At 46.3% G+C, this 72,089-nt stretch overlaps 1 protein-coding gene across 1 annotated transcript; it reads right to left on the reverse strand.

Moving 5' to 3' along the window:
- Nucleotides 1–18,829: 18,829 nt before the first annotated feature.
- Nucleotides 18,830–47,375, reverse strand: TIPARP (TCDD inducible poly(ADP-ribose) polymerase). The gene is made up of 6 exons (XM_063131469.1): nucleotides 47,356–47,375; nucleotides 43,267–44,262; nucleotides 24,406–24,574; nucleotides 22,665–22,846; nucleotides 20,191–20,460; nucleotides 18,830–19,403 (listed from the first exon to the last, which is right to left on the reverse strand). The coding sequence occupies exons 2-6, from the start codon at nucleotides 44,178–44,180 to the stop codon at nucleotides 18,956–18,958; spliced, it is 1,983 nt and encodes a 660-aa protein (XP_062987539.1). The 5' UTR covers nucleotides 44,181–44,262; nucleotides 47,356–47,375; the 3' UTR covers nucleotides 18,830–18,955.
- Nucleotides 47,376–72,089: the final 24,714 nt, after the last annotated feature.

Here is a 72,089-nt window from a genome sequence, read left to right on the forward strand (position 1 = left end):
TCTCAATATAACCAGATCTGCCACTGCTACCTGTAACACCCAGATGGAGGTATCCCTGCTATGTTAAACTACATGCTGCTTCCAGCACATGACTGACCTGTTTGTGGCAGCCTCCCTCCATTTCCACGAATATATTCCATTACTCATAGTTATCTCAGAACACATATAAACAGAACTACTCACACCTACCACTACAGGGCGATAAATCTGCTCTGGGTTTCAGTCAGAACTCTAAAGTACCTTAGATAGCTGCTTGAGAATTCTGACTAAAACCTGGATGGATTCACCGCTCTGCTGACATAGGAGCCACCAGCCTCCATTGGGTGAGACTATTTAACCATCGATGCCAGTATTGTATATCTAACTGGCAGTTGCTCTCCGGGATCTCAGTCAGAGGTCTTTCCTACAACCTACGGCCTGATTCTTCTAATTGCATGTAACAGAAGGCCTGGCGTCAGCACCCAACAGGGTGGGGCAAATGCCCCTGGGCTCCATGTGATACATCACATTCTCATGACAAGGGTTTTGGATGAAAAGGTGGAAACACCCCCAACATCCCATCAGAAACAGTTGCAATTCATAAGTATCATGACTGGATTTGTAAGGGGTGACTTGCAGTGGGTGCCTTTTCTCACTCTGTCAGTAGTCAAATTGCCTTTGCAAATAAAGTGTCCCTTTGTTAAAGTTGTTATAAATTACCAGGGGTGCTTTTAGACTGGGATTATATTATCTGACTCAGCCAAAGTTTGCAGAAGCTGAGCCCCCTTTTCCATGTTCTGTGCTTCTGTCTTCATGGAGGATTAAAAAAAAAAAGATTTGGCAGGGTGAGAGCAAGTGACATCATGGGAGCGGGGTTTCAGGGCTTGGCCACACCCCCTTGACCTATATGGCTACTAACCCTGGATAAACCTATCCTTCCTGAATTTGTCCAATTCCCTTTTAAATCATCTAACACAGTGGCCATTGCTACCTCTAATACGGCAGTGAATTAGAAGTGTGTGGGGTGCTTTCTTTTATCTGTCCTGAATAGTGATGTGAAGGCTTGGGAAAATCTGGGTTGGGGGAGCCCCAGAAATAACAGAAAAACAATAACCACCCCAAATTTCCCAAAAAATCCTGTGGAAAAACAGGGGGGGGGGAAATGTTTTTGCCCCTAGATTTTTCTGTCTTTTCTCCATTACTTCTGTCCCCACCCCCCTCTGGCTTCACATCTCTACTCCTGAATCTATAGCCAATAAATTCCTTTCTTTTACCTACGTTTTTAATTTATTTTCAATGTATAAAAACATACAGGCAGTAATATATCCATCAACATCTGCTCATATGGATTACAATGAATGAATGAATTATATATCAATTAAACACTTCTGTCTCTTCATGTTTGTATTATTGTTTCAGTCCAATGCATTCCTTCCATCGGTGTTTTTAACCCTGTGTTTCAGGACACTTCTAGCGGGAGGACTCCCAACACTCTAAGTCAAAAGACGTTGTGCGGCTCTTCCATCTTTTCCTTCTTAACAGATTTAATTTTAGTATTTTTTAGTCTGTGGGTGGAAAGAAAGAACAAAAAAAGACGGAAGAAGTTGTGTGTGGAGGGAAATATGGGAGGGTTACAAATGGAAGCTGGTGGTGGCTGGATCCCCGTACAATTTTGTGAATGAGGCAGGGTGATTGCATGAAAAGCCTCATCTGGAAACACCCCTGGCATTCTTAGAGGTGGAGAAAATCTCTCCACTGTCTCCACGCTATGCACGACATTGTAAGTGATTATGTTCGTACATTCCTGTTGTTCTGGAGGGATATTATAACAGCAGCTGGAGGATTTAAGTAGGACCAACCAGACATCTCCCCCCACCCCACCAAAACAAACAAACAAACGAATTTTTTTGGAAATTTCCTTCTTTGATAGCACAAGACGTTGCTTGTTGCCATTATCTGAGTGCTTTCTGCACTTCTGGAAATTCTAGGGGAAATGTTGCATAAAAGAAAGGAAGAGGCCATAACAGCCTCCCGGTTTTGCTGCAAACACCAGCAAGTGGTTTTGTCATAACCTCTTGCTCTGACATCATTTGGTAAGATTATAAGTTACCTTAGCAACAGTGGGTAGAGGTTTCAAAAACCGGTATTCATTGGATTTATGTGTTCTTTGTTCTCATCTATCCCGCCTGCTCAGTTCTTTCTGCTGACAAGATAATGGAGAGACCACACAGTGTCAAAACACTTACACCAAAGAGTCATGTTAAGCTGTGCACTTAGTAGCACAGGTTGTTCAGTTCCATGTTTTCCTGCCAGAGTCGCAGTTCCATTTTCCAGCAATACATTCTCTTCCCTTGCTTTGCCCATGTAATGCAACTTTTTTCTCTGGGCCAACCCATAGACACAGCCTTATGACGACATGGATTTTCTTCAAGGACGCCGTGACTTTTCATACCAGTGGAGCCAGATCTCATTGTTGTTTTTAAATGGGTCTTGGTATCTCCAGTAACAGGAATAAATGGATTTGGGACCGGGTGTGTATCCTAAATGTGTTTAGTCAGAAGTAATGGCCTCTGCTTCAGTGGGGCTTTCTCCTATGCACTGTAAATGTATGTAAGACTGAAGTCTTAATTGACTGATTGGATCAAGTTTACTGCATTAGTCCATCATTTCTTGAGTATCTTAAGGAGTTCAGAACACACTACTCTGAATTAGGCCCCAGATCAAATTTTTAAAAAGGAAAGATGGGAGGAAACTCAATCAATATTGTGATATTGAGCAGAAGATGTTATGGCAGTTGGAGGCGATGACATCAGGAGAACGGGAAGGGGGTTGAGACATCGGCATGCTTTATCCCTTTCTGCTTCGCCTTCCAACTGTAGTCATTCTGATAGCTTGCCTGCAGTTCCCTCTAGCCTGAAGGTGCTACTGATGAATGCCAGATCAGCTAGTAGAAAAGGTTGTTTCATCTCTGAACTTATTACTGAAGAGCATGTCAACTTGACCTGGGTCACCAAAACCTGGCTGGATGAATGGAGAGGAGTTAATCTCTCCCAAATATGTCTACCAGGGTTTCTTGTGTAGCACCAAGCTCGGTTTAGAGGGGCAGGGAGAGGAGAATAATCTTAGTCTATGGAGATTATTTTCCCCTGCTCAGATATCCCATCCAACAGTCAGCTGGTTCTGAGTGTCTGTTCCTGGTGTTGGGCAGCCAAGACAGGATTTAGATTCTGCTGGTGTATCGCCCACTCTGCTACCCAACAAACTCCCTGCCTGAGCTGACTGAGGTGGTCTCAAGTATGGTACTGAGGGTCCTAAAGCTTGTGGTCTTGGGGGAATTTGATATTCATGTTGAGGCTATCTTGTCAGGAGCAGCTCAGGGCCTATCTCAGATAATATTTGGCCCAACACATGTGGCAGGGCACGCTTTGCATCTGGTTTTCTATGCTGGATTGTGGTGGGGAGGGTGATATGTGGGTAGGGGAGCCAGCAGTGACTCCATTGGCATGGACAGATCATTATTTGACCAGCTTTGACCTTCAGGCCATCTGCCCCCAGAGGCTGATGAATCTGGATGAGCTTTTGAGTCTCTTGGGGGTTTCCTGCAGGCCTATCCAGTGGTCCTGTTTACCACTTGGAATGAGGATATGACCTGGGCTATTGATATGATTGCTCCCAAATGTCCTCAACCTAGTCCATGTCAGCACCTTGACATTCCAAGGAGCTGAGGGTGATGAAATGACTGTTTCAATGATTAGAGTGCAAATGGCAGAAGACTTGTAACAAAAACCATCAGACGCAGGTAAGGATCCACTTGTGATTTTATTCTGTAGTGTTCATGGCAGGGAAGAAATCCTACTTCACCACTACCGTTGTATCTGCTCAGTGTCATCCAGCAGAACTATTTTGGGTGGTTAAAATGAAGGTAGACCATAACAACTTGAACCCTCAAAGGCCTGCTGTGAGCAATTCATCAGATATATTGCAGATAAAGTTATTCGTATTTGTGACGTCTTCGATGCCATTGCTTTGACAGAGACTGGGATGAATGGGACTGGTGCACTTCTAGTCCTGTTATGGATACCTTTGGACTTATCCAACCTGAGGATGTGGACAAGCTGTTTGGAGTGCTAATGCGGTGAACCCCCAGTTTATGCTCAGCCTGTATATATGTGTGAATGAATCTTGTATCACAGAAATGCCGTAAGTCTCCAAATGCCAAAAGTCTCCTTCTAAGGAAGTTGAACCCTGGGGAGGCAGTGGAGTGCTCGAAACATCTCACCACTCAGACATGGGGTGTACATGTGTAGCAATATTCATCATCTATTAGTCATAGAATTGTATGATTAGAAGAGACTAGACAATCGCTTAGGTAGGTGAAATGAATAACCCAGGTCCCTTGACAAAAATAAACTATGCAGAAAGCCACAAAGGTAGAGAAGGAGTGAAGAAAATGTTATGAGAACATTGGCCCCACCTTTAACTCTGCTTGCAACATAATTACTTCATTTTATCATTTATCATTTCTATTTATAGTGGATCTGTCTAGTTCAGTCATATTGCCTCTTCCTTTCCCCCTCTATCTCCCATCTGTCTCTGCACCATCTTCCTTTGCTGCACCAATGCCTATTAGCCTGGAGAAATGTTGCAGTGCAGAGTGCTCTTGTTCAGGGTTCTATCCACTCAGCTGGACAGCAAAACATGCCCTCTTTCAGGATACTCCATTCCATTCCCTCTTCCCAGTTTTCCATTCCCCCCAAAACAGCCTGTCAGCATTCTGTGCCACTGAGCATGCTCAGACCTCAGTGGGTTGTTTAGCCCTCCCCACAAACCTCTTAGGATATTCCCCCCCCACACACACACACAATTTTAAAAGCACTTTAGGACCCTGCTGAGCCTGCTGATACTTCCTTCCTGGCTAATGAGGAAAGGGCAACTAAAACAATCAAGGGGCTGGAGCAGCAACCCTGTGAAGGAAGGTCCCAACAACAAGGAATGGTTAGCTTGGAAAAAGGGCAAGTAAGGGGAGACACGATAGAGGTGCACAAAATCATGCATGGTGTGGAGAATGTGGATAGGGAGACATTTTTTGCCCTCTCTCATAATACTAGAACCTGGGGTCATCCCATGAAGCTGATAGGTGGGAGTTTCAAGACAGATAAAAGGAAGTACTTCTTCATATAGCACGTATTTAGACTATGGAATTCACTTCCACAAGATGTAGTGATGGCCACCAATTTGGGTGGCTTTAAAAGGGGGTTAGACAAATTCCTTGAGGAGAAGGCAATCAATGGCTACTAGTCCTGATGGCTATGTGCTACCTCCAGTGTCAGAGGCAGTAGGACTAGGTACACCAGTTGCTGGGGACCATAGGTGGTGGGAAAGTGCTGTGTTGCACCTATGTCCCGTTTGTGAATTTCCTGTGGGCTGCACAAAAGCCAGTAAATCACCAAAGGATAAAGCTAACATTATGTGGCTAATACTTTATAGTGTTGCATTCCTTATCAAACTGGTCAGGCATGGGCTTAGCATGACCTTTATCTATCCTGTTCCCAGGCTGTTCTCTCACATCTGGGTTTGCTAACCCAAAGAGAAAACGATGTACTCGCCCTTTGCATCTCTATGCCCTCCTCACTTTAGCTCTTAAGAACAGAAGTCTTGTTTTTGCTTGTTCACTTCAATGGGAATTTGCAACAGAAACGTGTTTAGTGGTCTGTGCCTTTTGTTTAAATGACTAGGAATGTGGTAACCATTTTGCAGAGTTTGCATGTTGGCACACACCATCAGATGGATATTTTACTCGATCCTTAAATTAGGATTTCGGTTTTGGTTTCCAAAAACGGAGAGCTAAAACACCAACCCAATGACATCATGTCCGCAGTTCCTGGATTCACTGGATGTCCTTATCAACTGCAACTCACTCCAATACTCTTGGGACCTCGTCTCCGCCAAGCATACACACAGCCCACCAGTTCTTTGCAAAATTTCCCACAAAACTGGAAATTACAATGGAAGTCTAGCCCACAGTCCAGTCTGACTGGAATGCCCTCTTGATGAAATCATGTGTATTGCTGAAGCCTCTAAGGCTTGTCCCTTGGAGGCATCAAGTCAACTGCTAATTGCATTATGTCTAATCATTACACTCGCTTTTTCACAGGGCTGGCCCTACCATTAGGCATAATGAGGAGCAGATAGTTCCTTTAGAGCTCTGGCTGCTTCTGACTAAAACCCTGAATGGCTTCACAGCCCCACTGGAATCGGAGCCACCAGTCTCCACTGATGTGTACAGAATGATCATGCGCTTCGGATGTGCTAGATCAGGGCTGCAAAATCTCAAGTCCGGGGACCAAATCTGGGCCTCCTTGGGTCTCAGTCCAACCTTTTAAGCTAAAATATGCTGGGATTTGGGGTTCTTGCCCATTTTGCCTCTGGCTTCTTCCACCACTTGAATGCAGCCCCCGAAAACTTCTCTGAAGTTAACATTTAGCCCTATGGCAGAAAGAGATTCTACTAGAGATATGTGTGAATCCTCCATTAGCAATTGCTGTCAAATCAATTGAGTGTGTCTAGTTCAATCATCTGGTTAACTGTGGATATCCCTGACTACGTTGGATCCAGATGGAAAACCATCTCTCAATCTAGGGGGTTGTCTTCACCTTGCCAAGTTGGCGCTGCTCCAGCACCGAACCCCACAATATCGCTGGTGCAGGGTGGCAGCAAGTAATCTAGATGAAGGGAGGCAGTGTGGGCTTTCCGGTGGCCATTAGACTTTCCAGGCCCACCTTCTCCCCTCCCATGGCTTCTGGCAACCAGCGTGAGGTTGCCTTCTGCCCAGGAACACCCCAGAACAGTGCCAGAGTGAGGACAGGTGGCGGAAGTGCTGACCTCGCTCAGGCAGGAAAAGTCAAAGTAAGTCCCTGACTTTTCTACCTTGGAGCTTCAGCTCTTTGCCCCAGGGTGGCTCCGAACTGGCGCCTGCGTTATATAAACGACTCCTCCCAGATCACACCCGGAGCATTACAATTTCCCACAGCCCACCCTTCAATGTCAGCAAGATGCAACTTGGTTCTCTTGGAAAGGGCTTAGAGACAGAGTGCTGCTTCACTGCACCGAACATTTGCATTTATTCCTGAGCCGATAAATACTCCCCGCAGCTAGGAGTGTGCAAATGCTTTCCGAAACCAGATTTCCCAATGAAATCATAAAGGTTATGACCACCAAAGATTTATGGCTGCAATTGTGTGGGACCAAATTCACACCACAGCCAACTCCATTCGCAACAGGGAAATTTGTCTCTCCATTTGGATGCAGGAGTGGAACTTGGTTGCCATCTGTTACAGAATTGCTAATTTGATAACAGTTTGCAAGATGGTATATACATTCCAGAGTCGTTGGTATGGAAACAACACAAACACTCTCACTATTTTGCCGTGTTTTTGTGCTTGGGTCTTGCTGCTACTTTAACTAAAAGGAGACTTCTAAATAGACTGGGAAAACTACAAAGGAGATTCGTAAGAACTGTAAATTAGCTGAGGTGTAGAATAAATTAAGACATCAAGGATACAATCCTATGCATCTTTAGACAGAAATAAGTCCTACAACTTCTTTTTTCTATGTAAACCCACATAGGATTGCACCTTAAGACATATAGAAGTAGAAAATATTTCTATAGCCCCAGTTCAGAACATAGCATTTTGCACTAGGAAACCATCAACAGCACTGATTGTTGCTCTGGCCATTATTATTATTATTATTATTATTATTATTATTATTATTATTATTATTATTATTATTTTCTCAGTCATGGTGAGTTTTCTAGACATACGTGACTGGCTTTGCCAATTCATGCTATCTTTTACTGATTCAGCAATTTCCTATTGAGCAAGTTTTAAGTATGATTGCTTTCTGGATGTTGGTGTGGATGTATTCTGGAAGTTTCTCTGTATAGTTTTTTGATGTGATGCTGGTGGTGTGATGTGATGTGACTAATGGAATAATCGTGACCTTTTCCTGTTGCCATAATTCTTTAACTTCCATGACCAGTGCTGTATATTTTTCTCACTTTTCCTCTTCCTTTTCTTCTACAACAACAACATACTCTCTTCTTCTTCTTCTTCTTCTTCTTCTTCTTCTTCTTCTTCTTCTTCTTCTTCTTCTTCTTCTTCTTCTTCTTCTTCTTCTTCTTCTATGGAAAGCTGAAGCTAATGATGGCACATGCATTTGTTGTTCATGCCCATGATTGTTGAATTATGCTAGCCAAATGGTTATAGCTTTACCTCTCTCATACTGCTTTTAAATTACATATTGTTTTAACTTGGTTTATGGTTTAATTTGTTTTTAGCTGTGTATATTTACTGTTTTTATATTGTGTGCTTTTATCTGTACGCCACCCTGAGATCTTATTGATATAGTGTGGGATATAAATGTTTTAAATAATAAATAAATAAATAAATAAATAATACCTTATCTTATTGCTTAACCCTACCTGTACCTCAGCCTTAATATTATTGTCAAGTCCTATCTTACCTCCTTCTCCCCTTCATCAGGAGCAGCTGACTAAAAGCATGGCCAGATGGGAAAATTTGTTTCCCCCAAAGCACCAATTCTCATGGACAGCTTGAACATTGCTGCAGGACTTGGCAAAGCACTTCACAGACTTGTTGCCATTCTGCAAGTCAAAAGCACACAATGGTTTAGGCATCATCATCAAAACCAATGTCGTATTATCAAAAGCGCTGGTCTCAGCCACGCTGCTGAGATGGCCCCTTTAATTTCTAATTCTTTAGATGAAAATTAGTAGACTGCACCACCACCCTATTCTGAAACTCACAGGCCCTAAATCAGGACCTTGTAAGTCTATTCAATAATCCTGCCTTTGTCAAAACAACCTCGAACTCCATTGTCAGAAGATAAACAAATAAATACCTCCCGTGCAGTTTGGTTCTACTGGAGGGTTTTCCTTGTCTTTAGCATCAACGTGCATTGAGACCTGCCCTCCCCATTGATAAGCTGGGATCTGATCTACAGGGTGCAGAAAATTCGCTGCAGATTTGCTAAGGTGGGAGAGAGAAAGACGCTGGAGGGAAAGCAAGCAAGATTGACCATATCTTTTTTGCTAAACTTAGAAAACCTTCAAAAAAGATCTTGCACAGAGCTTTGCGCAAGATGTCCCCGTGTGGGTTGTTTCACTAAGGGGCTTCCTTATAGCCCTTATGAGCGGAGTGGAATGGACACATCTTTTTACAGGGTTCCCACATTCAGGATAACAAATTTGACATTAGCAGTTAGGTAGGGTGACCATATGGAAAGGAGGACAGGGCTCCTGTATCTTTAAGAGTTGCATAGAAACAGGAATTTCAGCAGGTGTCATTTGTATGCATGCAGCACCTGGTGAAATTCCCTCTTCATCACAACAGTTGAAGCTGCAGGAGTATAGCTAGAGTGACCAGATACAAAAGAGGGCAGGGCTCCTGCAGCTGCTGCATGCATACGAATGACATCTGCTGAAATTCCCCTTTTTATACAACTGTTAAAAATATAGGAGCCCTACAGTTAGGTATTTGAAGTACCGTTGGCCAGAAGGGTTGGGTTGGGCTCCCAGGTAAGTAGCTTTTTTCTTCTCCAAAAGCATTCTCTCTCCCCACAAACACACATTTTCCCCCACACTGTAAATGAATTAACTGGATCTCCAGAAATGGCCTTGGCCAATCACTCCTCAGTGGTTGCAGTGGGTGCATTATCTGATCAGGATGTGGTATGCCCCAGTGGGCCTGTGAATGGGAGCTGTTACATTAGTACTCTTCCGTAGAGCTTATTTTTCTGGCTGCCACTGCTGCCATCACCTCTTTCTGCCTCTGTTCATCTCAGCAACCATCCAGATCAGCCTTCCCCAATGGGGCGGCCTCCAGTTGTACTTGACTGCAATTTCCATCATCCCCAGCCAGCACAACCTGTTATACTCCAACACATCTAGAGGGTGCCTGGTTGGGAGGGTGGAGTGGAGGCTGCTCCACAGCATGTTTCTATGCCAGATAATCTAGCAGCAACCTATACATTTAAATTTCCCACTTTCTTTCATGTGGAAACAGCGCCTTCTCAAAAATGTGGGAGAAGTCTCCTGAAAATGGCCCTCATCATAGTTATTTAGAATATATACATACCACTCCCCATTTTAAAAATCATAAAGGTCTTCACTGCAAATTATAAAACTATGCATCATAGTATAGCTAGAGTGACCAGATACAAAAGAGGACAGGGCTCCTGCAGCTTTAACTGTTGTGATAAAAAGGGAATTTCACCAGGTGTTGCATGCATACAAATGACACCTGCTGAAATTCTCTTTTCTATACAACTGTTAAAGATACAGGAGCCCTGACCTCCTTTTCATATGGTCACCCTAGAGTAAGCTCATCTTCAGCCGTCCTTCTCTGGGAGCCCTTGCCAAAGGAAGTGAGGCAGGTGGCTACCAGGAAGAGGGCCTTTTCTGCTGTGGCACCTCAGTTGTGGAATGAGCTTCCCAGAGAGGCTCACCTGGTGTCTATGTCATGCTATTTCCAGTGCCAGGTGAAGACCTTTTTTATTTTCCTGGGCTTTTTAATCTTTTAGCTCTGTTTTAAATTTGTTATTATCTTTTAAATCTCTGCCTTGCTGCTAGGTTTTATTTTGGTGGTACTTTTATATCATAGTTTTAAGCTTTTACATGTTACATTGTATTTTATGATGCATTTTGTGGTTTTAATTTTTTTAAACCACCCAGAGAGCTTTGGCTATTGGACGGTATAGAAATGTAATAAATAAATAAATAAATAAATCTGGGACGTCTTGCTCTTATTTACATTCCTAATGTGTTTTAAATAAACAGCTTGCACTCGTGTCCTCATTGGGGGTCCCTGGTTGACAACTGGTTGGCCACCGTGTGAACAGAATGCTGGACTAGATGGACCCAGGGCTATACTGTGACCAGATTTAAAAGAGGGCAGGGCACCTGCAGCTTTAACTGGTGTGATGAAGAGGAAATTTCACCAGGTTCTCCATATTTACAAATGACACCTACTGAAATCCCCTTTTCAATGCAACTGTTAAAGATAAAGGAGCCTAGCTTTTGACCATTATTATGACCGGACCGGTACAACAGGGGAAAAAGAATGTTTGTTCCTCTTTAGAGAGGAAGCCGCTTTCCCCAAGGTCAATGACATTGTGAGGAACATCAGATCACTGCTGGCTGTGAGGCTCCAACTTGTCCTTTGAGACTGAGGCCTCTCCAGTTGCCAGTCCTTGTAAATGAGAGTCTTCTGCTTCAAACACAGCCCTGTCCCCAACTGTATATTTGCAAGGGACACGAGTGGGCTCCATTGCACCTGGCAAGCCAAAGCTCTTCCAGGCAGCAGATCAGTTCCAGGCAGCCAGAGCTTTCTGAGTTGCATTTATTTATTAAGTTGTTGTTGAACTGTGGGTTGTCATTGAATTATGGGTTGTTGTGTTGTGTGAATACAGACATGCTAACCAACCATGGTTTGTTAACCATGAACAAGCCACAGTTCACAACTTAGCAACAAACCATGGGTTCTCTTTGTGGGTTGTTCATGGTTAACAAGCCATGGTTGGTTAGCATGGCTGGGTTCACACAACACAACTCACAATTCAACAACAATACTCAACCTGTAGTCTTCTGACTTGTTGTGTCTTGTGAATCCAGCCGATAACTGTTTCAGGTCGGTTGGGCTGAGAGATAGTGCCTTGCTGAAGATCACAACCCACAGCGCTTCATGTTTCAGCAGGGATTTGAAACCAGTGAAATCCAGCACTCTGTGTAACTACACCATATCTTTCCAACCTCGTACTAGGGTGGCCGCTGACACATCACCAAAAAAATAAAGGAAATGCATCATCAAAAAAGAAAACAAAAGAAGACACTGACCTACTTAAAATTTGCATGGGTTAATTTATACGTATAGATGCACATTTAGAAAGAATTACTGTAATTTAAAGAGAAATACAAAACATCTCACCATAGCAGGAAAGACCGTGACGAAGTGACTTGTGTAGCTGCTCAGCCTGCTGTCCAGGTGCTAACTAAGGGTGGGGAACTTCAATAACCCCTTGTTATGGTTCTTTAACTTTAACCTGGGCTTGGTCTGGACAGCCCTTTGAATAGAGGACACCTTCAAATAGAGGACTGTTATCTGCAAAGTAGGACACATCAGAACTCCATCTGGGTGCCCTCCAGTGGGGATGGGATGGGGATGATGGGAGTTGTAGTCCAACCATTGGGAGGACACCCCCTCAGGGAAAGCTGCACTACACCACGGAGATTTTATAAAAGTTTTTGGTTCAGCTGTATACCAGATGCATTCAGAGATTCTTCAGTACTTCATTCCAACATGATCATTTTACTGCACAAACAGATTCAGTGCATTGCTTATTTGGTTAAAAAAAAGACAGCTGCTTTTGTTTTTGTTTTTTTATCTTCCACCTGGTTAAAATTTACCTTAAACTTTTAACAGCCTTTGCTACAAGAAATGTTTTCTGCAGAACAGTGCTAACCCCTCCCCCATCTCTAACTTTTGGCAGAAATCATGTCCTGCGAACACTGAGAAACAACTTATTTGTGCAATGAAAGTTAAGTGTTTCCTTTCCTAGGTGTAGAGTGTGCCCTTTGTGTGCGGGAAATGACGATAAGAATCATTACAGGTGGCGGTTTACCCATCTATCACACAATCTGTTTTCTGTACATAGGAAATGGGGGCCTATCACTTTGGGCAAAGCAGAGAACAGTGAAGTGAACTGAAAAGAAAAGCAATAAAATATGAGCCAGGTGTTCTGGGCTGAGTACTATTCACGCACAGACACACACACACACGCCCAGTGCTGTTCTCGGAAAAGTCATTACAAACCAATTTCCCCAATATTAAACAAGCACAACCGTTAGATAAAATGCTGGTGAGAAACACATTAAGAGCAGCAGGGGGAAAATGGCAATAGCTGTTATGGATGAGGTTGGTGGAGGGCATGTGGTAAAGGTGATAAAATCGTTTGAAAAAACATATGGGCGATAGCTAATGAGATAATTTTAACCATATGCACACATGTTGCACACGAGAAGAAGAAAGAATCTGGGGTGGGGGTGGGGGTGAGGGTGGGGAATGAATAGAAAATAGGGTCCTACCTGTGCTAGTCAACTAATGGCCCCAGATACAACATCTGCATCAGCTTTCCCCATGGGGCACGCTGAGAGCTGTGGTCCAACACATCTGGAAGATTGGAGTCGGCTCTTCTGCATCAACAGATGTAACCGTTCTGTCCAGTAGAGCCAGATGTTTATTTGTCTATTACCTGAAGAGCAGGTGTACGGCATCCCCAGTGCATCCTTTTGCATTGCTTTCAGGGTTGCCGATGTTGCTTTTAAACGGATAATCCTAAATGATGGGTGTTGTAGTAAAAAATCACCAACCCATCTGGAGCAGTGGAGGCTGGTGGCCGGAGTGGATTCACCGCCCCTCTGACACTGCAGCCGCCAGCCTCCACTGCCCTTTGGTTGATCATGCAACTCAACTCTTGAGGGAGCCAACTGGAATGGACCCGCTCCAAGCGGTCAGTGAGCCCCACCAGCAGGCAGCTTGCCCTCTGCCTGGACTTTTCTGTAGAGCCTTTGGCTCAGTCCCTTCATTCTCATTCCCTGCTGCGACTAAGCCTGTGGCCAAGCTAGGAATACGTGTGAGTAAAACTCTCACATATTATTTCTATTCCCTTCCCTTCTTTTACCGTTTGCTCTATGCCCAATTTTAGACTGTAAACTCCTTGGTGCAGAGAGACAAAGGCCACATAGATGGCATGGGAGATTGAGAATGAGATTGAGAGGCGGGCAGGCGAGTAAACTGTGGCCTTCTTGACACACTGTGGCCTGATCGCGAGATCCTCCCCTTAGTCCACACACGGGCGCGACATCCTGGGAGGAAGGAGGTGTCACGCCCACCATTATTTTTTAAAGGAGATGAGCACACGTGGCTCCACTTTGTTTGTTTGCTTTTTTAAAAAAGCTCTGACCCCGCTCCCCCCTGATTCTTGCTGCCTTCCTTCTACTGATCACCGCTACTCACGGGGAGGAGGGAAGAAGCCTGGATGGGCGGCCACACCTCCCGGGGTCTTGGGACAATCCCGAGACCATGGGAAGAATTGGGTTTTCCTAGGGAGTACTTATTCCTGGGAAAACCCATTCTCGTCGCTCCTTCCTCCCGGGAGTCCCTGTGTGTCATTTGAATGCACAGGGACTCGACTGTGACCAGTCCTCATTTTTGGGCTGGTGTACAAATGGCCTATGTATCATACTTCCCCAACCTGGTGCCCTCCAGAGATGGCCATTCGTTCTTAAAAGCAAAATGGATCCCAGGCCTGAAATGGTGGAAGACAACTGCAGTAGAGGCCAATACCTTTGCTGCCTCTGAGATTTTTCCAAGTGCTTCAGCTACCTTCTCCTAGTAATCCTTAAAATGAAACTCTCAGATAGGTTGGTATCATTGTTCGTGTTACAGATGGGGAAGGCAGGAGCAGTGAGATAATAATGGCTTGCCTAAGTCTATCAGGGTGACTTAGCAAGTGAGGCAAGATTGCAGCCAGGGACTTCACTGTAGAGATTCTTCTAATCGCTGTCTAGAGATTATGTTATCGGTATGGGAGGCCACATACACTCAGTTCTAATAGCTTGGAGTGCCTGTAGATTCCTCTGTTGAAGATTATGGACAGGAGCAGAGCGAAGAATTGAAGATGTCCAAGTCTCGCAGCTGAGGCTTTCAATTATCAGAATGGAAATCCTGCATCTTCAACCAAGAGAAGAATTTTCTTTACGTACAGATTCACTTCAGGCCTACAAGCCAAGTGGCCCAAAAGACATACCTTCCTGTTATACAGCCCTTACTTTAGAGTAGTAGTCCGAAACACTAACAGGACATCCTGTCGTCTACACCTGCATTAGAAGGGATCCTTCATGTCCATTAAGCTAACTTTTACACCCGCATTGCTGAAACGGGATCAGTCCACGGAGCGGCATGACTGCAGAGAGCCGTAGCAGCACTAATTACTGCATGGTTGGAGACCTGTTACTCAGGGAGGTGAGCAGGAGCTAATAGGTTCTACAATGCTCAGAGCTGCACAAGCGGTCTCTTTTTCCATCACAAAAAGACAAACGTAAACACAGGAGGAATAACAGCCCGGCAAAACTTTTTGGTGGGGTGAACAGAAGGCAGCTAACGGCCATTTAATTGTCTTCACTTTATGAATTTTTAAAGTCATCTTGCAACTGGAAAATGAAACATTTCCCCCCCCCCCCCCATTTCCAAGACCCAACAAGCTCAGTGAACTGAACGCCTAGCGGAAGCCAAGCTTAAAATCCCCCATATTTGAGTGTGTGCGAGAGAGATCTCCACAATTGGATTAGCAATCTAGCAAAAATTCCAAATCATCAATTTTTGTCACATGCTTCCAATGAGGTAAAGATATTCAATTTGCGCTTTAGTTTCGTAGGCCTAGGATCCTGTATATAATATATATTTGCAACAGTTAGAAATTAATACATGTGGTTCTAAATATATAGAAATGTAATAAATAAATAAATAAATAAATAAATAAATAAATAATAAAAAAGAAGCCTTCCTCCATGAAGTGTTAGATCACAAGTCCCATCCTCCCCAGCCGGGACAGCCTAAAATGACCCACCAACAGTGAAAACCCCACATCAGCTCTTGATTAAATAGGACTGGGCTTGCGTGCATGGTAGCCACTGCCAAATTTTATCCCAGGTCTCCGTGAAGAGGCACTAAGCTTGGTGTTCTAAATTTGTAATTTTGCATTGCTGCTGTTTTTATCTGGTTGAGCTTTTATATTGTATTTTATATTATGGTTTCATACTGTTGTTTTATACTTTGAATGGTTTTAATTTTTGTGAACCGCCCAGAGAGCTCTGGCTATTGGGCGGTATAGAAATGTAATAAACAAACAAACAAATAAATAAATAAATAAGCTCTTTCCAAAGCTCCCAGTGATAGGCGGACAACAGACATCAGAAAGAGGTATATGCCTCTTGCAAGTAAGGCATACAGCGACTTCCTCATTGCTGGATTCTCTATTGGTGATGCTCAAGAAGCCCCCCACCTAGCCTGAAATTGGACTTTTTGAATCCACAGCCTACTTTTGCATGCTAGCATTTAAGAACTTCCAGGCCCTAGAGGAGGAAAAGAAAAAACCAAACACTTCTATTGCCTTCTTTCAGAGCACCTGATTTTAAGAGGCCTCCTGGATCACACCAAGGGTCCATCTAGTCCAGCGCTCTGTTCACGCAGTAGCCAACAAGGTGTTGACCAGGAACCCATGCGCAGGACACGAGTGCAACAGCACCCTTCCGCCCATGTTCCCCAGCAACTGGTGTATGTAGGCTTACTGTTTCTGCTGCTGGAGGTAGCGTATAGCTATCAGGACTAGTGGCCATAGATAGCTTTCTCCTCCAGGAATTTGTCCAACCCACTTTTAAAGCCATCCGAATTGGTGGCCATCGCTACATACTGGTGAATTCCATAGTTCTACTACGTGCTGTGTTTTTATTGCCTTTGGCTCTCCGACGCCACCGCTTCCACTTATGCGAACCCAAGACTGCATTCAGAAGTTAAGAGGAAGAGTGGCAGTAGTCAGGATGGAACCTCAGCGCCTTAAAGGAATCACGTCTCTTCCTCTTTCTGCTGAGTGCTCTACACAGAAGGAACTGCAATTCCCCACCTTGTTCCTTTGATTGCCTCATCCACAGCACATTACAAGAGGACACCGTTTCTCAAACGTTGCCAGCAGAGACTTGTATGGAGAAGACAGTACTGTGGCCAGTGATGTGGGTTTTTCAGAAAAGAAAAGAAAATGAATTAGGGAAGTTTTCCAGAAAGTTCTCCTAAGCAAATAAGGATCATTTGCATCAGAACATTCTCAGTTTGCATCAGAAAATGTTCTGATGCTTTTGACTCTAGAGCTGCCAGAGTGATCTAACTCAGCATGTTTATTACTTGGGCCTCAGCTAGACCTAGGTCTAGCACGATGGAGGAGTGAAGATCTCGCGGTATTTCTATTGCGAGATCTCCGCTGTTTACACACGGTGCACGACGACCTCAGAGGGAGAGGACGTTGCACCCTCCATTTTATTCCTTAAAGGAGAGGAGCGCATGAGTGCTCGTGCCTCCCTGCTCCCGGGATCCCCTGTGCGGCATGTAGATGCATAGGGACAATCCCGTGGATCGCCCCGGGATATCGCCTTGTCTAGCTATGGCCATCGATTTAGTATACAAAGCATCTCTGTGTGTTTTTTCTCCCAATACATCACAAGAGTTTGATTTGAAATATTGGGGGTGGGTGGGTGGGAATCAGAGCAAGCCCATGCTTTCCAAAGAAGGCTCCAGTGTTGGAGTGCTCCGACTATCCAACGCTCTTCCAGAAGATGCCCAGCAGAGCAGAAGGAGTGATGGAAGCAACCTTCACCTCTCTGCCTCTTCCTTTCTCTTGCAATTCAAAGCATTTTGTGGAGTTGCAGGGTTGGAGTTAGAAGGCTCCTGGTTGCTGTGGATCTTCGGCCCCTCCCCTCCCTGCCCCCTCCTTTGCATCCTCACCTGAGATCAGGGCTCCAACCCCAGGTGAGAAAGCTGCCGCAATTCTTTCTGCAGGGCTGCCAAGGAGTAGGGTGGTAAAAAAAAAATTCCTCATTCGGATTTCTCCTCCCGAGGTCGTAGCAGTGTCTACAGCCTTGAAGGGAGAACTCCAAAACTCCCCATTGTCCTGGGGATGCTCTCCCAGAGACCAGAGTGTGGCTCCTTTAAATGCTGTATTATGTAGAACGTTGTATTGCAGCCTCCCTCAACCTGGGGCGCTCCAGATGTGTTGGACTACAACTCCCAGAATGCCCCAGCCAGCTTGAGGAAGGCTGTTGTATTGGGATACTTAAAAAAATTCTAGCCCAAGAGCACACACCTCCCTGAAATGGTTTACATTTAATAAAAAGAGAGGGACCGAACAGTTCATTCTCAAAAACATTAACCTGAAGAACAGTGCATGGTATGTGGACAACCACTCATCTGCAACTTCAAAAGTGCCCGGCTTGCCTAAGATTGTATTTGCAACTGACATCCATTGTTACGAACACAGTTGTGAAAGTTTCCCAACCCACACAACACCGATTGCGGCCCGCGCTTGCAGCCACAGCTAAATTCAAATCTGAGAATCTCTCTGTTAGGAAGCGGTAGACAGGAGCAGGGGCTTGGAGCCCAACTGCAGGGAAGCAGATAAAGAGAAGTGGTCAAACCCTCACATCTGAGCTTGGCTCACTATGGAAATGCCGTTTTGCAGCAAGGGAGTTCGTCCCCCGAGCTACCAAGATCTGCCTCTTTGGTCTTGTGCGGAACCAAATGAAGTAAAGTGGCCAACTGACCAGAACACACTGGCCTGGGCTGCTCTTGAGTTTTGAACAGCAACTTTGCCTGCTTAAAATCTGCAGATGGAGTGTTCCATGACATGGGGTCCAGTGCCTGTAGATCAAACAGCTGTTCAAAACGCAGGAGCAAAGGTTGGTAAAAAGTTGGCAGCCCTAGAACTGGAAGCCCTCCATGCAAGCCAGACGACAAAAGTTTGTGACAACATTGGATCACATGATTAAGGTTTTGTTTAAAACATTAACTTTACTAACATAAATAGTGTTTATAACAAAAGGCACAGAGTTTTTTTTTTCCTTTCTCTCTCAACTATAAACAATGGAAAAATATTTACAGTTTGCATGGAAAATAGCAAATGCACAATTGGTCTTTTCTGGAGTTCCAATTTTTTTTTTATCCCCCCCACCCCCCGTATCTTTATTAAAAGTTCCACAATTGGGTTTTTCCCTTCCCCAACAAAGGGGTCCATTCTACAAATATCAGGTTAAAGTTGGTTACAAACAATAACTTATCGACAGGAAATATATCTTTCAGATCAAGACAGTGTTGCTAACTTCTTCATACTGGATAACAAAATAGGGATAGCTCTGGTCGTCGTTAAAGATGACAAAGATCTGGGGCTCAAAGTAGTTGTCCACACAGGAGTCGTAGAGGTCACTGGTGATGCTAGTGGGATTCACTGGGGGAGGCCTCCTCATGGTGTGGTTGCCCACCGTGTACTTTCCCGTCAGTACTTTAGCCAGGAACATGTAATGGATCCCTTTGGGCGAGCGCTTGGAGAAGTTATGCGAGTAGCTGGCTTTGCGGGCAAAGTAGCTGCCTTGCCCGAACATGGTGGCATGTTTCCCGCACACCCGAGGGTCAAAGTTGTGCTTGCAGATCCCATCCACGACGTCCTCCGAGGTCCCGTGAAACAAGTGTCTTTCATTCGTGATTCTGTCTAGTCCTGTCATTTTTTTAGACATGTATTCCTTTTTTCTGGAAGTGAAAAGAAAACATACTTAAGACATGAGCACAGGCGGCAGTTGTTGGAGCCCGAGATGGTTGAACAGCACTGGACCAATCTCCTGCCCTGCCCCACAAATCCCTTCTTTGCTCTGGCTGTGTATTTAATGCCTGAAGGACATATTGATGATACAATCCAGACCTAATCATAGGATGGAGTAACAGCAGCATTGCAAAATTCCTCATATGTTTACCGGATAGGTGAATGGTAAAGCCCTGAGAATATATTTAAGCTTCCCATCTAAAGGATCCCAGAGCGGGACTGAGAGGTCAGTGCAAGAGCAGAAACCTGGCTTCTGTTGCTGGGATCTACCATTTCAGACTGAAAGGGGGGGGGGGGACTGGAATATCAGAAAGTTCTACCATATTAACACCACACCCCTTCTCTCCCTTTCTCTTTCCCGCCCAGCAAACACCCTGAGAAGGGACAGATCGTGCTTGCCAAGGACCACAGGAAAAGCAGGCCTACGGCAACAAGTTGCCCAACCCTGTTTGAGAGGATGTTCTCAGCTTATGCCAGTATTTCCAATGACAAGACCTGGCACAAGACATAAGCTTCCTCAAATGGAGTTTCAGATTAGGTATATGAGTTGGCAAAATAGCTGCTCATTTTTAAGATCAGGAGATTGGTTGAGGCCCATCCCTTGCGTTAGTAATAAAACAACATTTCACAACTGGTCCCCATCATTTCCCAGTCACCCGCAAAAGCAGGAAGTCACAAGATTAAAAAGGCAAGGAGAGTCACAAAATGGTGGCTCACCTCTTGTATTTCTCCCACAAAAACTGGTTTTGAACTCGCAGTATTTTCAAAATCCGGTATTTGGTCTCTGGCACAGTCTTATGGAAGAGATTATAAATGGTTCGGTAGCTTTTGTCTTCCTTTGAAACAGGCACTTGAATGAAGTCCTGAGCCGGATCCATGTTAATCCAAGTTTCAGGATAGAAGTTTGGAGAGGTAACAGAAGTCGGGGATAAGACCTGCGAGGCGATGGACTCGGTCGTCGGCGCCGTGGGACTGCCGCCAAGAGTCCTGGCGTGGGGAGAAATTAAGAGAAGGGATCAATAGGACAACAGAAATAAATCTTAGTAAGCATTTATTTAGAGCAGTATTGTTTACTATGTGACTTGTGGGCCTAATTAGTAACAACACCTTGGTTTCGGATTGCATCTTTGTTAATTTATTTGATTTGTGCCCCGCCTTTCTACCCCCTAAAATGGAACGGGGCAGCTTTTTATAACTGTTGAAGACAAAAAGAATTAAAATGTAAAGGGCTGTAACAGACCTACAACACACCTGCTGTAACAGATTTACATAGCTACTCCTTTCTAATGAATGGCCATCATTTGAAGTACCAACTGCACACACTAATGGGGGTCAGCCTCTTTGGAAGCTGTATTGGTGGCCATGTTTGTAGCCAAGGGGGCTCCTGTACCTTTAAAATGATTGCCCAGCTGCTCCCCACACTGGCCCTCGGTGGTTATCACCCCATGCAAATCGTCAAGGTAAGAGAGGCGATGATGGAGGGTGGCTCAAAACAACTGATGCTATCGGCCCGAACATGCAAACCCCCACAAAGGTTTACTGCACCAGCATGTTTCAAGTGGTCAGGCAGGCTTGCCAAGTCATGGAAAACTGGCACCATCGTTTAGGATCAGGGCCACCTGATCTTGCAAGTGGAAAGTAAACTGTTTGCAGGAGAGGCCACAAATCAATGCTCTTTACAACTGAAATGAATTTTCCTTGGGGTTGATTTAAGCATTTATGGCTCTTTGCTTCAGTACCAGCGAGTTCAGTAAAGCCCGTGTGATTCCCCTCTCATAAGGAAGTTACCTTTAAACTGGAACTCACTGCAATTGAGTACAGAGGGAAAGTCTATCTTCCACCTGCCTGCCACCCTCCTCAACTATTGGGCTTTAAATTATGACCGTGTTCAGACGACACGCTAAGCCACAGTGGTTAAGCATTTTGAGCTAAACATAGTGGCTTCGCATGTCGTGTGAACCATGACTTACCCTAACCATTCCTAAACAAGGTGGCTACATTACCACAGTTTAAACATGCTCACTAACCATTTGCCTAGGGTGACCATATGAAAAGGAGGCCAGGGCTCCTGTATCTTTAACAGTTGTATGGAAAAGGGAATTTCAGCAGGTGTCATTTGTATGTATGGAGAACCTGGTGAAATTTCCTCTTCATCACAACAGTGATGCACCTGAATAATTTGATTATATTATTTTCTAGGGGGTTGGGATAATTTTATTGTATTGCTGCTATTAAAGATATTAAGACAAAGTCTGTCAAGATAGAATCCAATTCAAGGTGCTGGTTTTAACCTAAAAAGCCTACATGGCTTGGAACCACAATACCTGATGGAACGCCTCTCCTGACATGAACCTACCCATACACTGCGCTCAACATCTAAGGTCCTCCTCCGAGTGCCTACTCCGAGGGAAGCTCGGAGGATGGCAACAAGGGAGAGGGCCTTCTCAGTGGTTGCCCCCTGACTGTGGAATGATCTTCCCGATAAGGCTCGCCTGGCGCCAACGTTGTTATCTTTTCGGCGCCAGGTCAAGACCTTTCTCTTCTCCCAGGCATTTTAAGCAGCATTTAATAACGTTAAGTTTGTTTTTAATGGACCCCAGAATTGTTGTTTTTAAATGGATACTGTTGTTGTTTTTATACTGTTCTTATGTTTTAAAATTTTTTGTATACTTTTAATGTTTACTATTTTTAATTGTTGTAAACCGCCCAGAGAGCTTCGGCTGGGGGGCGGTATATAAATGTAATAAATAAAATATAAATAGAGTGCAGTACAAAATTAAAAAAAAACACTACTTCCAGTGACAGAACTTGACAGAGCAACACAATTAGGAACAAGAGCAGTAATCAACTTAGGACTGGTTTTAATTGTTGCTAGCCTCCCTAAGTGACGTGTAAGCTCCAGAAGGGCAGAAATACAAATGTTCATACAAACAAGTAACTCATTAACATATGGATAGGTCAAGAACTCTCGTACTCATGTCCTACTTGTGGGTTTCCTGTGGGAAGCTGGTTGGTCACTGTGTGAGCGGAATGCTGGACTAGATGGACAAAGATGGTCTGATCCAGCACGACTGAATTTTATAAACTCGGTACTTTAGCACAGAGAAGAGGTGCTCACACATCTTTTGCCACCCCACGGTCATGACTTAGGACCCACCCCCAATCCCCTACCAAAGACCCCATTGACTTACTGCAAGAATGGCATGAGGATCACACAGGAGCGGAAGAGTGGTCTTCTCTTTATTTCTCTTCGAACGCATGCATTTTGCTGGAAGCCATCTTTAATGTTCAAGATATAACGGTTGTGCCATGTAACAAATCGAACTTCTGCCAGACCTCGACAGTTGGCTTCTTCTATCAATCGTACAACAGGCTGTTTCAAAACAAGAAAAATCCAGTTGACCAATGCAAATAGACTTCCATTTTAAAATGCTTTCTCAGAGAATGGTGTCCTATACAAATACGGATACTACTTCAAATAGGCATTCTTACTTTAATCCTGCAACATTATGATTTGCATATGAATGTTGGCACGAATGACCAAAAACTGATTAAATTAAGAGGCCTTTCCAGTCCTCGGCTTGTGAATGCTGGAGAGGATATGCACATATTTAAGTCTTTCACAAATATTAGTTGTTTAGCCTTGGTCAATGTTTTTCAAAGAGTTTTGCTATAATCTATTCACCCAGTACCTATCTGTGCTGTACACAAAAGGGATTTTGTGATGAAGCCTCTGGCAATGATTGGTTAAGCTACCCTGATTTCATGGAGCGGCAGGTCAAAGGGTCTAGGGAACGAAAGATGGAAGAAGCAGAGATCTAAGAAAGGAGGCAGAAGAGGTCTGAAAAGGTTATCAGACCGAGAGAAGCAGGATAGGGGAGTTGGGAGTGACCCAGAAGAATAAGAGGAAGGCTGGAGTGGAGAAGTCCAAGAGACAAGGAAAAACAGAAAGGGACGAAGGGAAGAGAAACACGCAGAGCTGAAAGGTGCACGTGACCTGCAGCAAGATACAGCAGGGTGATGTTTTTAGACTAATCTGAAATAACCAGACTAATCTAAAAGGCTTCTACATATACAGCAGCAGATGTATACATTTCCTTATGGTCAAAGAGGATTGAAACAGGAATCTGCCTTATACTGAGTCCCACTCTTGGTCCATCTAGCCCAGTATTGATGATACTGACTGGCAGCAGCTCCCCAGGGTTTCAGGTGGGATTATTTCCTACCGTTACCTGGAGATCATAGAATAGTAGCGTGGGAAGGGGCCTATAAGGCCAGCGAATCCAACCCCCTATTCAATGCAGGAATCCACCTTTAAGCATCCCTGACAGATGGCACTCCAGCTGCCTCTTGAATGCCTCTAGTGTTGGAGAGCTCAAGACCTCCCTAAGCAATTGGTTCCACTGTCGTACTGCTCTAACAGTCAGGAAGTTTTTCCTGATGTCCAGTTGGAATCTGGCTTCCTGTAACCTGAGCCCATTATTCCATGTCCTGCACTCTGGGATGATCGAGAAGAGATCCTGGCCCTCCTCTGTGTGACAAACTTTTAAGTACATGAAGAGTGCTAACATGACTCCCCCACAGTCTTCTCTTCTTAAGGTGAAAAATACCCAGTTATTTCAGCCTCTCCTCATAGGGCTTCAGAGATTGAAACTGAGACCTTATGCAAAGCAAGTTCTCCACCACTCAGGTACAATTGAGCATATATTCATTTTCATGAATTATGGAAGCTCCTGGTTTCTCTAAAGCACCTTTCAAAGTACAATGCACTTAAAAACTTTTCATTTATCCTTGCCATCATCTTGCAAAAGTAGATTAGGCTGATTTACAGCACCACTACCATGACAACAGAGTTGGCTTCATCATAAAGCGGAGCTTAGGTTTCCCATGCCCAAACTTCCCAACATTATTTTCTGAAGGTGGGAAAAATACCTCCGAGTATTCTCTCCAGCCAAAGTGGTCCCTGCAGAAGTATTTCCAGATTGTGTAGTAGTTGGAGTTGGCACTTGTGCACACAGGTGTAGACAGCCTCCTCAACTGGTCGAATTCCGTTGTGTCGTAAAACGTCAAAGTATTCAAGTCTACTAAAAAATCGTGACCACTGGGGACAAAAGAAAAAACGACAAGACAATTCAGTTTCGTTATAACATGTCAGCAGTACCAAGTATAGCAACTCTGCCTTCTGCAGACTGAGCCAAACTAAATGTGACAGTAAACTCACAGCAACAACAATTGCACCCGAGTTTGTCATCAGATTAACGTTATTGCCTTCAATTTCAACTGTTGAGTAGCAAAAATCCCTACAGAGTAATTACAAGGGAAGGAAGATTTAGGACGCAATCCTATGCATATTTAGACAGAAAATAGTCCTAAACAAACCTATGCTGGTTGGAGCATGTTGGGAGTTGTAGGACTTTTTTCTGTCTAAACATGCGTAGGATTGCGTCCTAAGTGTGTGAAGCTCTTTATCGTTGGAAGTTTTGAAAACGTGTTAGGTAGGGTGTGTGTGTGAGAGAGAGAGAGACAGAGAGACAGAGAGAGAGAGAGAGAGAGGCACACACAGGATCTGGCCTGCATGGTTTATCCCTTTCTTCCCACAACACAATCATGATGGAAGCTGCCACCTCCCTCGAGGAACTGCTATTAGCCTTGTGAGGGGACCTGTGCATGAGCAACATTTTCAGACTGGAATACGGTGTATGCAAGGGAAGAGTTAACCTCCCCAATCCTGCTTTCCCCCGCGTCACACGGCAGCCATTTACATCTTAATGAAGAACATGGTTTTAATGAATCAAGTGCCTGTCAATTGCCTCTCACAAATCTAACATGTTTAGTTTGGCCCTTGAAACTGAACAGGTTTTGGGTACCAAGGGAGACAAAAAAAATCCAAACGTAAATCACTGGGAGGAAGGAACACAGGCTAGACTACAGCAAAGAATGCAACATGATCAAAGCTGTGTAGAATTAGCCTTGTTCCATTCCATGGGCTGTTGGTCCTAAAGAGCAGTGGAGAGAATCTCACCCCCACCCCTGTTGAAACAGAGATGGTACACCACTAAGAACGGTCCTAGGTTAACAGACTCTGGCCCATCAGTTCTGATGCACAGTCTAATCTAATGCTACATCACCATCTTCCTCGCACTACAGTCATGTGGCAAGTCTGCTGAGACACTTAACTGCTGTTGTGATTACTTAGTTATCAGTCAGAGGCAAAAAGAAAACATCAAGGTGCTCTAATCAGACAGGAACCCAGCGTGCAAACCTTTCATCCCCACCCATGTGAGTGAATAAAATTCTCCAAGCTATTTATGATGCTGTCATTTAGAGAGGGGAGAATAGCAAAGGGTTAACAGGCTAGCTTTCTTTTGCAAGACGGAAGCAGGGTCCAGGATGCACGCTAGATCCCGGCAATGAAGCCATTCCTTGGGACCACGGTAGTCATTGATCTTCCCAGCTTTAGTAAGGGAGGTCAGGAGCATGCAAAAGGACTTTGAAAGCTGGCTATTCCGGAAAACAGCAGCAGTGTGAGCATAAAAGAAAGGGAGCCATCTCTCTCGCTCTATATATATAACCCAGGGTCATCCCATGAAGCTGATTAGTGGGAGATTCAGGACAGTTAAAAGGATGTACATTTTTTACACAATGCAGAGCAAAAGCACGGAACTAGCTCCACAAGATGTAGTGACGGCCACCAATTTGGATGGCTTTAAAAGGGGGTTATATAAATTCCTGGAGGAGGCTATCAATGGTATTAATCCTGATAGTTATACGCTACCACCAATATCAGAGACAGTAAGCCTATCTATTCCAGTTGCTGGGGAACATGGGTGGGAGGGTGCTATTGCATTCATGTCCTGCTTGTGGGTTCGTAGTCAAAAGCTGGTTGGCCACTGTGTGAACCAAATGTTGGACTAGATGGATCCTTGGTCTGATCCAGCATGGATCAGTTACAGCTTGTACAATCCAGGGATTCTACTACTCCTGGAAGAGAAGAGAGAGAACAAAAAGGGGAGGGAGGGAGGGATCCTTACCAAAAATACCACCTGGAGCAAGTGTTATGGCACCTTTGAGTGTAATTGGCATGAGCTTTTCTACTCAACAGCCTAGTTCATCAGATGTGCAAATGCAGAGGCCCTAGCAAAGAAACACAGTGCTCCAGAAAGACAACCTTTGAAATCCATTTGTGTGGTGACACAAGATGAATTGAGAGCACTTTGTGTGTGTGTGTGTGCGCGTGCGCACGCACACCAGCCAGAAACCATCGGGCCATAGCAGGTCACCACACATTAATGTGTAATCCAAAAGTGCTGGTCAGCCTCACTTCCCAGGAAGCAAATGTCCGATGTGACAACTTAACCCTACTAGAAAGGATCTCTTTTGCAAGAGTGGTCTTTTGCAAAACGGGAAGTGCAAATATTTCTAGATTAGGCACAATGCCTCTGTTGCCATTTCGCTTGCTTTCTTTTAACACCCTTATCTTCATCACCTGTGCAGGAAAAGGAAGCTGCTGGTTCAAGAAGGGCTGCTGATCTCCCCCAGTTACAGGATTTAAGCCACCGTCGATGACTTCCCTGACCCATTTCTAGACAACCCCCACCCCCAAACACACACAACCATTTCCCTTTAACATGCAATTTTATGCATGCTATTTGAAGAGTCCAGACACAGCATTAAATACATAGGAATCTCCAGGTAGTTTAGGAACAGAATGTAGCTTCCGTGCTGGTTTGGTGAAAGAACACTCCCAAGCATACTTTTAGTTTGGTTTAATTTCAAGTGTTGAGAAATACAAGCCATACCAGGTCACTTGCAGATTTGCGCGGAACAAATCTCATCCAATTGTTTAAACAGCGTTTCATATCAGTTTTGTACTTGACAGTTGAAAGTAGAGGTTTCCAAGGAATATAGGTCACTGGGTCCATGATGTTATTTCTCACAGCCTATGGCAACTTTACAGTCCTAGTCCAGTTTAAGATTTTGCTTCTATGAGCTGGTCTATTAAATAATCCATCAGTGGGTGTTTGCTCAGTTTCTAAAACCCGAATTACAGTTATAGGATAGATTTTTATAGAAAAGAAGGGATTTGGAGACCATTTACCTACTAAATTTAGTCCAACAGTGTGCTTCATGCAGGATCTACAATGCAGGATGCAACTATTCACAATTTTATTCATTATATTTTTAATTTATCCAACAACAAATATTATCTGGACTGATTACATAAAAGGTAGAAGAAGAAAAATAAAATTTTAAAAAACCCACCAAGCAGCACAGGAATATACAATATATAAGAACATCTAAACTGTGAAATAATGCCTTGGAAAAAAAAGGAAGGTCCTTGCTGGGGCAGAAATGGTAACAGTGTAGGTACTAGCCGAGCCTTCTTGGAGATGGCATTCCATAAATGGAGCCCAGGTGCATCTGCCTCTCATTCCCACCCTGCTGAAGACCCAGGCAAGGGGAAGGATGTTCCTCCTCTTCACCACTGCAACCTGATGGTTCACCTGCCTCTCACTATGGCCCAGACAACGATGGTGGTGGTGGTGATGAGGAGGAGCGGCAGCTGACGCCACTGCCTACCTGTCTCTCTGCCTGCCAAGCGAGCAAGTGGTAACGATGATGCCAAAGAGGAGAATGGCAAGCAAAAGAAGCTGGTGACAATGGCGTTGAGAAGGGGGCCATTGAGGCTGTCTTCCCTATGAGCCTTCAAAAACATGGAGAGCGCCCGGATACATACACATAAGCAACCTTGACCCAGATCGCTCTTTCCTCATTGTTAGCAACAGTGGGGCAAGAGTGATCTGGATCAGGATCATCGAACATGAAATTCAGTGGCAGGAGGCTGGGGCACCTATTGGGGGGGGGCAGAATTTAGGCCTTTGGGGTCCTGTGGATCATGAATCCCCTCCTCTAAAGCATTTGATCGTTTTGGCTCTCAATTATAATCGGCTATGAAGTCACTTCCCCAACACCACTGCCCAGTCAACTCGCATCTATGTTCCTCCTATCAGGCACATCTGTGCCTATAAACCCCAAAATTGCTTGAGTTCATTGCACTCACACTGGCTTGAGTCACAGGAGAGTTGGCCAGCATAGGTGCTCTTCCAAAGTGAGTAGAAGCAGTTCATGTTTAAATTAAAACAGATATTTGAGTGTCGGAAGGAATGCAGTGAGGAAGATTCCATCATGAGATAGTTATTTCAGCTTTGGAAATAATTCCACAGATGAATTTTCTTTTCAAACACTCCCTCCCTCCTCATCTTCAAACCCCCCTTTCTACTAGACCACATCAAAGTCTCTTCTTCTCTAAACTAGAAGAACAAGACTGGCCTGGCCTGGTCACCTGAAGACAATACCTACTCTCCATAGGAAACCATTTGACCAGTTGTTTACAAGCATGCATGATTGTATATCATAAATACAGGAACAGGAGACAGTTTTTGCTAGGGCACAGTCTGAAGAGTAGCCTGAGCTCCATGGGGGGGAAGGGTGAGATAAAAATATAATACATTTCTAGTATCCCTACAAAGGTACTTTTACAATACCCAGCCACTCAATTCATAAGAATTTATTATTAAAGAGAACACTTCAGAGTAGCATATTCCACCAGGTAACTGTTATGGCATTATTAGATCTCTGCCTTTATAAGATTACGTCTATTCTACCTTCAATATGAAGTGTTCACGGCCCCAATAAAGCAGTTTGGAACATTAAAAAATAAAGTATCAAGATTTTATTGTCCCATTTATTGGCAGCTGGGCATAGATAGAGAAATATCTGAAGACTTCATATTCTATAAGCCCACTGCATCTTGAATGGGGCATTCAGGAATTTAATCTGACAACTGCATTAGTGAGACTCCATACATATTGATTCACTGGCACATTTCAAGGGAACAATTGCAGTTTATATTGTATCCTTGGCAATTTATGCTTCAAATCCCTGGGGTGGTGGGAGGAGAGGAGCGTGGGTTGAACAAAAATATGAGGTTTATCATCTCATGATATTATACAGAATGCCTTAACCACTTTGGGTGCTCCTCTACAATCCCATCTTTCAGGAGTTCCTGCAGGAAAGTGTATGAAATAATTTCGTCTGCCAGACCCCACTTCAGCGATTAGAGGACGAGCATGACTCAGCACAGACTGCCTCCGTACCTCACTTCTGGAAATTTTAAGCGTCGTGCTCCCCCCACTGCATATCATTTGGGAAATCAAACAGAATTGAATGAAATGTGGAGGAATCATAGCACTTCTGAGTGGATGAAGCTACCAAGTTTTAGATGGGTGCAGGGCTTGATATAGTTGGGGTCAAAAACTGATCTGCATATTTGGGGATTCTTTTCACAATCTGTATGAGAATGACATACGTTCTAGAAGCATCCCTGAGAAAGCCACTTCCATGCTCGGTGGGGTGGGGGAGTAAAGTTGATGGGGCGACAAAAAAGGTATGATTGCCTCAACTTCAACATTTTCACTTCTAGTGAGAGTTCTGGCTTAATTCGTTCTAGAACCCACTTATTTGTCTTTTTCACAGTCCACAGTAGTCGCAAAACTCTTCTCCCAAACCACATTTCAAATGAGTTGATCTTCCTCCTATCCACTTTTTTCATTGTCCAACTTTCTCATCCATACATGGAGATCGGAAATGCCATGGTCTGAATAATCCTGACTTTGGTTTCCAATGTTATATCTTTACTTTTAAGGATTTCCCCCAAATCTCTCATGGCCGCCCTTCCCAATCCTAACCTTCTTTTAATTTCTCGACCATTGTCTCCATTTTATTCAATAACTGTGCCAAGGTATTGCTGATTCTTGACTAGTTCAATTTCCTCATTGTCAACTTTAAAACACAGTTATAGTGTTGGAAACAGCTTCTTTAGAACGCAGGACTATTATTATTATTATTTATTTATTTATATAGCACCATCAATGTACATGGTGCTGTACAGATTACACAGTAAATAGCAAGACCCTGCCGCATAGGCTTACAATCTAATAAGTCTAACAGACTACTAGCTGTTCTAACAAATTGGAAAAGTCAACAGTTCAATACAAAACCCGTATTTTGGAAACCAGGATGCTCAAGCTGCAAACAAGATGGAGGGGGCTGAGCTCTTCGTTTCTCCTGCAGTTCTCAACAGGCATTTGCTTTAGTCAGTGTTATCTATGCATAAACAAGCTTTCAGCCGAACTCTTAAGGTTACAAGTCTAAAGGCTAACCAAGGGACTCAGGCGGGGTGGGAGAGGAGGATCGTCCATGCGCTCAAAAAGGAAATCTTTGGAGGCAGGGAAGATGCACACCAAGTGTTAAAACCCATCTCTGAAATACAGTGATACATCAATTAACAGGGCCCAACAATAAGGGGTTTGTCAGAGCAGCTGCAAAAAAAGAAAGAAAAAAAGGCGGGCCATGCGGACCTCTACATTAACAGCTGGGCTTTCTCTAGCCCGGACGGATCCAGTTTCTCTGATGGATCCAGTTTCTCCTTCAAAGAAAGACAATGCTGCTGGAAGAAATTATCTTGCTTTGTTTAAGCAGAGATGAAACAATTTGTGCTAAAGTTCACTAGCTCACTTTAAAACTGCCACCAGAAGTTGCAATCTGCCATCTGTAATCTTCGGCATCTATAAATAAAACTGACACATTATTAAGACGAACCACCCCCCCCTCCCGCCCCTCCACTTTACCCCTGCAGCTGACTTGCAGTGAAGCAGCAGCAGTAGCTCTTTAAGACAGCAGAAGTTGCTCAGACATTTTAGAATGAGCCCATGACACGGTGGGCATTTGCTAGGTGGGGGAGGGAGGGAGGGAGGGAGGTGGGGAGTGGGGAAAAGTAAGATTTAAAACCAGTAATGCGTTAAGTAATGTCAATATATGAGTGAGCAAATACGGATTAGGACTTGGGGTAGTCTTTTCTTCTCACAACGTTCAACTGGGAAGTAAAAAAAGGGAAAGAAGCAGATTCATGCTATCACACACAGAGACACGCACGCACAGCCAATTGGAAACTAGGTTGCTCAAAGCATCTAAATTGATTCAAAGCAATTTGCATAAAGTAGGCTCCATACATACATAGTGTGTGTATATAGAGAGATTTTGGTTATGCAGGCTTCTCTTCTCCATAATCTATACCATCCTGTCATTGCCAGAAGTAGCCACTTCTTTAGCATAAGAATATAAGAACATCAGAAGGGCCCTGCTGGATCAGACCAAGGGTCCATCTAGTCCAGCACTCTGTTCACACAGTGGCCAACCAGCCATCAGCCAGGGATGAACAAGCAGGACATGGTGCAACAGCACCTACCCACCCATGTTCCCCAGCAACTGGTGCACACAGGCTTACTGCTTCGTATACTGGAGATAGCACACAACCATTAGGGCTAGTAGCCATTGATAGCCTTCGCCTCCAGGAATTTATCCAACCCCCTTTTAAAGCCATCCAAATTGGTGGCCATCATTACATCTTGTGGTAGTGAGTTCCATAATTTAACTATGCACTGTGTGAAGAAGTACCGGGATCCTAGTGTCAGCTTGGCCATAAACCAACTTGGTGGGTAGGTTTTGGCTCTCTCAGGCTCACTTCACTACAATATAGCCTACCTCACAGGAGTATTTCAAGGATTGAGAATGTGTGAATAGTAGTTTGACTACTCAGAAAAGTACAATACTGATGCAAAGTATTATTAACAACCCACAGATAAACCATAGTGCAGGTTTGCATGTAACGACAACCCAGGATTCAACCTGTACTCTGGGTTGTCGTTACGTACAAACTAGCCCCATCAAATGTACTCCTAGCTGCACATGAGGGTAAGGATGGGGATTCAAAGCTTGTACTCATTCATGTTTTGCTAAAAAGACGGCCCATAACTACGCCAAGTCAGGGCAGACTGCAGGAATCAGTCCACCATCACATGAATGTTTTGCATGGAGAATATTAACCACAGTCTGCTGGCCAGAATGCACTTGACTCAGGACAGGACGGCACCGTGCTCTATCATTTACAGTCTGACAACGGATCTCTCACTTCAGTGACTGTGCACTGATTCACCGGCAGTGGCCAAGCAGTTGCATGCCCAGTAAACAGACTGCAGTTTGGAAGGAAGAGGGTGGGGGAACACCACATATAGTGAGCTTTTGCTTAATCACTCTTGGAAACTGGTTGACAAAGGCCTTTGTTCCGCTTTCGCCTCACCCTCTACGGCCTAGCAACAGTAACTATGTAGATCCGCAATACAAGCAGATTTCTCACCTCGTGCAATTCCTAGCTGTGAACTTTTCATGCGATAGGGATTTTGAAGAAGAGGAGGAATGGTTTAAAGTTAGTTCTCGCTTCCAGGACACTGGGAAGACACTAGGCAGCACGCCAAACAATCTGCTGTGTGAAGTAAGAAGCAGACTTCATCAGTAACACACCTGCCAAGATTGTGTGCTAGCCAAGGAAATGTATAAAGTTCCCCCTGCAGCAGGAGTGGGCCAATGGAAAAGCAGTTCTGCAATAGAGTGGACAAAATGGAGTTCCTCACCCTTGCGTGATATTTTAAGATCACAAGAAAGCCAAAATAATACTTAAATATTGCTATGCTTCTATAAGAAGCCAGTAGTCGTAACAGCTTAAGGAACAAGTTTCTTTGGAGAAACCCAGAACCACCCACCCAAGTAAGAGCTGTTTTAAAACTAAATAACCAGTTTTTAAAGCCATACAGGTGTTGCAGGACAGCTATAAATAGAGCCAAGGCTTTGTTATAATAGGATGGCTCCAAACCTATCATCAATATTCACAAATCTAAGGACTCAAACACCTGTATTGTCTTCATTGTTATCCTGTACTTTCCAAAAAAAGAAAGCTTTATGAAAAATTTTGCTCTTTTACTCAAGTCCAGAAAAAGCACAGAATTTGATGCTGTACTCAGGTTTTTTTTCTTTTTTCCCTTTTCTTTTTTTTAAAAAGAAAGTTTCTAGTTCTTATGGGGGAGGGTTCAGTAAGGTTTCCACCATCAAGACTTCATGGACACACACACATGGGCATAGGACTAAATTTTAATCATTCAAATCCAAGTGTAGGTAGATTATTTACATCTCCTACTTTTATATTTATTTATTTATTTATTATTGCATTTATATCCCGCCTTTTTCCTGCAAGGAACCCAAGGCGGAGTACATAATCCTCCTCCTCTCCACTTTATCATCACAACAACAACCCTGTGAGGTGGGTTGGGCTGAGAGTTTGTGACTGGCTCAAAGTCACCCAGTGGGTTTCCACGGCCGAGTGGGGGCTAGAACCCAGATCTCCCGACTTGCAATTGGCTCCTTCTGCTAGCTGTTCCTGTCCAGATTTCAACAGTCAAGTTCACCTTCATAAGTGCTTTGGTACAGAACCCTGTTTGAGCTTCACAACGGTCACCACACACAATAGGTGAATATTCTGTGGAGCACAGAATCTGATACAGAGCCGAGGCCTCCTCCAGATTCACTGTGGCAGAAGACAAAAGAAGCCCAGCCCAGATCCCTAAATGTCACAGCTGAGAGTAAAGATGGGGAGAAGTTTGTTGAATTCACGAACTGAAGCTAACTTTGCATTTTCTAACCACTATGAGAACTAAAACTCAGTTATCCTTTGAAATGTGCACGTTTCCCAACTTTGCAATGGAGCTCTCTAATCAAAAAATGTGTACAGGAAATTGCATATTAAGGAAAAGTACACCCAAAAATCCGTATTAGTGAGAGTAACATTCAAAATTGCATTAGATTAGGAAAACTGCTTGCACAACATCTGTATATTAGGCAAAATGATGTACAAAATGCATGTATTTGGAGAAACATGAACAAAATTGAGTTCAAGTTCTAATGCCCATGTTTTTCTCAAAGTTGGGGATGATCTGCCCTTAAAGACTGGAAAAACGAGAAACAGAGAGAGAGAAATAGAAACAGTAAACTGTTTGCATGGAGTGAGGAGTTCAGAACCCTCATCCCCATCATGCCGTGGCTTTAGTGCCTAGAAAAGAAGGCTGTCAATGACTACTTGTCCTGATGGTTATACACTACATCCAATATCAGATGGGGAACATGGGAGGGAGAGTGCTGTTGCACTCATGTTCTGCTTGTGGGTTTCCAGTGGGTGGATGGTTGGCCACTGGATGAGCAGAATGCTAGATTAGATGGCTCTTAGTCTGAACCAGCATGGCTCTCCTTACGTTCTTATTGCCCACGTACTTGTTTCCCAAGCCAAGCTTCAGTTCTTGAAGCGACTCTACATGGAGAGGGTAAGAAACCTCTCACTCGTGCCTGCCTCTTGCTGTCTCCCATAGAGACAGACCTTCCTATGCAACTGGGGCAGATTCATATCTGAAAACACAGAACTGCTGCCAGCCCATCTCATTTCGCCCTTAGATTGGACGGCAAGACACTGACAAAGAAGCAGCAGCAGCAGTTGTAAAATGCCCACCGAGACTTCTTGAAACAACTATTTATAAAGGATTAAACCAGGTAGCTGGATATACCTCTAGTGCCTTTTCCTGTTAGAATGGCACACTTTTATTGCCAGTACACAAAGAACAGGCTGACCTAGACCTGAAGCCAGGTGACAGCTGCTTCCCAAATCTTATCTGCATAGTAACAGGAGTAAATAGGAGACTGTTGACAGTTATTCCACCACCCACCCCTCCATGTGCCTTTCAACTTGCCTCGATCTGTATAGAATCTAGTATAGATAAAAGCCCTTAGTTTTGTTTCATATGTAAATGCAGCACACGAGGGAGAGGGGAGAGGGGAGAACCAAGAATTTGCTCAAACACATAACACCAAACATCAGCAATCATTCATGTCTTACTTCTTTAGATCCTTGCTTTAGATCCTTTATTTCCCCCCTCCCCCAAAGCACACAGCTGAGTGAATTCTAAGAAACATCCCAGGAGTTACAAGTCTGAAGTTGGATTCATCTGTTTTTATTCATAGCAGGTTATCTCCTTCACTGCAACAGCTGTAAAGATCACTAGTTATAACTTTTAAAGCAAAGCCAAACTCTGAAATCCAGGAGGGCGCTGGGAGTAAGAGAACTTGCAGACTTCAAAACATAACAAAAACACCCTAAATCTATATGCACTTCTTCTTTTTTTAATGCAAAATATATCCTCCTCCCCCATCAGAAGTTCTAGTATTTTCTACTAATCTATATTGGAAAGCAAGGAAAAGACAGCACCAGTTTCAGTCACAGCAGCCTGACACTGACCATATTGTGAAGCAGATGCAAATGAAAATACAAATAAAATTCCATTATGCACAAGAATGTTTTTTCAAAGAAGCCATCAGGACACCTGCCGCTAAAATAGCTAACTCACTGTCTCAACAGGAGTGGTTTTATGCACTCTTTTATGGTGCCAGGAATGTAATTACTACATTCAGTTTTGAAAAGCTGATTAGTACAAAACCTTTGAACTTCCTGTTCCAATGCAACAGGGAAGAATGATTTATATGGCACTGGGCATACATATTCAGCAGAACTGAGCGCAAGATTCCATAGACGGTAGAATGGCCCATCCAGATTGCAGAGGAATATCCTTGTTGATATGGAGGCTTTAGATGAAAGGCAGAGGGGCAGACCCCTACTGATCATGTTCGTCACTGAGAATTAACCCAGAATTTCTCAACCTAAACTCTCAAGCTAGATATGCTAACGGCACGTGGCATTTGAAGAACCACGTTAACTAGCTATTTTTTGAGGATTACGAAACTTGTAAATAACACCTGATGGGGCAAGCGACGCAAGTTTTACTCAAACGCAAGTCCCCACTGTGTTCAAAGAGGCTTACTTCCAAGGTAAATGTGCATAGGATTGCAGCCTGAAGGTCCTATACCTTGCGTAGCTAGGTGAGCTACACAGACTGCGAAAGAATGTCAAAATGCAGCCAAAGTGCAGCAATTGAAGCCGTCTGTGCCCAAACGAATTAAGATGGTAGAGGGCACAATTTTTTAAAAAGCAGAAGCTTCTGTAACAACCCCATAGAAATGAGTGGAAGGCGTACAAGAGCGCACAGACAGCCATATAGTGTATGTAGTCCCAGCTCCATGTTTTGGACCCACCTCCTCACAACCATCACCAGCACAACTGCCAATATGGGGTAGGGGTTAGGGTGTTGGGACTGGGATTTGAGAGTTCTGGGCTCTAGTCCCTACTCAACCATGAAGCTCACTGGGTGATTTTGGGCCAGTCACTGACTCTCAGCCTAACCTACCTCACAGGATTGTTGTTGTGAGGATAACATGGAGAGGAGGAAGACTGTGTAAGCTGCCTTGGGTTCCTTGAGGGATGTAAATGTAATAAATAAATAAACTGCCCAAAGCATGCACACAAAGTATGCAGAGGGTACTTTCTTCTCCATCTCCTCAGTCTTGCTGCTCCTGTTGCTTGTATGCTTGGAGAGGACAGCTGGATAGACAGTGACAATAAGAAGCAGCAGCAGAACCAGGAATCTTCACGTATCAGCAGCAGGCCCCCTGAACTGGTGTGGGCCTTGGGAGGTGCCCAGTATTACCTACCCTGGACACCAGCCCCGGCTTGATACCAAAAAGAAAAAGAAATGCAGTCTTGAATTTAAGGGAGGAGAGGGAGGTTCCACCAAAACGTAAACGCACACATACTTCAGAACATGCACGGGGATTTAATGAGGAAGAATTATTGGAATATAGGAGTCACTGGTAGGCCACATCATTCTTTAGTCCCTGGTTGAACCAATGGCCCAGAACCATGAACTCGCCTGAAGCACTGAACAATGACGATATTATGGACACAGAGAGCAATGATGGGTCACTGTGCCATGTAAGCTGTATTCAAAACAAAAGGAGAAACAAGCAACCACCCCCTGCTGGGAACCACCAGAGGCTGGTTTCAGCTTGCCTTCCTCGGATCCTCAGAAGTGCTGAGACAGATATTTCCTTGTTGCATGCAAGCTTCAGAAGACAGGCCCCTAACGCCAAGCTGACCAAAAGAGATTAATAGTTTTAGCCAAATAAGGGTAGTAACCATGTGAACTAGGGCGGCTCGCAAATAAGCTCAAGCGACTCACAGCAGCCAGATTCAGAGACAGCGCTGTCCGCACTGAGTTGCCAGGATACACGGAGCTGTCTGAGGAGACCAGGGAAAGTCAGTTTGCAGCAACCACAAGCACACACCAGAAGAGACTTGCATTGGACTCCAAAATTCAGAGTTCCAAAACTGTTTAGGCCAGAAGAAGTCAACTTTAGGTACATGAAAAGGGTTATTATGTGGTCTGGTGAGCTGCAGGGTGAGGAAGAAGGAGGAGGAGGTTGCCCCCAAAGAGGCTGCCCCTTTGAAACTCAGTAGGCCAGCAACGGTCAAGGCCTTCTGTTTAAAGGGAAAGCACCCAGGGAGAAAGAGAGAGAGGGAGAGACAACAGGACTGGGCTAGACCAGGTTCCCATCGTGCTAAGCCAGAGAAGCACTGGGGAGCAGTATCATGACCAAAGTAAATGGAGCAACCTTGCAGGACTCGCTGCAAAGGTTACCAAAATCCCACCCTGACCCCTTGCAACTTCACTGCTGGGAGAAAGGAAGACAATGTTGGAAGGGGGAACGTTTTGGCAAAAGACTTTAGGCAGACGAACCTGGCATCTGTCGCTCCCAAGTAAAAAGGAAGGGGACACTTCAGGCCTCTCATTTTACACAAGGAAGGACACATGCCGGGGAAGACGTGCCCCTTGGGGGTTATTCCTGCAGTATGTAATTTGACATACAAATGTTTCTCCAAATTGAGCTAAAAAAACCAATCACCTCCAGGTTTGCTTTAAAACTTGACTGCTTTTATGAACTCTAGCAATTATGCAACATGGCTTGGCTTAATTAGGCTGCTTGCATTGCCAGCTTACCTGAGTGCCAGCAGCTCTGTGTAAGTAGGGGTGTGCTCTGCTCCGTCCGGACCTCCAAAGCCCGGTTCTGGAGTGGATCGGGGGAGGTCCAGATCAACCCGAACCGGTTCGGGCCCAATCTGGAAGGTCCGGATCGGGATCCGAAGCGGTTCGGGTGTGTGTGCACAGCCCTAGTAAATAGGAAAAAAGGCTTGAGTTCTTATTTAGAGGGATGAAGAGATCAGCGTCTTAAGGCTCTTATTTAGAAAAACAAAACATTGTCATTATGTGCAAACTGGGCCTAGGTTCTGATCGCTATCTGCTACTTTGCTCCAGTATTGGAGGCACTATGCTGATGTATACCAGTGAGCAAAAGGGTGCTATTGCACTTATATCCTACTTGTTGGGTTTCTCACAGGTAGATGATAGGCCACTTTGTGAACACAATATTGGACTGGATGGACCCTTGATCTGATCTAGCATGGCTCTTCTTATGCCAATCTCTATCACTTATTTGGAAGCCTCTTTCCATTACTGGAAAATCAGAACTGGTGTGGTGCAGAGCAGGGGTGGGCGGATTTCAGATCTGCAGGATCTCCCCCCCCCCTTTTTTTTTTTACTAGAATCCCCAGATCCCGGTGCAACAGACATAGACATAGACTTAGGTGCAACAGATTAAGAATTCTGAGCAAAGGGATTTGTTTTGAGTACCAGGAGGTAACAGAAGTCAGTCCTTCCACACAAAAATCTACCAGATTGTACCCAATTGCCTTTGTTTCAGCAGTATGATGTGGGAGGGGGGATTCATTTTGTTGCTGATATTGATGAACTGAGAGTTAAAAATCCTTGCTGATCTACTGAAATACCTGAAGGAGCTCCTCTCTTAGTATGAGCTGACCTAAACACTATGTACATCATCTAAAACAAATAAAAAAAGAAACGGACTATGTTTTGCACAGTATGATCAGCGACCAAGTTCCATCTGAATTTTATGGAGATGTTTTGGCAGTAATACCGGCAAGATACTTTTTAACTAGTAACAAAGTCCAGGTTCTAAGACAGGTATTTTTTAAATGAAGTTGCAAAATTATATAGAACTGAGATAATATCAGTAAGTGCAATCTCCTTTAATTATTCCGGTTTTCCTATGAGAAATAACTGCTACACAAAGAACTGCATTTAGCTATCGTGCTTTTGCCTATATTGAAGAGTTCCCCTTCTCATGCACAATGAACACACATCACTGCTATATTTGTGGAAGGACATGTGATGCGAAGCCATGATTGGCTGCACACACACGCACACGCACGCGCACGCGCGCGCACACACACACACACACACACACACGCTACATGTGGTGGTCATGCTTTTCTTTGCATGAGAATACTGTCTACGTATTGACAACCTCTGAAGCAATGGTCCAATTGCCTAAAACGAGGTGAGAGTGATGATTTACACCTGTTGGAATAGAAATAAATCTAAAACATTTCTTTTTGAGGTGAGAGGTTTTGAAGTCACTCTACTTTGATGCAGAATGAGCTCTCCTATGAAACTCAGAAGATGAGCGCCAGATGTTTCCTTGCAGGAAAGAGCCAACTATCTATTCTGATTATTTTAAAAGCTTATACTCCTATCTATTTCTCTGAGGCCTCATCTAGACCTAGTGGTCTAGTGGGAAGAAAGGGTGAAGATCTCGCAATATTTTTATCGTGAGATCTCCCCCTCTGTTTAAACACGGCACGCGATGACGTCAGAAGGTGAGGACGTCACGGCCCGCCCTTTTTTTAAAAAAAAAGAAGAGTGCATGAACACTCATGCGCAGGAAGGGTTTTTTCTTAATTTAAACTTAATTTCCCCTTCCCCGACGGGCACAGAGCTCCTGAGGAGCTCTGCGCCCCATGTGCGGGTCCTGTCTCCTCACAAGGACCCGGGACAACCTGCAATGCCCGCCCACATGTTCCATGGTCTCTGAATCATCCTGAGACCACGGAAAAAGCAGGCCTAAAGTGTAGGGCAAGATCCCGGGGCAAGGGAGGGATCATCCCTCCTTGATCCCAGGATCCCTTGTGCTTCATGTGGACACATGGGGATGATCCCAGGGATCGCCCCGGGATTTTGCCACATCTAGCTAAGGCCTGAGTGGGAACTCAAAGGAGAAAATACACAAAACCAGAAATATTTAAAACCATCTTTTTTAAAAACAACAACAAACCACGTTAACAAACAATGAACAGGTTGCAAGTGCAGTGGTTAACCATAAAGGCTAAAAAAATGCCCAAGAGCTATTAAAAGTTTGAACACTTTCCTAGAGTGCCAAGTTTTTAGAGGCTGCCTAAAGCAGTACTGTGCGTGCCTGATGCATCTCTATTGGCAGAGCATTCCATACAGTGGGTGCACTACAAAGAAGGCTCTAGACTAGGACTGGGAAACGGGGGGCCATCTAGATGTCGCTGAACTGCAACTCCCATCAGTCCCAGCCAGCGCAGCCAATGGTGAGGGATATCTGGAAGGGGATGTTCTGTAGGCTTACTCCAAACCACTGGTCTTCAGCTGATCCAGACCCAGGATCCACCTTGGACTCCCAAACTGCAACATGGAGCCCACTTGCACAGTTTTCTCCATGCCCAACGTGGCAGCAACAGCTGTGCCGCAACCCACCAGTGGAAGACCACTGTTCTACACCATCTGGCTGCATGCTTAGCTTCCTGGGTGCTCAGATGACCAGAGCATGCAAGGAGGGACTTAGGGAGGAAGGTGGTTCTTAAGGTACACAGGTCCCAAGCCACGGGGAGCTCTAAAAGCTCAACACCAGCATCTTGAATTGAGCCTGGAAAGAAACTGACCAGAGCTAGGCTGTGGTCAGAACAGCAGACAGATTTTAGAATGGTTCCTTCTCCCACTTCTGGATTTCAAATGGAAAGTTCTGGAGCATGGTTTAAAGAGACGGATTTCTCAATCCCTAACAAAAATGCTATTTGAACCACTTACTGCAGGATTGGAAGCCTTGTGACCAGGGAGAGGAAATTTACAATACGCTCGTTCATAGGTTCCTCAGACCCAAACCATCCCCAATAGATGTCCATCCCTCCTCCTTAATGCCACAGAGAGAGGAATTCCATAACATCCCCAGGCAACTGTTCAACCACACAGCTGTTCCTGCTATTAGATATGCCTCCTTGCTCCCATCTTCAGATGCTTCACTGTTGCAACTTAAAACCCACTGTTTGCTCCTCCGTCATTAGCAGAAGTACTATAGGATTTCCTTTGCTACTTTTGTTCAGCAGCACGTGCGGGAGTCTGGAATTCCGAGCCGTGCCTGCCAGACCAGCTCAACTGCACTAGCAACTCAAGCAAATGCTCGTGGCAACAATGGTTTTAAGGGTGCCAATGAGGCAGTGTGCAACCCCAACGGTATGTCCCAGAATCCTTGTGACGTCATATATGAAGGCACAAACTTTTGAGCCATGCAGCACAGCTGCTTCCTATGGCAGGATGCCCTGGGCTAGGGCGGAATGTCTGCAGAACCTGTTCACCCCACCCCACCCCACCCCACCCACCGCCACTGGCTTGCTGCAGTTGACTGATCAACACTCTGAAGTGCACAATAGGTATTTTATTTGCTGAAATGTCAGGACAACCTAAATGGCACAGTTCCTCCAACGCACCGCAAGCAGATAGGTCAAATCCAGCAAACTGTCAGCTCTGCACAAGAGCCCAGGAGCCTGAACATGTGCAGTAATCAAAACATGAAGCAATGCCATCTTAACAGGAGGACAGCAGCAGAGAAGAGATGCATTTGAAAAAACGGAGCTCAAGCTTATTAAAACACTTGCTTAGCTTCAAGGGGTTTCTCTTGGCATCCTTCGGAGACTGGCTAGAAAGAGACATTCCACGTTACTTTCAGCTGTGCGAGATATGGACAACTGGTATGCTGACATTTTCTGCCATTCTACGCAGCAACTGGCATAAAAGGGAAGAATCTGAGCAATGTTTATATTCTGTTTCCAAAATACTCTCATGCTAGCCAGTCTCAAATGGCTGCTCCCAGGGGTATTTAAATACACGTCTTTTGGGTTGGTTTGGCGGCTGATACAAGTGCTGAACGTGTTACAGATGTTATGGGACGGTCTTGACAATATGGTAGCACATCCCTTTTTAGGTCCCCTCAAAGATCCACTGCACTCACTCAGAGTTGTTCACTCTGATCACCACATCTCATCTGGAAAGAAAAAATGACTGTATATCCTGCGGAAACAGCTTCTAGGTGAAATATGTACATGGGCCATTTAACCCCCAACTCTCATTAAACCAACCATCTGACTTCAGTCTGGATGGTTTTGTCAGCAGCACTTTCTAAACAGGTTATCACAACCGATCAACAGAGACCAGGATATTGCGCTATGAAAGCGGTATATGAAAGGCAGGAGCCACACCACTACTTTATAGCAGTACTGAAGTGCAATGACAACTGTTGGGGCCCATTGATACATACCATATACTGCTTTCATAGTGCTATATCCTGCTTGGTGTGGCTCCTGCCTTTTACATACCGCTTTCATAGTGCAATATCCTGCTTAGTGTAGATTAGGCCCAAAAGAAAAACTTGAATGGTTTTATCAATCAGCACCATCCTGTTTCCACCACCCTCAGTTAGATGATTTTTTATATAGTTTGTTTTGTTTTTTAAGAAATGCCTGTTGAACTGATATGTGAACATCCCAAGTGGTTTGAGGTCACATGGACCCTCAAACTGAACGAGGGAAAGCCCTCACTGAAGGCAGACATTCAGTACATTAAAAACACTACACAGGAAGAGAGACTATGAACATATACATGCTTTTGAGACAGTGGTTCTTAGATTCATTAAAATTGCTCTATGCCCACTTTTGTTTCACTCCATCTGGAGTATAGTAACATGTTTATGACTCACCAATATCTGACTTTGACCTTGTCATTGTCCGGATTGCAGTAGAGTCTTTCCAAATGCTCCTGTGAGTCGGTGTTCACGCTCTGCCACATCTGGGTAGCTGTCCTCCTGACCTGCCAGTGATACGGCAGGACCGTGTGATGCTTGGGGCAATCGCTGCCATAGATGCACACACCCTGTAGGAAATTCACACAGATGTCAATTCTGTCCTTCTGGTGGGTGTGATACTGCAGCTGGTTCAAAAGTTCAAACACGAGATCCAGAGAAGCTTCCTCACTTTTGTTCTGGAAAAGCCCAGCTCCAAACTTCTCACTCGGGTTCACGTTGCACTGGACCAGGCAGCTATTATTGTCCGGGAGTGCCCCAGGAGGGCAACCTTCAAGTATCTTGCCAGGGCACGAAAGAAAGGCAGCAGCAGCAGTATTGGAGGCAGCATGCAAGGAGTGGTCCTGGAATGGCTCATTTGTTGGAGAGGTAGCAGAGGGGAAGCTCTGCTCCCCAGGCTGGGCCTCCCTTTCCGGAGAACCCTCGGATATTTGCCCCTGAGCACCTGGCGTTCCTGGAATCAACACCGACACACTGTCATTCGGGGGTGGGCACGGAGCCGCGTCCCCCAAGTCCTTCTTTGCAACAGGTTCGCACAAGTTACCATGGCCGGCATTCTGTCCCCTGGGCACAAAGATCTCATCCAAGGTGCCCGTGCCAAGCAAACTGGTAAAGATGGGACGCAAAGCCCGGAGCGCTTCTGTATCCAACCTTTTCTGCATCTGCTGCTTCTTCTTAAAGCAAGGCTTGACTGGTGGCATCTTTTCAGGAATCCTCATCGGGGGAGGGAAGACCTCCGAAGGGGCAGAGCACTCCATTTCCTGGCAGTGGGCCTGTTGAATGGCACACGGAGGTTCCAGCTCAGTTTCCATCCGTTTCAGACGCTTCCCCTGTCCACAGCTCCACCCCCTTCCGAGTCACTTCCAAGTCTCCCAGTGCCTTACAAGAGCCAACCTAGGACAGAAGCGGAAAGGCAAAGCAGTTAATCTCTCTCTCTCATTGCTCAGGATTGACACAAAGCAAGATCACCCCCACAAAGGGTTCCCAGATGGCAACAGTCCCCCCACCCCCTTTACTGCGGGCCCTCAGGCACACAAAGCAGGAAACCGGCTAAAAATGCGAGCCTTAATTCCCCAAACAAACACACAAACTCATTCACCCTTCTCTCGCACCCAGCCACCAGAGGAGTGGGGCCTGCTTCGTCTCCTCCTCTTTCCCTTTTTACTGACACAGGACTGTGGCTTCTTCTTATATGCATGTGCTGCGTTGCCCTTTCTTTCCCCCTCTTCTCCCAGAGACCCATGGAGAAAACAAACACACATGCCCTGTGCCAACTGACTCCCCCACCCATAGCTACGGAGTCTCTGAATACAAAGACTCTCCCTCCCTCAGACTCAGGGCGATCTCTGACCTTGCGAGTTATCAAATTCAGGATGAATGACTAAGAGCACGTGAGAATGTGAAACTGTTTGAAAAGGCTCTCCCCCAGATGGATCGATTTCTCAAAGAGATGTGGTTCCTGTCGCTCACGCCGCACCTCTTGCGGCTTCAGATCTGCCTCGTCACTCCCTTTTCGGCAGTTTCGCATTCCCACATGCTGCCAGTCATTTGGGCTGAATCACACACACCGAGAACACAGCCACTTCTGACTGCATGACACAAGCGGACAAGCTCGCCCGCCGCCCACCGGCCCAGGCAGTGACTGCAGCCTTCAAAAGGAAAAGTTTGCAAGGGGACAGAAATAAGGGGACACGGAGAAGCCGCAGGGCTTCAAAACTGGGAAATGTTGTCAAGGCAGGTCAAGCATTCTATCTCTGCAACCCAGGCTTGGCTTGGGGAAAAAGACATCACTCCGCTAGAAAGAACTTCAATGATTACATTGAATGGGCACACTTAAGTGAAAGACAGGGAGGGATAAAAGGATTATTCGAATAATTGTTTCTCCAGCCTCACCTACTTAAGTGGTCACCTGGTAGCCACCAGGAAAGCCCATGAGCTGTTGAAAGAGGGACAGGGCTCCCCATTCTGTCCTCTGCTAGCCCTCAACCATCAGGCTAGCAACTTTTGTGGGCTCGTTTACAAGGCTGGTTTTATAAATATTGTTTATGAGCTTTAAAGCCTTGGTTGTCTGACCCATTAGAAACAACCTAAAGACGCAACCTATTAATCTGGAGTAAATATTCTCAGGAGCTGTGATGGGTGAAACTAGGACTTCACTTTTTCATTAAGACCAGTATTACTTTACAAACATATCCTCAACTGTGCTACGTGTCTGAAACTGCCCTATCTGAAACATCAGTGTGAAGATTACACGTTTTATGTTTTCATCACAACACTAGCCTTTATTACTTGACATCCTGCCAATGGAACAGCAAGTTTCCCCCCTCCCTCTCTAGTCACAAGGAGTTCAATTCCCATAAGTAAAATAATAAAGATTCAGGACATACAAGAACGTTCAAGAGAGTTACACCCAAGTTAGCTATAAAGTTCTATCCTAGAGCAAACAGACTGAGCCTTGAGGGGCTGCCAGGCAGCTAAATTGCCTTCCTGTGAAAATCTGAAAGAGTCTAGCAGCTTGGGTGGCAAAAACACTCTGATGCAAGGAAGTTCCCGGGAGCAAGGAAGGAAAGAGCGCTAGGAACACTATCACTAGCTCCTTCACACACAGACACATAGGATTAAGCAGGGACATTGAAAGGTCCCTTGTTCCAAAAGGATTTACACTACTGCTTTAAAGTGGTTTATAACAGTAGCAACAACTCTTGGGGCCCAGGACACGCTCCGTATACAGTTTTCAAACCTTTTTCAGAGTGTCATATCCCGTTTGGTATAGATCTGGCCTTACTGGGGGTTTTTTCACAACACAGGCTCAGAATAATTAAAGATGGATTAGTTACCCCCTCTTTGGTCCTGACATACATCAGAGTGGCCTAACAGAGGTGGAAATATAGATGTGAATTATATTATTATTATTATTATTATTATTATTATTATTATTATTATTGTTGCTTTTGTACTCTTTCAGCAAGTCATGGACTGGTGAGGTTTCTAATCCAGATTTTAGTAGACACCAGAACAGAACAGTGGTGGCTCTTCCTGATCAGTTAATGCAGAACATAAAAGGAAATATATGTGAGCGCCTGTACAAACTGAGCCCAAACCGGGTTTAACTATATCTAGGGAAACGCTGCGCTTCAGTTCTGCAAGGCGCCAGCTTTCATTCACTCCAGATCTACAGCGTTTCACTTCTCGAAGCCTGAGATTGTCTTCTCATCCCTTCCGACAGGGAGGGAGGTGAAGCCCTACCGAGGAGGTCAGAGAAACCCCCACATTGGACCGGGAGGCCGCAAAGCACACTCTGGAGTCAAGTCTCACCGAACCCAGTGGGACTCGACTCCCGCGTAGCCGCATCTAGGATCGATGCCCAAGAGGCATTTCCCCTACATGGGAAGCCCTACCACTATTTAAAAAAAAAAAAAAAAAAGGGGGGGGTTCCACTTGAATAAATAGGACCGGGGTGACCGAGGGCAAGGACCCTTCACCAGAGCTCGGCTTTCCTTAGAAGTCCCGCGTCCCTGTGCTTTGCAACCCGATCCTCGGGCATCTTTACGGAGAAGAAAACCCCACGCGCTCCAAGGATGCTTGCTTCGAACATCGCAGAAATCGCCTTAGCAAGGAAGGACCTTTGGAAAGCCACCAAAGAAAGAAAGAAAAGACGCACGCCAACTCTCTCCTTTAAAAAAAGAAGAATTCTAGATTTCTAAAGAAATAAAGAAGTCGAGCTCAAGCCTCGAGGGAAGTTACCCGGGTCTGCTGTTGCAAGGGAGGTGAAGAACCACGACGCTCTGCTGCGCGGCGACCAGCACCAGCCGCCAACACAATGCCAAGCCGGAGAAGGGGGGCGAGCGGGCGGAGAGGGGGTCCTTTTTCTTCGGGGCGTGCTCGACAGATGGGGAAGAGGGAAACCCGGAGGAGGAAGACGACGAGGAAAAAGAAGAGGGAGCGAGACCCCGAGGCGCCTGCTCTCCCTGTGCGCCCAGCGCGAACCTTTGCAACGGGCGGCGGCGCTCAGGCTGGGCCGGCAGCCTTGCTGGCCTTTCGCCTCCCCGAACGCGACAAAGCACCCATTCCGGCCGGCGGAGGCGGCGGCTGCAGTAATTCCCGACCAGCGCCGCTCTCCACGTCTTCCTCCAAGCCCTTCCGACGACGACTGCGGCGGCGGCGGCTGCTTCTCACATGTTCCTCTGGAGCCGTTTAAATACCGCTTCCTGAAAAGCCCTCGGCTGGGCAGCTGCACGATTCGGGGGAGGAGCCCTGCCAAGCCAGCGCGGGGCCTCGGCTCCGTCTCTCCCCTTACGCGCGCGGCTCCCAGTCCGGAGCGACATTCCAAGGCGGGCTCCGCCTCTCCTTCCCGCCTCGGCCCGCCCAAAGCGGGGCGGGGCGGAGCGGGCGCGGAGGAGGGGGCTCGCCTGGCAGGATTTGCAGAGCTCTCCGTGCGGCTTCGGTTGGGAGGGGCGAAGCGAGGACACGCACGTATGCACACGCGCGCACGCCTGGCGAGAACGGGTGGTTGGCGAAGGGTCACTTGGTACCCGAGATAGGCAGAGCTCATAGAGGGAAGTGTTTGCAAGAAGGAGACCCTTACACACGTACGTGGGCACCGGCTTTCCCCAGCCCGGTGTTCTCCTAGATGTAACCGATTACAGCTCCTAGCAACCCTCCCCCCCCCGCCCCTAGCTTGCAAACACGTCTGGTGGGCACCAGGGGGTAAACTCCAGTGTATGTCCTACGATTTAGAGAAGAGCCATTAAAGTGAATGGGACTCAAATTAGGCCACAGCTAGACCTAAGGCTTATCCCGGGATCATCCAGGGTTCGCCCCTGCCTGAGCACTGGATCCCCTGTGTGTCACCTAGATGAACAGGTTTGACCCCTGGACGATCCAGGGATAAACCTTGGGTCTAGCTATGGCCTTAGTCAGGGCTAAGGTCGTCATGACTAAGAGAAGTCCTATTTCATAGAATCATAGAATAGCAGAGTTGGAAGGGGCCTACAAGGCCATCGAGTCCAACCCCCTGCTCAATGCAGGAATCCATTTATTTATTCCAGTGGGTCTACTCTAAGCAGGGCTTACGTTAGATTTTACCCCCAGGTTGGGGAAAAGCTGGCGAACACGGAATTCACCTCCAACTCACCTCCCCGTTCTTTCCCCACCCCTCAGGATTTTACGAGGCGCCCTTTAAATAAACAACCTAGGAAACGGGGTGTGAGAACCGGGACTAGCCCTGCACGGCGATGACATGATTGGGTAATTGAACTCGCGGGCAAGAGTAACAGCAGCAGTAGCCCCGGGTAGAATTTCGGGTAAAACGAGAGTTTGGTCTCGGTTTCTGTCTGCCTGCGAGCTGGAAAGGAGGAAAAGGGAAACAGAGAGTTACTTGAAGCGAGGGACTGATTGGTTGCTTATGTGGGCCGGTCGGTCACGTATTAGCCGGCTTAGCAGCAGCAATCAGCACAAAAATCCCTGTTTCCTCACCTCCTTGACGTTTTTTTTTGTTTTTGTTTTGAAATTAAACCTACTTTGAAATGAAATAAGCAAAGAGCAGAGCTGGAGAGGGTGCCCCTGGGAACGAAAGTCAAAAGCTGCAAAACGGCGTCAAGGCGATGGATTCCTCGTTTTCCGTGAGAAACGGAACGATTTCACATTCGCTTTTAGCACACACACGCGATAAGAACCCTGGAACAAGATGACTAGCATCTCTTCTTCTTGGGAAGTATCGAGAAGCAAATAAGAAAGTGGGTAATTTCATTTAAAAAATTCATCAAGTCTTCCCATCAAGAATCTCATATTATTTGCATAGCATAGGTGTGTGTGTTTTTAATTTGCCAAGTGCTCTGTAACTTCTATTTGATAACGTTTCCCTCGCAGCGAAATGTGTGAGTTCAGCTGGAGGACAATAAATACCAGCCCCATTTTACAGAAGGCATAAAATGAGGCTAAAGGAACCGACAACAGGCTCCTAGACATGTTTACTCAGAAGTAAGCCCCATTGAGTAGACTGGGATTTATTTCCAGGTATGTGTGTATAGGATTGCATGCCAAATTGAACTCAATGTTGCTTACTTGAGAGTAAATTTATATAGAATGGCTCTGCATACCAACTGGGCCAATATGGCAATGTTCAATACTGCTTGGCATGAATTAAAATGTAAGAATATGAATTTAAAATATTTTCTAGAAACTGAAGTCCAATCTTTGAAAACCTACACACTTTTTGCAACACTTCTGAAACAGCTTGTTGATAAAGCCGCACATCAGGAAGCAACTAAGATGAGGCAGCAATTCCGCTGCCTTTCCCATTGTAGCCATGTATGAATGGGATTGTGCCGAATAAGTACACCACATGGTCCTGCTAGCCCATGACTCAAGCCTGAATTAAGTCTGTCTTTGACTTTTCCTGTTTAGGAAAAAAACCTGCAGCAATTTCAGGGGAGTTCCCAATCGGTTGTTCATTTAGAAATCTCAACCGATTCTTCTGGGCAACAGGAATTATACTTTGTGCGCAATCCTGGGGAGTGCTGGGAGTTGTGAGCTTCCCCCACCCCTGTCTAAACAATGCAAAGGATTGCACCCTTAATTAGCCTATAGCCTATTCGTATGGCAATGAGTTAATAATTCCTTAAAACAATAATACAAGGATTACTTGTAGCTATTGCCTATTGCATATATATTCCATGATATGATCAGTGGGGTAGCTAGGGCTGGAGCTTGGGGGCCACAGCTCAGCTCCCCCCCCCAAATGACTGCCCCAAACCAACAGTTGCTGGGGCAGTGATGGCCACTACTCATCAGGGCTGGCCCTACTCATCACACTATCCTTTCATTCTTATTTTCAAAGACATTTTGTGGTTGGGGCAGACAGTCAGGCCTGCACATGCTTACTGTTGCTTTTTTAAAAAAATATTTTTTCTTTAAATACATAGGGCAGTATCCAACACTGCTTACACTATTGGCATGCCACTAGCATAAGTAACTTCTAGTGGTATGCCAATAGAGTAAGCTCCCATGGTAGGTTTCCCCAGAAAACCTGTCAAGGCAGTTTATGCTATTGCCGTACGACTCAATGGTGTAAGTGGACTGGCAGTGTTGGATACTACCAAAATTGCATTTTTTTTAAAAAAGAAACAAAACCAAAAAGGTGCCCCCCATCTGTTTAGCATCAGGGAAGCAGCAAGGGACACAATTTTATTCTTGTAATCATGTTGGTGCTATGATTTAAACTCAGTTGCACATACTCAGAGTATTATTATTTTTTATCGGTGTTGCCAAACACGTTTGATTGGTTTTATGCTTTAAAAGTGATGAGATGGTTCAAACACATCTACCCCATCTAACTAACTGATCTCCCCAAACTGAAGGCTGGTATGCTTGTAACTCATCTTGGCAGGATCTACACTACTGCTTTAAAACGTTTTATAACAATAGTGACAACTGTTGGAGCCCAGGACATACTCCATATCCAGTTTTCAAAATGTTTTCAAAGTGTCATATCCTGCTTGGTATAGGTGTGTCCCTGACTGGGAGAGAAACTGCAGCTTTCGTGGATATTTGCCAATCTGATACAGATGTATAATTCTTACCTAATTGTCCTGGGCATCAAGAATTGATTTATGGGTGATGTTCTCTAAAGTATTGCTCAAGTCTGACCAACGCATAATATTGCTGCTATCGGATATATATTTATTATTGCTCAATCTTAGAGAATAACATACTGTTGTCATAATGAAGATCAGAAATGCACAACGGTTATAATGGCTAAAAGTGTAATAGTGGCTTGCATTTTCTTAACAAAAGTAAAATTCAAGTTCCTCTTAGATAATATCAACATGTTTTGCCTAATTGGTCGGCATGGTGGACAGAGCTAGCATAAGCATGTTTGGCAGGCCTCTCATCTCCCACGATCTCTGCTCAGCCTGGTCAAAATCTTAGTATCCATAACATTTTAACATTAGCTCACATCTGTTTAAGATGTAGCAACGTTCATGTGGCAGCGCTTGACTCAAACAGGAGCTTCGGGCCTAGTCATAGCTCCTGCACCTAACTCCAGGTTAGCCTCCCTCCAAAACAGCCAGGTTTACTGTGAATTTCAGGAGCACCTTTGTGAAGGTCCTTTTCTTTTTGAGTAAAGGAGCTTTTCAATTCTAGGAGCTAACTTAACCCAGATGTGGCAAGCTCCCTTGCTCCAGTTCCAAGAATACATTTTGCACACAAAGCTAGTTCATAGTTTATATAGAACTAATCAGCCTTATAAAATACAATAAATTCTTGTCAGCCTTACACTTTACATGCATTTTTCATGGCAGTCTCAGGAATGTAGAAGCAGTTGTAAAGCACAAACATTTGATGGGGGAGGAGAAGAGAAGTAATATACATGATCATCTAAAGTGTCCCCATCATTAAGTCCAGGGTCTGACATTACCTAGCTGTACCACTGGAGATGAAACTGTCATTTGCTGTATTTTACTCTGTCAGGCAGCTATTAAAGGCACAGGCACTCCACTGGGGCCATAGCTAGATCGTCCAGGGGTCAAACCTGTTCACCTAGGTGATACACAGGGGATCCAGTGCTCAGGCAGGGGCGAACCCTGGATGATCCCTGGATAAACCTTAGGTCTAGCTGTGGCCTGGGAGAAAAGATGGCAAACCTATGACTGAACAGGTTCAACACCCGTTTTTCCTCACTATTCTATACAGGCTGCCTCTAGATACTGAATTTGTACCATGCATCAGTGTTTATCTGTAAACAATGTTGACTGATTGACAAAATACAATAAAGCCTATCTTACTTTGGAACTGGATTTCAAAACTTTCCCTAGTGTGTACTGAATTTTGAAATTCTGAACATTTTAGTATTGTGGGAAGAAGCTGTTGCTCAACAATAACAAGGTTCAAATAACAATTTCCACTAAATGTAAAACTGTACTTTTTGAAATGCAAAAACGTATTTTGAATGTTTAATATTAATTAGCAATGCTGATGACATTAGTGTTTTACTATTATAGTGTGGTATTTGTTTGCTCACTACCATCGCTGCAAGGCCCTTCTTCAAACACAAAACTGCTGCACCTATTTCCTTTGTTCTGATGAAGGGTATAAGCTACAAGTAAGATAAAGCACATGTACTATTCTCTCCCCACCCTCCCTAAACTTCTACCTTTCCATCATGTTCCCAATCCCAATGCAGGCTGACCAGCTAATCATGCTTCTTCTTAACATCCTCCATTTCAAGCCTTGTACTTGACACTGACAGTTGAACAAATCTGTCAGGTCTACCAGCACTTTACTCTTGTGAACTGACAAGATGCAAAGAATTGGAAAAGGAGACCTGGCTCCTTCACCCAAATTTCCCTAGGAAGCACTCCGCTGGCTGATTGACAGAAAGGTAGTTGACAAGTCTTTCAGGAAGTAGTGGTGGTGGAGTTATTCACCTGTAAGCTTGGGAGAGCGATAGGGAGGCTTGTTGCACATTGCCAAAAAAGGACACACAGTTGCACAAAAAATGTATATGCTAATTTATATGTATAGATTCAATTTAGGGGAAAATGCTATAATTTAAATATAAATACAAGTCATTTCACCATAATGGGGAAGATTGTGACTAGGTGGCCTGTGTGCCTGGTGGTCAGTCAGGGCTGGGGTTTGAGGAGAGTCTCCTCATTCCCCCCCCCCCCACACACACCTGCAATGGCCCTCCCATGTTCAGACAAGAAGAACGCGGAGCAGGGCGTCCGTGTCTACTATGCTTAATAAATAAATGAATAAAAACAATGGCCTTTATGATTGAGTATTCAATAAATGTTCACCTTTAAAATTAAAATTAAATTCCCTGGGTGCACACCCTGATGAAATGTGCAAGGCAGCATATGTGATAACAAAAAATACAAAAGAATATGAATCCAGATAAGCAATAAATGAGTATATCATAGGATACTATAAGACACTATAATAACCAACAAACCTGTAGCTCGCAAATTATAAAAAGGCCTGCAAAAACAAGTGGGTCTTTAGGGCCTTGTAAAGAAATGACTAGATGAATCTCTGATGGAAGCTGATCCCAGAGGTGAGGGGCCACCACTGAGCAAGCCTCTCCCTTGCACTCACCAGCCTAAAAAGGCCCTCTGTTGATGACATCGGAGTGCTGGCAGGCTAGTATGGGAGAAGATGGTCCTTAAATTAACTTGGGCCCAAACTATTATAGCTTTAAAAGATTATTATTATTATTATTATTATTATTATTATTATTATTATTATTATTATTTGTATCTCGCCTTTTGCCCAATGCTGGGCCTCAAGGCGGCCTTACAAAGTTTAAAATATACATGGGGGTTAAAGTTAATAACTTCAGTGTCCTGGTTTTTTTGCATACTCACCCATCCACCTGTTCTTGCTAGGAAATGCTGTGAGGAAAATGTACATCCAAATTATCTGTGCATAAAAACGAGCTTTTAGATGTTCATTGAACTGTCAATCCCTGGTTCAAATGTCACCTCTGCTGGGGAATTGCTAGATAGGTCTCAGCCTCAGGTGGCACACCCCACCTGCAATACTGAGACCATAATACCGGCCTATCCTATAAGGCTGATGTAAGGATGACCAACATGCACTTTGAACACTCAAAATGAGCTATATAAACACTAAGTATTGTTATGTGTATAAAAGTGATGAGTTTTGTTTTGGCTTTTGCAACAGGCCTCACTGCATTCTAAATAGCTTCCAGAAATTGCGTATGAATAGGACATAATAAGAGACTGTTAGAAAAATGGCTTCTTCTGCCTCAGAATGATTTGAGGAAATGAGCTTCTAGCAGAAGCAGCACATTTCTGCATGGGGGACAAAACCTAGCGCCATAATTTTAAAACTCATTAACAGAGAGATGGATACAGCAGTTTATATATGGGAGTCACAAAAGGTTTAGGCCCCACCCAAATCTTGTTCCAAGTCTCAAGCATGACACTGCTATTATTATTATTATTATTATTATTATTATTATTATTATTATTATTTTATTTATATAGCACCATCAATGTACATGGTGCTGTACAGAGTAAAACAGTAAATAGCAAGACCCTGCCGCATAGGCTTACATTGTAATAGGGTTGATGGAGGTGGGGGTGGGACCTGGGAAAGATGCCCTCAGTTTTGCTTCTCCCCATTCCCTACGCTCTGTGATCTTTATCTCCCTTCCCCCCACGCTCTCTCTTCTTGTTCTCTTTGCTTTTTCTCTCCCCCATCCGAATCCTTTGTCCCCTTACTCACTGCTCTTTCTCCTCCCCCTCCCCAGAGCTACTCTTTCTCTTTATTCCCCCCTGCCCCCCTCCCCCGTGTCCGCTCTTTCCACACACGCCCCTCACCAGGCAGCGGCACCCTTTCCCTCTGCCCCTGACCTCTGGCTTTAACTTTTCCAAGAGTGTGCGCATGCTGCAGAGCAATGCTGCAGTCGCGTCCAGCGTGTTGGTTTCCGTGGCCACCTAGAGGCCGCATGGAGAAATGAAGAAGCATAGAATAGTAGAGTTGGAAGGGGCCTCTAAAAAGAAAAGCTGCTTCTGCCTGGGGGGACAAACGCAAAGGGAGAGCGAGAAGTGTGCTGGTGGCGGAAAGGAAAACAAGTGGAGCGCTGGTGGTGATGGGGAAAGAGATGGCATTTCAGATCAGACCCCCCCTGACCTCTGACCTCCAGTCCAGCCCTAGCAGCACCAGTGGTCTCATGGGACTCTGGAAATCCCAAGTTTCATAAGCCTCTTTCCATCTTGGACTGGCCAGGAGAATGCGGCTACCATGAGACCTCTTCTATTAGTGTATGGGAAGCCTCCGGAGCGCTGAGGTAGTCAAACAGCAGCTGCAGCTTCCCGTTCCACTAACCTCTTATTTGGAGGGCTGTCAGAGAACAGTCCTCTTAGTTGAAGGCATCTTCTGTTTGAAGGGCTGTCTAGTTCAACTCTAGTTCAAAGGCAAAGAAACTTAAGGAGGGAGAGCAAGAGACTTGAATTTGCCAGAATACTGTTATCTATCTATCTATCATCTATCTATCTATCTATCACATTTCTATACTCCCCCAGTAGCCGAAGCTCTCTGGGCGGTTCACAGAAATTGAAACTGCAAAATACAGCATAAAATACAATATAAAATATAACAGCTTAAAACTACAGTATAAACGTGCAACCAGAATAGGGTATTGCTGCCTCTTGTTAAAAAAGCAGTTAAGAGAGAAAAACAAACAAAAGTCAGAACAAAATGAGCATTTACCAGTCCCACATGCACACAAGGCTAAAAAGAGAGAGACCATACCCTTCTTTAGTAAAGAAAAAATAAAATGTTTTACTTAGTTTCTTGCCAAAAAAAAATGCAGTTACAGCGTATAGTTTCAGACAAAGTTTGTTCAGTTCATGACATTGTGTTCATGTCACTGGCAGGAGATACAGCAAACGTGTGCTCCCAGCAATAGTGGAGGTCAGAGAAAGAAAGGGGAGGGATGGAAGGGGGAAGGATCAGGAAACCACACTGCAAGCTATAGAGATCCTAAGGCTAGCTTTGCCCCAAATTTCCATGCATTAACTAGCTCACTGCAACAATGCCCCCTGCCTGTAACTTGAGCACGGAGGTAGGCAGAGGAAATTGTCCACAGTGGGAGGGAGGAGATAAGCAGCTGTGGTGGTGGTGGGGGTTTTCTGCCAGGCATACCTGGGGGTCCTGGCAGGCACCGTGTTGCTGACACCCCCCTCTGGTCCTATGCAATGCCATGGCAATGCATAACCTTTTACAGACATTTAGAGACTTTCTTCCCTTTGAGAATGATCTGAGGAAGAAAATCATGTAACAGCTATTATTAATAACCGAGGATCCTACCGTACAAAAGTCAGAACACAAGCCAACAAAACCAAACCGGGATGGGGGATTCTCAGCCTCTCCTACCTGCCCAGGAGCATGAAGCTGCTGCACAGTGATACGATTTTATAGACAGAAAGGCACCCAAAGAAAGTGTATGGGAGGAACAAGATCATGACAACCTGATAATTTCACAAAGGTGGAATGTGGGGCATGTAAAGGAAGAGCGCCCAGCAGCCAGCTGGCTTCTTGACTGGATTTAGCACAGATCCCTGGGCACAGACACTCACAGCTCACAAAAGGAGATTTAAGACCATTTATTAGGAAAAGGGTAGGAATACATGGGATTAGCAGAATAAAACTATAAAAGCATGCATATATATGTAAGAACCCAGTGCAGGCAAGCTAAAAACTAAAACTACAATCTCATACGTCACCCCAGACCGATCTCAGCCGACACCCCCGGTTCCCTTCACAGGGGATATCTTTATACCATCCTTTTCACTCCTTTCCCCCCTCCCTTCAGCTTTGATGCGTGGAGTGTCTTCACACCTCTCGCTTGGGCCGTTTAATCACTGAAGGACAGTTACAACTGACCTGGCTCCAGTCTTCTCACCTATACAGCTGCCTGGCTTCCTTATCTCTCATCCTATGAAACCATAAAATTTACAAATTAAAAGACATTCCAGTTCCAAGTCCCAGTTAACCCTTGCCTTACCCTTACACCTCCCCACTTAAGATGGAATTTCTAGAAAATTCCATCCTATCTCCCCCTTTCCTTTCCCAGTTTACACATTGACCCCTTTTTCTTTTATTCTTTTTTTTTGTGCCCATGCAGGGGCAGGGGTTTCACACACCGTTCCTCCACTTCTCCCTCCCGCCCAAAGCTTCGGGACAACCCATCGGCCACGATATTATCCTTGCCCTTAATATGGGAAATGGTGAACTCATAATCCTGTAGCGCCAAGCTCCATCTTAACAACTTCTGGTTGGTGTTTTTCACCCGGGACAACCAGCACAACGGGGAACGATCTGTTTGTATTTGAAACGGTCGACCCCAGAGGTAGGGGCGTAATTTCCCCACTGCCCACACGATGGCCAAGCACTCCTTTTCAATAGTGGCCAATGCCCTCTCTCACGGCAGCAGCTTTTTGCTGATGAACGCGACGGGCTGGAGCTGCCCCCCCTCTCCTTTCTGATGTGAGGAACGGTGAGTTTTCTGAGGATGAGGACTCTGGGGATGAGCAGCCACAGGCGGGACCCAGTACCAGCTTGGTTGATCAACAGCCAGCAGAGGCCTCATCCAGTGCAAACTTAGAAGAGGAGCAAACAGACTTGTTACACATGCCCTTGTTCAAACAGCAAAGGGCAGAGAAGGAGGCTTTACGCCGATCCAAGCGGATTGCTAATAAACGCCAGCTGAACAAGGAACAGCTGTGAGGCTGAGCTGGTGTATTTAGGTAGCAGTGCGCAGGCCAGCAAATTGTCAGAGCTTAGCTGGTTTGCCTGGGAGAAGCTCTGGACCGTGTACCCTTGACCGTGCCGTGTTCCTGTTGGATTGTTTTGGACTCTGGACTTCTTGGACCCTGTGACTCTCTCCTGCCCTTTGAAACTTGGACTGGCTTATGGACTTTGGTGACTTGCTCTCTCGTGCCTTTTGAACCCTGGATTGGTATTTTGGAATTGGCTTGGAACTTTATGTGAGCACTAAAGACTGTTCTATTTGGTGTTTAACGTGTGTGAATACACATTATTGTTTATCGTTTAGTGCTGTGTTGTCTGATTCTTGGCGAGCTTCTCAGTCTGGGCACTCTGCCCAAAGAGATAAGCGAAAGTGGCTGGCTTCAGACCGGCTTCTTCAGGACAGAATAAGCTCTGACCAACGTAAACCAGCACTTTTTCTGGTAAGTAAAATAAGGATGGAAAACTTTCTGGAACAGCAGAATCACCTAGCTGCGCAGGTGACTCAGCTCACGCAATTAATCATCACGCTCCAAGCGCAAGTAAATCAGGCAACGGCTGCCGCTTCTCAGCCTCCGCCGCTGCCGTGTAGGAGTAAATGCTTTGCAACCATGCCAGAGAGGTTTTCCGGAGAAAGGGGAATGCTGGACAGTTTTCTTGCAAACTGCAAATTGCATTTCAAGGTCCGACCGGAGGATTTTGTTACAGATGGGCACAAAGTAGCTTTTATTGTGTCCTTGTTGTCTGGGTCTGTTACACCTTATCTCAATCAGGATAGCCCTTTGCTTGGCAACCTGGATGAGTTTCTGAAAGAGATGACGGCCATCTGGGGAGATCCGGTGAAAGCAGAAACAGCTGAGCACTGCATAAGGGAGTTGCGTCAGGGAAAGGGGTCAGTGGCTGAATATGCTACTCAGTTTCGTCTCCTGGCACAAGACCTGACGTGGAATGACAGTGCACTTCAGTCGCAGTTTCGTTATGGCCTGGCAGAGGAGCTCTTGGACGAATTGGCACGCTCAGCACCGCCTACATCATTGGCTCTGCTCATCGAACAGGCCACCCGGATGGATGCTCGGTTATCAGCTCGTCGTTTGGCATGAAAAGGAACAACAGGGTGGAGAGTGGAGCCAGTGGTGGAGCCAGCAGCAATACCTGCAGTCGTGGTCTCGCCCTGTACCGGTGAAGAGCCCATGCAGCTGGGAGCTGTGAGAGCACGTCTCTCTGCGGCGGAGAAGCAGTGAAGGAGAGCGGCTGGCGTGTGCTTATATTGTGGACATGGGGGGCATTTTGCTCGAGTATGCCCTGCCAAGGGACAGAAGGGGTCTTTGTCGGGAAACGGGACTTCCCAGGCTTAGGAGGGGTCGCTAGCCTGGGAATTTTTGGGGCAGAGGCAGGTGTGCCTCACGCAGAACCCAGAAAAGACCCTCTACTGGTCTCAGCAACTCTGTCAGAGGAGCAGGCTCAGGGGTGTGCAGTGGGAGTTATGATTGACTCTGGAGCATCCAGCAATTTTATGGACTGGGAATTTGCTTCCAAACACAATTTCACACTAGAGCCGCTGGCAGAGCCGAGGCAGGTGGAAACAATTGATGGCCGACTTTTAAAATCAGGGCCCGTTACGCACCAGACCACTCTGTTGAGGCTGGAGATCCAGGGGCATGTGGAGCGCCTACGTTTCTATGTGGCAGCGGTGCCACATTTTGCAGTGGTTTTGGGGATGCCATGGCTCACGCAGCATGATCCCCATATCTCATGGGGTCGGCGGGAAGTACTTTTTGCTTCGCCCTATTGTCAAGAACATTGTTGGCCGGAGCGGGTGCAGGCAGCCGTGGCAGCGGTTCCAAGATCTGCGGCTGCAGATCTTCCAACAAAGTACGCTGAATTTGCGGATGTTTTTGACAAAAAGGAGGCGGATAGGCTTCCACCGCATAGGCCATATGACTGCACTATTGATTTGTTACCAGGGGCCTCTATACCAGCAGGGCACATTTATTCCCTTTCAGAACCAGAGTTGGCGGTTTTATGGGAATTTTTGGAGACCAACATACAGAAGGGGTTTATTCGCCCTTCTAAGTCGCCTGCAGGCGCACCCGTATTCTTTGTACGCAAAAAGACAGGGGATTTGCGTCTCTGTAATGATTATAGAGGCCTGAACCGCATCACGGTGCGTAACCGCTACCCCTTACCGTTAATTCCGGAACTTTTGGAGCGCCTGCGACATGCGAAGGTTTTTACCAAATTAGATCTTCGCGGGGCCTATAATTTGGTGAGAATCAAGGAAGGGGACGAGTGGAAGACTGCTTTTCAGACCCGATATGGGCACTATGAATATACTGTGATGTCGTTCGGATTATGCAACGCCCCAGCCGTATTTCAGCATTTTGTTAATGACGTTTTCAGGGACTACCTGGATCGCTTTGTTATTATTTATCTGGATGATTTTTTGATTTATTCCCCCAATCAGGAGGCGCATGATGCTCATGTTAAGGCAGTGTTGCAGAGACTTCGTGAGCACAGGTTGTACGCAAAATTAGACAAATGTGCGTTTGATCTCACGGAAGTGGACTTTTTGGGTTATAAGATCTCTGCAAAAGGAGTGGCAATGGATCACGCCAAGGTCGAAGCGGTCCTGTCCTGGCAGTCTCCTAGGACTCAAAAGGAGGTGCAGCGCTTCTTGGGTTTCGCGAATTTTTACCGGCGCTTTATTCCGGAGTTCGCGACTCTGGCGGAACCCATCACGCAGTTGCTGAGGGGCAAGATGGGGTTTCGGTGGATGCCGGCAGCACAGGTAGCGTTCGAGCAGCTGAAGCAGCGGTTTACGGCAGCCCCAATTCTGCAGCATCCAGATCCACGTAAACCGTTTGTGGTAGAGACGGATGCGTCGGATGTCGCCGTAGGTGCAGTTCTGCTGCAGGCAAGTACAGCAGACTCTGGGTGGTTGCCTTGTGCGTTTTTTTCTAGGCAGCTTACTCCACCAGAAAGGAACTACACGATCTGGGATAAGGAGCTCTTGGCAGTAAAGGCGGCCTTCGAAGTGTGGCGTCATCTGTTGGAAGGGGCGGAGTATCCAGTGGAGGTTCAAACTGATCACCGGAACCTGGAGTATCTGCAAACGGCCCGGAAGCTGACACAACGGCAGAAGCGCTGGGCTTTGTTTTTTGGGCGTTTCAACTTTCGGTTGAGATATATTCCTCGGGCCCAAAATCGCCAGGCTGATGCCTTGTCCCGCAAGCCAGAGTATGCAGCGCAGATGGAGAGGGAGGTGCTGTCAATGATCCTGCGACCTGAACATTTTGCAGTGGCGCAGGTACCCCCAACTTTGCGGGAACAGATTCGCCAGGTGCAGGGGCAGGATGCGTTGGTGCAGGAACATGCAGCAGAAGGGGCCAAGTCACCGTTTCACATAAGAGACGGGCTCCTATATCACCGGGGTCGTTTGTATGTGCTAGCAGGGGTGTGTAGGGACTCCGTGTTACAGCTGTGCCATGACAGCCGGCCGGCCGGACATTTTGGCGTATATAAGACTTTGCACCTGCTGTCTAGAGACTTTTGGTGGCCGAGGGTGCAAGCGAATGGGTGCGGTACGTCCAGAGCTGTCCAGTGTGCCATCGGGCAAAGGACATAAGGGGGCGACTGGCAGGCTTGCTACATCCGTTGCCTACACCTGTGGGTCCATGGCGGGTGATTTCAATGGACTTTATTACAGACTTGCCATTGTCTGCGGGACACACCACTATATTTGTAGTGGTCGATCTTTTTTCAAAGATGGCACATTTTGTCCCGTGTCCAGGGTTACCAACCGCCCAGGAGACTGCTCGGTTGTTCGTGGACAATGTGTTCAGGTTACATGGACTGCCGGAGGGGATTGTCTCGGATCGGGGAGCGCAGTTTATGGCACGTTTTTGGAAGGCGGTGATGCAGGTTTTGGACATCAAGGCGCATATGTCATCAGCCTTTCATCCACAGACAGATGGCCAGACAGAGCGGACAAATGGCACGTTAGAGCAATACCTGCGATGTTACTCTATCAACAAGACAATTGGGCGGGGTTGCTTCCCTTGGCGGAATTTGCCTATCATAATTCAGTGCACGCCTCAACGCAGCAGACACCATTCTTTGCAACCAGCGGTGTTCATCCAAGGTGGTTTCCTGCGGTGGTGCCCGCTACCAAGGTTCCTGCAGCAGACCAATGGTTGCAGGAATTACAGGCAGTGCAATCCATGGTGCAGGAGCAGCTGCAGGTGGCCAAGGAGGCCTACAAGGTGGGCGCTGATCGGAGGAGGCAGGAGGGGCCGGCAATCACGGTTGGTGACCGGGTGTGGTTGTCAACACGGAATCTTCCACGGCATCGACCCTGCAGGAAGTTGGATGCGCGTTTTGTGGGCCCATTTTTAGTAACAGCACAGATTAATCCGGTGGCGTTCTGCTTACAGCTGCCTCGGACTTTCTGGATTCACCCAGTGTTTCACCGCTCGCTATTGGTTCCAGCAGCAGGGGTGAGGCCGGATGCTGGGTCAAAGGCTCCTCCAGTCCCAGTGTTAGTGGATGGGGAGGAGGAGTATGAAGTGGCACAAGTCTTAGACTCACGGAAACATCAAGGGCGTTTGCAGTACTTAATAGACTGGTTGGGTTATGGGCCAGAAGAGTGCTCCTGGGAAAATGCTGGGGATGTGCATGCTCCTCTCTTGGTGCAGGACTTTCACCATAACTACCCTTCCAAGCCAGGCCCAGCTAGGGCGGCAGGAGGGGATTATGGAGAGGGGAGTAGTGTAAGGAACGGTGAGTTTTCTGAGGATGAGGACTCTGGGGATGAGCAGCCACAGGCGGGACCCAGTACCAGCTTGGCTGATCAACAGCCAGCAGAGGCCTCATCCAGTGCAAACTTAGAAGAGGAGCAAACAGACTTGTTACACATGCCCTCGTTCAAACAGCAAAGGGCAGAGAAGGAGGCTTTACGCCGATCCAAGCGGATTGCTAATAAACGCCAGCTGAACAAGGAACAGCTGTGAGGCTGAGCTGGTGTATTTAGGTAGCAGTGCGCAGGCCAGCAAATTGTCAGAACTTAGCTGGTTTGCCTGGGAGAAGCTCTGGACCGTGTACCCTTGACCGTGCCGTGTTCCTGTTGGATCGTTTTGGACTCTGGACTTCTTGGACCCCGTGACTCTCTCCTGCCCTTTGAAACTTGGACTGGCTTATGGACTTTGGTGACTTGCTCTCTCGTGCCTTTTGAACCCTGGATTGGTATTTTGGAATTGGCTTGGAACTTTACGTGAGCACTAAAGACTGTTCTATTTGGTGTTTAACGTGTGTGAATACACATTATTGTTTATCGTTTAGTGCTGTGTTGTCTGATTCTTGGCGGGCTTCCCAGTCTGGGCACTCTGCCCAAAGAGATAAGCGAAAGTGGCTGGCTTCAGACCGGCTTCTTCAGGACACCTGAAGCAGCACCGCTCCCAACCCGGCTTCTGAGGCGTCCGTTTGCACCACGAATGGCTGATCGAAGTCAGGCGCTCAAAGAATGGGCGCGCACTTTAACTTCTCCTTTAACCCCTCAAATGCTCGCTGGCAGGCTTTTGTCCACTGCACCCTCACCGGCTGTCTCTTCTTACACAAATCGGTCAGGGGGGCCACTAGCTGGCTAAAGTTGGGAACGAACCTACGGTAGTAGCCCGCTAACCCCAAGAAGGACTGGACCTGTTTTTTAGTTTGGTGCGTAGGCCACTGCTGGACTGCCTCCACCTTGGCCTCCAGGGGCTTCAACGCTCCCTGCCCCACGCGATGCCCCAGATACGTCACTTCCCCCCTTCCAAATTGGCATTTGGAGGCCTTCACGGTTAACCCGGCCTCCCACAGCCGCTCCAGCACCTGGGTCAGATGTTCTAAGTGCTGCTACCAGGTGTCACTAAACACCGCCACATCATCCAGGTAAACGCACGAAAAAGCCCCTAACCCCTCCAGAACCCGGTTCATAAGCTTCTGAAAGCCTCCCGGAGCATTCGAGAGCCCGAATGGCAACACTGTGAACTGATAGTGCCCCCTAGGGGTAGAAAAGGCGGACTTCAAGGCAGCGTCCTCATCTAATGGCACCTGACAATACCCCTTGGTTAGATCTAATGTGGAGATGTATTTGGCCTTTCCTAGCATCTCTATCAGATCGTCCGTGCGCGGCATGGGATACGCCGCCACCGTGGAAATACTGTTAAGCTTTCTAAAGTCCACGCAAAAATGGACCGAGCCATCTTTCTTCGCCATGAGTACGAGGGGGGAGGACCAGGGACTGTGGCTTTTTTTAATGACCCCATCGCCAACATCTCCTCAATCTCTTTGTTTACTATCTCCAGCTGTGGGCCGTTCAACCGATGGGGGGTGGGACTGGACCGGCGGATGATTCCCGGTACATATAGAATGTGTCGTCAGGGATGTCCATCCTGGCAGCCCCGAAAACAGCTTTTCAAACTCCCCCAAACGCCACTTCAGCTGCTCTCGCTGATCTGGGCGCAATTCCTCCGGTATCTGGATGTCTGCCAGCCCCTCCTTTCCCTGGTAACTAGCCAATACGTCCATTCCTGCCTCCTCGTCTAACGGACCCCCTTTCCCCACCTGGCACACCCGAACGGCTCGCTCCTGAAATGGCTTCATCATGTTTACATGGTATACCTTCGAGCGGCGTGGGGATGCGGGATCCTTTAAGAAGTAATTCACCTCATTTAACTTCTTCTCCACCACCAGGGGACCTTCCCACCTGACCGCCAGCTTTTCTGGCTTCAGCAGTTTCAACACGAGCACCTTGTCTCCCTCCTGGAATACCCACTGCCTTGCTTTGCTATCGTACCACCCTTTCTGCGTCTGTTGGGCTTGGGCTAAGTTCTCTTGTGCAGCCTCCCCTACCTCCCTCAACAAATTCTGCAGATCCTGCATATACGCCACTACCGAAATAGGAGTGGGGGATGTCCGCCCTTCCCACCCCTCCCTCAGCAGCTTTAGCGGGCCCCTCAGTTCCCGCCCAAACACCAGCTCGTTCGCCGAAAACCCCAAGCTATCGCTTTTAGCGTCTCGGGCAGCAAAGAGGAGGTAGGGTAGGGCCTGGTCCCAATCCGCCGCGTGCTTGGTGGCATACGCCTTCAGCATCTTCCCTAATGTTTGGTTGAACCGCTCTATTAGCCCATTCCCTTCGTGATGGTACGCCGCGGAAGTACACTGCTGCACTCTGGCCAGCTTTCATAGCCAGCATGAACCCCCCCCCCAGATCGTGCACCAATACTCTGGGGACTCCCAGGCGGGTGAAGACCGTCATCATAGCCTTTGCCAACTGCGGGGCGGAAATGGTGGAAAGGGGCACCGCCTCCGCAAACCGGGTGGCATAATCTTCCAGGGTTAAGATGTACTTCTTCCCCGCCCGGGTTGCCGGGCTGAACGGCCCCAGTATATCCACCCCAATCTTTTCAAACGGTACTTCCGTAATGGGAGAAGGGCAAAGTGAGGCTTTCAGGTGGTCCCGGGGAAACCCTACTTGTTGGCAGGTTTCACACGTGGAGCAAAAGTCCCGTACTTCCTGGGCTACCCCGGGCCAGTAGAAATTCCGGCTCACCCGCTCCAAAGTTCGGCGAATCCCTAGGTGCCCCCCCATAGCAATTCGTGGGCTGCCTCTAGCACCTTCCTCTGCGACGACTGGGGCACCACCAGCTGTTTCCTCTCCACCCCGCCCCCACCTTTGGGCGAGAATAACCGGTAAAACAATCCCCTTTCCCAGGTGAACACTGCCGTGCCCGTTTCCCCCCTTCCTTCTGACACCCCCCCGCTGACTCCCGACACCCTTGTAGGGTGGGGTCTTGCTGGAGTTCTTGTCGGAACTCTGGGGTGTCCAAGCCCTCCGGGGCAGGGCCCCCTCCCTCCTCCTCAGCTTCGGTTGACCCGCTTAAAGGGGCATCCTCTGTCTCACTTTCCAAGTCCTCCCCCCTCCGGGCGGCTTTCCCCCGAGTAACCACGGCCAGTTGAGTAACTTTAAAACATAAGTCATTCCCCAATAGGAAAGCTGGCCCCTCGGTGTGCGTGAGTATAATCAATTCTCCCTTCCACCCCCGGTACTCAATCTTTACTCAAGCCAGCGGCGCCTCGAAAGGAGGTGCTCCGTAAGGGGTTACTGTCACAGTTCGGCCCGAAAGTTTCTGCTCCGGCTTGAGCAGGCCCACATATACGCTGCTTAAATCCGCGCCGGTGTCCCTTTGAGCCCGCACTTTTCTCCCATCGACCACCACACACTCACAGAATTTCTTCCGACTCCATTGGAGCTGCGCTGGGGTCACCAACCGCATGGCGATGGCAGAAAAGGAACCTGGCTTCTCCGGCCCCGCCGCTGCTTTGGCCACCCTGGCCGGTTCGGCGCTCATGTACTCCCACTCCAGGTCAGCAACTTCTCCCTCACTGTCGTCGCTCCAATTTGACAACGGGGACGCCGGTGCTGGTGGGGCCGCCGCCGCTCACACCACCGGCTGCGGAGCTGGACCGCCGCCGCTCGCCCCCGCCTGCTTCGCCGCCAGCTTTGGGCATTCTCTCTTCAAGTGCCCGGGCTCTTTGCAGTAGAAGCACCCTCCACTCACTTGGGGCCCTGCCACCGCCACTGCTGCTGGTGGGGCACTCCCTTTCTCTCGGTGCTCCTTCCCGGGCCAGGCCGTCTTCTTCTCCACCGACACTCCTCCTGGACGCCTCTCCGGACCCTTCTCTGCCGCCCAGGGGGTTCCTCCAATGCTTTTCCACTCAAACACCTGTAGTCGGTCCGCCATCTGAGCAGCCTCCATCGGCGTCTTGGGGTTCTTTTCCCCCATCCATGCATCATATTTCTCGGGGAACTGTCGATAGAGCTGCTCCTTGGCCATCAGATCTTTCGCCGCCTTGAGGTCGTGGACTCCCTCCGCCTCCAACCAGGCTTCCATAGCGGTCAGCATTCGTGTAGTAAAGGCCGCAAAGGTTTCCTTTGGATTTCTGGTGAGCTGCCTAAACTTTTGGCGACAGTGCTCCGCCATAAGGGCATACTGCTCCTTCGCTACTGCCTTAAAATGCCCATAGTCTTGCCGCAGCTCTCGAGGGATGGTGGCAATCAGCTCCCTCAAAGTCCCGGAGATCTGTGGGTGCAGCAGACTCATCCTTTGGGCGGCTGGGACCCCCAATTCGTCACAGGTATCCTCGAAGACCGCCAGAAAAGCCCCCACATCGTCGCCTTCCTGGTACACCGGAAACGCTCGTCAGTCGAATCGGTGCCTCGTCGACCCCGCCGGCGATTGCCCCCGGGGCCCCTCTCTCTCCATCTCGACCACCTTCAAATGGCGCGTCACCAGCTCCAAGCATTCAGTATACATTCGTCGCATCTTCACCTCACTGTTCTCTTCTTCCGCCTTCATGCCTGGGCCGTCTCCGCCTTCCATCCCCTGAGGGTATGGTGTTTTGGGTCGAATGTTGTACCACGCTCCTTCCTGCCCTTCGCCTGGCGTCCAGAGTGGCTTGACGTGTCGCCTCCGGGCCCTCTCCACGGAGCTAGGCGTCCCCTCCACCACCCACTCAATAGTAGCTGCAATGGGATTCCCTTTCGCTCCTTCCTGAGAAGTCGCCCCCAACAACTCCACACCTGGAGCTGCTGCTCCACGATCCTGAGACATCGGCTGCCTACTCGACCTTGCTCACACTGGGTTCGTACCTATGCCTCGTCTCTATCCCCTTTTTCCTACCAGCATCTTGCCCCTCCGAATCCGTGTCGAATCCCACCGCTACCACCATGTAAAGGAAGAGCGCCCAGCACCCAGCTGGCTTCTTGACTGGATTTAGCATGGATCCCCGGGCACAGACACTCACAGCTCACAAAAGTAGGTTTAAGACCATTTATTAGGAAAAGGGTAGGAATACATGGGATTATTTATTTTATTTATTTATTTATTTATTTATTTATTACATTTTTATACCGCCCAATAGCCGAAGCTCTCTGGGCGGTTCACAAAAATTAAAACCACAGTAAAACACCCAACAGTTTAAAACACAATTACGAAATACAGTATAAAAAGCGCAACCAGGATAAAACCACACAGCAAAGTTGATATAGGATTAAAATACAGAGTTAAAACAGTAAAATTTAAATTTAAGTTAAAATTAAGTGTTAAAATATTGAGTGAATAAAAAGGTCTTCAGCTGGCGACTAAAGCAGTACAGTGTAGGCGCCAAGCGGACCTCTCTGGGGAGCTCGTTCCACAACCGGGGTGCCACAGCGGAGAAAGCCCTCCTCCTAGTAGCCACCTGCCTCACTTCCTTTGGCAGGGGCTCACGGAGAAGGCCCCCTGTAGATGATCTTAAGGTCCAGGTAGGTACATATGGGAGGAGGCGTTCCTTCAGATAACCTGGCCCCAAACCGTTTAGGGCTTTAAATGTCAATACCAGCACTTTGAATTGGGCCCGGACCTGGACTGGCAGCCAATGAAGTTGTAAAAGGACTGGCGTAATGTGATCTCGCCGGCCAGTCCCTGTTAATAACCTTGCTGCCCTGTTTTGCACCAGTTGAAGTTTCCGGACCGTTTTCAAAGGCAGCCCCATGTATAACGCATTGCAGTAATCCAAACGAGAGGTTATCAGAGCATGGATAACTGTAGCTAAGCTATCTCTGTCCAGATAAGGGCGCAGCTGGTATATCAGCCTGAGCTGATAAAAGGTGCTCTTTGCCACTGAGTTCACCTGTGCCTCAAGTGACAGTTCTGGATCGAAGAGCACCCCCAAACTACGGACCCGATCCTTTAGGGGGAGTGCAACCCCGTCCAGGACAGGGCAAACATCACCTCGCCGGACAGAAGAACCACCCGCTAACAGTACCTCCGTCTTGTCTGGATTGAGTTTCAGTTTATTAGCCCTCATCCAGTCCATTACCGTGCCCAGGCACTGGTTCAGAACAGCCACTGCCTCACCTGGGTTTGATGAAAAGGAAAGGTAGAGCTGGGTATCATCCGCATATTGATGACACCTCAGTCCACATCTCCGGATAACCTCCCCCAGCGGCTTCATGTATATGTTAAACAGCATAGGGGATAAGATAGAGCCCTGTGGAACCCCATGGCTTAGGTGCCACGGCACAGAGCAATAATCCCCCAGCACCACCTTCTGGAATCGGCCATCCAAGTAGGAGCGGAACCACTGCAACGCAGTACCTCCAACTCCCAGCTCAGACAACCTATCCAGAAGGATACCATGGCCGATGGTATCGAAGGCCGCTGAGAGGTCCAGGAGAACCAACAGGGTCGCACTCCCCCTGTCTCTCTCCCGACAGAGGTCATCCCACAGGGCGACCAAGGCAGTTTCTGTTCCAAAACCAGGCCTGAAGCCCGATTGAAATGGATCTAGATAATCCGTTTCATTCAAGAGTGCCTGGAGTTGTCCTGCAACCACCCGCTCAAGCACCTTGCCCAGGAAAGGGATATTAGCCACCGGCCTGTAGTTGTTAACATCTTCCGGGTCCAGATTAGGCTTCTTCAGGAGTGGTCTAATTACCGCCTCTTTTAAAGAGGCCGGCACCACTCCCTCTCTCAAGGAGGCATTTACAACCTCCTGGACCCAGCCGGCGATCCCCTCCTTATTTGATGTAATGAGCCACGAGGGGCAAGGGTCAAGCACACAGGTGGTCGACCGGACTTGGCCAAGCACCTTGTCCACATCCTCGGGCCTCACTAACTGAAACTCATCCAATAAAACTGAACCGGACGGCGCTCTGAACACCTCTACTAGTGGAGCTGCATTAAGTGTGCAGAATAAAACTATAAAAGCATGCATATATATGTAAGAACCCAGTGCAGGCAAGCTAAAAACTAAAACTACAATCTCATACGTCACCCCAGACCGATCTCAGCCGACACCCCCGGTTCCCTTCACAGGGGATATCTTTATACTATCCTTTTCACTCCTTTTTCCCCTCCCTTCAGCTTTGATGCGTGGAGTGTCTTCACACCTCTCGCTTGGGCCGTTTAATCACTCAAGGACAGATAGTTACAACCGGCCTGGCTCCAGTCTTCTCCCCCATACCGCTGCCTGGCTTCCTTATCTCTCATCCTATGAAACCATAAAATTTACAAATTAAAAGACATTCCAGTTCCAAGTCCCAGTTAACCCTCACCTTACCCTTACAGGGCAGACCTGACACATGCATTCGAATGCCCCTGTCAAGTACAGCATTCATACTGGGGATGGTTTGAGGCACACAAAAGGCAGGAGAAGTCTGCATTGTGTGTGTGTGTGTGTGTGTGAGTGTGTGTGTGTGTGTGTGAGTGTGTGTGTGTGTGTGTATGTATGTACAGGGAAGGTGAAGGAAAGGTAGACCCTAAATCAGCCTTCCCCAACCCAGTGCCCTTCAGATGAGTTGGGCTGCAACTCATGGCCAATGCTGGCTGGGAATGATGGGAGTGGTAGTCCAACACATGTGGAGGGCATCAGATTGGGGAAAGCTAGCCTAGACCTTTGCAATGGGGGGGGAAGGAGGATAGAGCACATCCCACACCCCAAGTCTGCAGTAATCTCTTGTCAATTGGCCACCTCCTTGCTTAGTGAATTCCCACAGTCTACGTGGTTTTTGATATTTGCAGACCTTTGATCTTAGCAAGTGCTGCACGCATGCAGAAATGCATTTGCCGGCAAATGAAATATAGGGAATTATACTGAGTCAAACCATGAGCTTTATCACACCAGCGTTATATTGTGCAATCACTGTGAATTGCATGCAAAGGACTCAGAAGTTTTCCACCGTATAATCTGCTTTGATTGTGAAGTACTCCCATGAATCCTGCCTTAATTGTGCAATAAAGCAAAAAGATTTAGCCCCTACATTTTGAGCATATCTTCCGAGCCGCTGCTGGGGCGCAGGAGCAGGATTTTAAAGAAATGCTTACATTTGCGTAAACTTTAAGGATAAAGACACCAAAATTGGCACAGTAATAGATATTAGGGAGAGCTTTAAGCCTACCAAATTTGAATTGAATTGGGCCATCCATTTTTTTAAATGATTTTTTACATTTCCCTCCTTAAACTCATTTCCTGGTATGCAAAGGATTGCTGTCGCCCGGTAGCAAAAACAACAATTGCGAAAGCTTAGCGCTATGGGGATAATCCGAGGGAAGCAGGTACGTGGGATGAAGCTACATGGGTTTATGTGCAATTCAGTATTGCCTACACTGGCTGGATGAGGTTATCCAGGGTTTCGGATACAGGTCTTTCCAGCTCTATCTTGAGATGCCAGGGATTGGGCCCCGGGCCTTTCTTCCTGCAATGCATGTGTCCTACCATTGAGCTACTATCCTTTCCCAAGGAGGCAGTATATGCTATCCAATGGGTATGACTGGATCCTATGTTACTAATTGATTTTGTATGCAATGAACATACTTCTACTTGTTTCCATGGCAAAACTGAATTGCGTGAGGATCCTGGCCATCTCCCATCCAGGCATAAGGAGACCTCCATCTGAAGGGGACCTCCTTAAGGTTCACAATCATAGAATTATAGTGCTAAAGGGGACTTGGGAGGTCATCCAACCCACTGCTCGAAGCCGGACCTGCAATGCGGGATGCAGCTACAGCTTCCCTGACTGATGGCTAACCAGGCTGTCTTAAATACCTTCAGAAATGGAGAGCCCATCACATTCCAAGGCAATATTCCACTGTCCAACAGCTTGTACCATTAAGAAATTTCTCCTAATGTTTAGCTGAAATTTCCCTTCAATTTCAACCCACCCAATTTCTATCCCTGGAGCAACAGCAACAAATCTACTCCATCCTCTCCACCACAGCCCTTTAGATATCAACCGAAGCTGATAATTGGCACTCTGGGCCACTGAGGTCACCTGGGCTTCCAGTGACAAAGATGGATCCAGGAGCACCCCCAAACTACAAGCCTGCTCCTTTAGAGGGAGTGCAACCCCATCCAGAACAGGCAAACACCCCAATTCCCAGGCCTGGGAACCACCAACCCAAATTTGTATTTTAAAATTGTTTTTCTGCAGTGCTGCTGATTTTATCCTGGTTGTGTTTTTATACTGTATTTTATATCGTGTTTTTATACTGTTTGTTTTATATTTTGAATGGTTTTTAATTTGTGTGAACCACCCAGAGAGCTGGGTGGTATAAACATGAAATACATAAATAAATACATCTTTGCAGCTGTACTCCGTGTGTTTGTGTGTGCATGCGTGTGTGTTTCCGCGCATGCCAGAACACGGTAGGTTAATTAAACAAGTTGGTGCCATTGGCAGAGATGCTTCTGTGTGTGAGTCACATACTTATATTTGATTAGAAGGTTTCAGCAGAAGGTGAGACTCCTTGTCTGTCAATTTTAGGTGAGCTGAGAGTAGCATAATTCCGTTCATCTTGTAAATTAAACACCCTCAAATGAGTCAAATGGGCTGAGCTGACTAATAAAGACCATACAAT

The sequence above is a fragment of the Elgaria multicarinata genome, chromosome 8 (assembly GCF_023053635.1).
Source record: "Elgaria multicarinata webbii isolate HBS135686 ecotype San Diego chromosome 8, rElgMul1.1.pri, whole genome shotgun sequence".
Taxonomy (NCBI): Eukaryota; Metazoa; Chordata; class Lepidosauria; order Squamata; family Anguidae; genus Elgaria; species Elgaria multicarinata.

Coding starts and splice junctions, on each gene's coding strand:
- TIPARP (XM_063131469.1), bottom strand. CDS start 44,180: ATGGAAACTGAGCTGGAACCTCCGTGTGCCATTCAACAGGCCCACTGC. Junction 24,575..43,266: donor AAGGTCAAAGTCAGATATTG/GTGAGTCATAAA, acceptor TTTTGTCCCCAG/TGGTCACGATTTTTTAGTAG. Junction 19,404..20,190: donor TTGTGGGAGAAATACAAGAG/GTGAGCCACCAT, acceptor TTTCACTTCCAG/AAAAAAGGAATACATGTCTA.